Raw genomic sequence first — 72089 nt, forward strand, 5'->3', positions numbered from 1 at the left:
ATAACCACCTGATATTCTACCCCAAATGATATTCTATTCTACGCCCAAAATGTTTTTTTTTTTTTTTTTTAAATCAATTTTTCAGCACTTGTTTGTCACCGTCTACTAAGTAGTAACTAGTAAGTACTAATGTTTTTTTTTTTTTTTTTTTTTTTTTTTTTTTTGTCTTTTTTAGCATTTTAATTTTTGAGGGAGACGAGATTGAGAGAGTTCACGCTTTCAATCCTTCACCGAGAGGTAATCACTAAACACTAATCACTCACTATATTCAACATTTTCATTTTAAATTTTTAGTACTCAGTAACAACTGCTTTAAATTTATATATATATAATTAAATTTTATTTTATATTTATATTGAGAATAATATGATGAATTCCTTGTTAATATCAGTGACATGAATTGTTGAGTAATGACTAATGATTGTTAGTCTATTATTGTTGCTTATTGTAACTAAATTGATTAGTTATTGCTATTATTAGATCTGATTGTGACATTCATTGATTGAGAGTGAGTCATTTGATATTATATTTGCTGAAAAATTATAATTTGACATTGTTGTGGAAATTTTGTGTTTTGGTTGGTTGGAAATTTTTTTATTAGATGGATGTCGATGCTCCACTTGGATTTGTTGCACCTAGGGCCCCTAACCCACCTCCTCCTGACCCTAATCCACCTGTACTTGCAGCACCAATTGGTCTTGGTGCATCACTTCCCCCACTATCACCTAAATAAGGTGGTAAGGACCCGTCTATAGTATGGCTGCATTTCATTAAGTTGGCTGGTCTTGATCCTAAGAAGCCTAGGTCTGAATGCAATTATTGTAAAAATCAATATAATTGTCATGGTAAGACAAATGGTACTTTTGGCATGTTGCAACACATGAAGGTGTGTAAGAAGTGGCATTTTCCCCGTGATGATAAGTAAAAAACTTTGTCTTTCCAAGCTAAGAGGGAAGGGGAAAGTAGTTTAAATGTGTCAGTGGTTGCAAACTATAATGAAGAGAAGATAAGGTTGGCATTGGCAAGGATAATCATTATTGATGAATTGCCTTTTAAATTTGTGGAGCGGAAAGGCTTTCAAGAATTTATGGAAACAGTTGAGCTTAGGTTTCCTATTCCCCATCGCACTACCATTGCAAGAGCTTGTATGGAGATTTATTCTAGTGAGGTGGATATTTTGAGAAGGGCTTTTGTTGGGCAACAAGTTTGTGCGACAATGGATACTTGGACGTCCATACAAAACTTGAACTACATGGTAGTCACCGCACACTTCATTGATGGGGATTGGACTTACTAAAAGAAAATCTTGAACTTTTGCCCTATAGCTAATCATAAAGGGGACACTATAAGTAGAGCGGTTGAATCATGTTTGTTGAAGTGGGGTATAGACTGGTTGTTTACAATTACCGTGGACAATACTAGCTCTAATGATGTGGCAATTGATTATGTGAAGAAGAAAACAAAAAAAAAGAGATAATAGCATATTGAGTGGTGAGTTCATGCATATGTGTTGTTGTGCGCATATCTTGAATTTGATAGTGCAAAATGGGTTAAAATCCATTCATGAATCAATTGCCAAGGTTCGGAATGTGGTGCGATATGTGAGAGCCTCTCTCGCAAGGTTTGAGAAGTTTCAAGAATGTGTTAAAAATGAGAAAATCAAAGTCAAATGTTTGTTGTCCCTTGATGTGCCAACAAGGCGGAATTCCACTTATCTCATGTTAGATTGTGCTTTGAAATTTGTAAGAGCATTTGATAGGTTGGAAGAGGAGGATGGACATTACAAACTTTATTTTTATAAAGTGGAAAGGAATGGAAAAAAGCCCATTGGTCCTCCTAACCTTCTTGATTGGGAAAATGTCAAGACCTTTGTGAAATTTCTTGGCATATTTTATAAGGTGACACTTAGATTTTTTGGGTCCTTATTTTTCACTTCTAATACATACTTTCATGAGCTAATTAGCATTGAAGATCAATTGCAACAGTTATGTAGTGTTGTTGGGGATCCACTTTTGAGGAGTATGGCGATAGAGGTGAAAAAAAAATGATAAATATTGGGGAAGTACAGATAATATCAACTTAGTGCTTTTTGTTGTTGTTGTTCTTGACCCAAGGTATAGATTGAAGTATGTCAAGTTTTGTTTTAGGAAGTGGTATGGAAAGGACAAAGGGGATGCGGTATGCTCTAAGGTTTAGGATGCATTGAAGAGGTTGTATGTGGAAAGAGTGGGTCAAAATGGAGCTTCGAGTTCTAGTGGTAGTGGTAGTGGTGCTTCATTGTCTAGGAACTCCAGGCTAAGTGTTGGTATTGCTTCATTGTCTGATCGCATTAAAAGTTATAATAATAGGTTTAAGCATCACTTGGCGGACGAGGACAATGTGGAAAGAAAATTTGAGTTGGATACGTATTTGTTGGAATCTTCTGAGGACCTTGATGTGGAAGATTTTGACATCTTGATGTGATGGAAAATGAATTCTTCTAGATATCGAGTCCTTTTCCATATTGCCCATGATGTGTTGCTATTCCTGTCTCTACAGTTGCATCCAAGTTTGCTTTTAGTATGGGGGGGCGTGTTTTGGATTCATTCCATAGTTCATTATCTCCTAATATAGTTGAAGCCTTTATTTGTACCCAAAATTGGTTGAAGGATGCAAAGAAAAAAAAGACCAATAAAGATTTAGGAGTGCATGGATAATGTGGAGGATATGGATGGTTTTGAGATTGACACTGGTAAAATATATAAATATATATATATATATGTTCATTTTGTTTGTTGTATGTATCAATTATTCAATTGTTTATTTATTTGCTCAATGTTTAAGAATCATTTTATTTTAAATGAGATTGTAGAAATTACATCAGTTTGCCCAATGCCTATGGAGGAGGATCCAAGCATCGTTGTGTTGGATGATGATGAGTGATGTGCTACTCTTTGCTTGGAGTTAATTAGTAGTTAGTATTATGTATGTATGTATACTTGCTATTACCATTCGTTTGTGTTAATTATAAATATTTTATTGTTCATAAATGTTTTATTGTTATTAACGCGTATTTATTTCGTTTTGTTTAGTATTTTGTAGGAATTCTAGAATGAAGCATAGTGCACAGACTTACTGGACAAAGAACTTACAAGAATTAGCATTCTTTTACCTATATGCTAATTATATTTGTACATGTTATTAGTAGTGGACTTTTCACTAATGGTAATTATTTAGGTATTTATGGGTGTGATTATCATTAGGGATACAATCATTTAGCATTCTTTTGCCTAAATGCTAATTTAATTTGTATATCTTTCTTTTGGCATTTGTGGACAATGACAAATGGTTCTGTAATACATTATTAAGTGGATACATTAACACATATTATTCTTGACATTGACACACACAGTGACACTAATGATATTATATGCTACATGATAGTATTTTGGGAGTTGAACTCTTATTGAGGCAATTTCAAAAAAAATTTGCATGGTGAATGAAATGAAAAAATTTGGATAGTTTGTCATGTGTGAAACTGTGAAATTGTTTGGACAATTTGCTGTGTACAAAATTTGCACAAATTGTTTTTGTGAATTAAATGATGAAATTTGGACCATTATAGTAGGTTTTGGGAGACAGATTTTTGCACATATTGTTTATGTGAGCCAATTTGGATCATTACTGTTGGGTGAATAGATTTTTCTATGTGAACAGATTTGTTGAACATATTTTTTTTTATGTGAACAAATTTTTTGCACAGGTTTTGGATCATTACTATTTGGGTGAATAGATTTTTTTTATAAAGTTTCAGTTGAACATTTTTTTTTTTTTATAGGTTAAATAGATTTAAAAAAAAAAAAAAAAAACAGATTGTTAATGTTTCAAATCAAACCAACCAAACCAATTAAACTGAGCCGATCAAACCACACCGCTATAAGTCGAAAAACCGACCCTAATCGTTATGCATTGGTTTTAATTATTACAAAACCGATCCCTATCAATTCGGTAACAAATTAAAAAAAAAAAAACCAAGCCGACCGAACCACACACACCCCTAAATGGAATGGGTAGGAGGGAAAAATTTTTCATTCCCTTTGAAATTGGGAGGAATGGGAGGGAATAAAATTATATTTAATGAATTTTTTTTTATTAAAACTCTTAAAATACCCCTATATACTTTATTTTAAAATAGGGGGTCTAATAGTAATATTTTTATAAAATGATTTCATTCCATTTCCTCTATGTTACTCATAAACAAGATTACTTACATTCCATTCATTTTCATTCATTTTTATACATTTATTTTAAAACATCCAATTAAGATTACTTAATTTCGTTTCATTCCATTCAATTCTTTTCCATTCCTTTCACTTGCTTAAATACATTCCATTCCTTTATAACTCCTAAACGAAGCCTAAAGTATTCTGAGAGAGATCCTAACCTCCACCTATATAACTTGTGATTTCAAAAAACATGAAAAATGAGATGTTGATGCAACTTGTGTGTGCATAGGGTTCTATACCAAATGAAGCCTCTTTATTGTTGTACACGTGAACAATTAGATAGTATATTTATGTGGCATAAACAGAAATATAAAAACATAACTTTTATTATATATAATAAAAATATATGAAATACATGATATTTGATATTGCGAGTCTTAGTTAACTCAATTCTTGGGGGGGGGGGGGGAAGTAAATCTCTGTCCTTGGATTGGATATGGGTTTGAACTTTATCGACTCTAAAAATGAATTGATATTTTGGCTTGATAATAATATTGCATTAATTGAAATTTTATAATAGAAAAAAAAATTTAGGGGTCTATTTGGATAGCTTATTTTTTGTCAACTTATTTTACTATTCAGTTTATTTTTGTTACTATTTATTGGCTCAACTATACTTTTTGATATTATTTATGGGTTTCACTGTACTATTTCAATTAACTTTTATCTTTATTTACAATATTTTTACCCAAAAAAGTTGTTAATTGTAGTAAAATAAGTGAATCATAAACATACCATAGATATTTTTTTTAAAAAAATTATAAAGAAAGAAAAAATAATTGAGGGTAGGTGCGTGTGTGGGTGTGGGCGTTTTAGGTGAAGAGATGAGGACTGTGGCATCGCCGTGGACGAATACCTTCCTATTTTCCCGCATTAATGGCAGTAGAAATGCCCTTAAATCTTCTCTGAATTTACAGTTTCGCCACTCGTATCCCAAGTCCAACTCTCCTTCAACTCCTCCTCTCGCCATCGCCATGGCTGCTTCATCTCCTCTATCCACAACAAATCCTCATCCTCAGGTTAATATTTTATTTCGTCGTTTATCATTTTCCTCAAAATAAATTCACTTATTCCGTTTGGTTGCCGAGAAAGTGAGGGAAAACTTGTTACAATTGTCCCTACTGAATTTTGTTTTCAAATTCTCAAAATTTTTGAATTTCCTGTCAACATCAGCTTCTAATGAAGCCTAGGGTTTTATTTTCTGTTTTAATTGAATTCTTAAGAATTATTCAATGATATTAGTATTTTCATCTTGTAATTTGTATAATGAGTGATTGATGGATTATTTTGAAAATTAAATAAAAGAAAATGGTAACAATAATTGATTGATGAATAATTGAAGATATGCAAATAGCAAGAACACTCCATGTGATCAAATCCGAGCTAATGGTAAAATAATGTTGTTGTCTTTCTGAAACAGACTGTGTCAGCTGGAGATGGTGACAAAGATCACTCCAATGTGTTTCAACTCATTCAAGCACATCAGGTTTTTTTTTTTGTGTGTGTGTGTGTGTGGGTGGGTTTGTTTCCATTTTATATCTGTTTCTGAATTACGCGTGTAAGAGCTTGCTAATGCTTGAAACTTCTATGTAGGAGTGGAAAGATTGTGGATGGAAAAATGCATTTGGATTTTGTTGATTTTGAGTTGTTGTTGTTATTACAGGAAAAAGCTGCTCGGCTTCCTCCAGTTGAGGAAATTAGAACTGTGCTTGATCACAGTGTGCGCGGAATGCTCTCTACGTTATCTCAGGTTTTTGAAACACCTTTTTGATAAGTTCAGGGTTGTTATTTCGTTTAAGTGTTGATTCTGATTGATGAAATTAGTATAGATATTCACTGAATCTTGGACAATTCTTTCAATGTAATACAGAATCTCATGACTTCTACATGAGTTAACCATCAATGGAAATCTGACATCTTATTTGGCAGTTCATGTTTTAATGTTTTATTTGAGCTCTAGCTCAAATATCACCTCCTCCCCTTGTAAGAGAGTAAGATGGAGAATGAGATTGTGAGTTCAAGGCCCATCGGGTGCATGTGTTGTAACTAACCAATAAAGAAATGTTGTATTTCTCAATAATGGGATCACTTACAACTTAACTTTGAGGGCTTCTTTTTACTGGAATGATGTAACAGATTTGTAGAGTTGTGATTATATGGGCTTCCCACCTGATTGAATGAAAAATGACCAATTACAACAACAAAAAGTCTTAATCCCAAATGACCAATTAATTATAACAAAAAGTAAAACATAATTCTAACATGCCTCCTAGGCATGAGGATAAATTGCTTAGCCCATTAGGGGTGAAAAGCCCTTGGATTACTTGGTAACTGGTTTTGGTGGGTGGGGTCAGTTGCCCGTAGGAGTTTGATTAACAGTGAGTATTGTTGTACAGTATGCTTTGCGATGTGCAACTAATCTTAGTGAAGTTCTCCTATGTCATCAAAAAAATAATAATTCTAACATGCCCACATTTGTTATTAAATATGCCGTTCCTACACATTTGAGTTAGGAAAAATCAGATTGAGAAAAATGAAACAAGTTAATCTTTAAGAATGAGTTTTTTCTCATATTAAATGGATTTATGTGTGTTGGAGCCTCAAGATACTTTTCTTGCAGCACAGAGGAGTCCACGACTCAATCTGTTAATCTGTAATAATTAGTTCTTCTCTTTTTTAATAATAAAATTTATGTGTATTAGAAAGTCTCAAGATACTTTGCTTGTTGCACAGAGGAGTCCATCACTCAATCTTTTCTTAGCCCCCACAACTTGAAATTAAAGTAAGTAGCTTGAATTATTGAGACCTTGGATGTCAGTGTCACAGATGGATGCTGACATAAAAGCCAATTGGTCCCAACAAACAAAAACCCATTCGAAATTTGGATTTTGCTATTATAACTTCTTGGTATAATCAACTCTTATTCCATTTCTATGCCATGTATGGAGTTGTGTTGGTAGTCATTATTTTACTGAAATTACACTTATCCAGGAAATAATATTCTGTAAAATAAAAATTACATTGCTTCATACATAACATAGGATTAATATCGGTCTTACATTAACAGTCACTATGTGGTTATGATGTTATAAGCACCTTTGATATACTTTAAATGTTCATAGCATCTTCCTGTTGGTTGATATTTTATTGTGCTACTCACTTATATATATATATATATATATATATATAATAATAATAATAAAAAAGAAGATGTTTTATTGTGCTACTAATTGTTCTGCCAATTTTGTTGACCTTGGCTAATGTTTATTCTGAATTCCCTTTCACGTGCAGAAGCATGAGGGCTATCCATCAGGGTCGATGGTTGATTTTGCCTGTGTTGCAGATGGATCTCCAATATTAGCAGTCAGCAGCCTGGCAGCTCATGCAAAAGTTTGCCCAGTTCCATTACTTTTTTTTTTTTTTCGTTTATATTAGACTGGAGAATTATAAGGTTGATGACATTCTAGGATATAACCTTCATGTTCAATTGCAAAATATCTCTCTTTTGAGAAACTGAGAAACATGATACATAATATATAGGGTTAAAGAATGAGACTGTCTTAGTTGATTGATAATTGATAGTGAAGGAATCTTCTGAATGCTTCCCATAAAGATAAATGCTTTGATAGAATCGGATTCTACCAATGCATGTCATATATGCTGGATTAGGTTAGAAACCTAGGTCATGATTTATCATTCTTCACATAATATTCTGGTCCAGGTCCAGGTCCATGTACATACAGCATATAAATATACCTATGCTTATGTGTGTGTAACTGTGTTAACCATAGCCATGGTATTAACTTTACCATTATATAAAGCTTGCAAGTTGCAATCTCTTCTTTTTGATTTAGAAAGTTCAGTCTACTCCGAGTCCCATTTTTCTATTTTATGCAGGACTTAACAGTAAATCCCAAGTGCTCATTGCTTGTTGCTAGAGATCCTGAGGACAGGACTGATTTAGTAATCACTCTGCATGGTGATGCTATTTCTGTAAGTTATAACCTTCTCAAGTGTTGCATTGTATCTTAATTGATTCTGCAAGGACTTCACATCTTTGTTTTTAACAATAATATAGGTTTCTGAAAATGATATAGCTGCCATTCGTACTGCATATTTGGCAAGACATCCAAATGCATTTTGGGTAACTTTTGCACTCTTGTTCTCTAGCATTCTTCTCCCCTTAACACCCCCACCACCCCCCCAAAAAAAAAAAAAAAAAATCCTTTGTGTAAGTGGACTACTAAATCAATACTTTTGATTTGAAGGTTGACTTTGGTGACTTTCAATTTATGCACATTGTACCAAAAGTTGTACGGTATGTTTCAGGGGTTGCCACAGCTCAGTTAGGATCAGGAGGTTGGTGAACCATAACAGTCTTTTATATTTCTTCTTTTGATCATAGTCCAATTCTTCTTCAAGTTCTTCTGTTCTTGAGAGGGACAGGGGGATTTGATGCCCTGCAGGTCACTTATGCTTTCTGCTAAATTGTTATACTATTATTATTATTTTTAATCTTCTTTCCTGTTCTCATTTAATGTATGTTTCTTTTGCTTCTACTTTCAGAGTTCAGCGGAGAGGATTACAAATCTGCAAAAGTTGATCCAATAGCCCAGTTTTCTAAGCCTGTTGCTGTATGGGATTTAATATTTTGTGATAAAATTTTCTTTTTCTTATCAAACTTAAGCCATTTGTATTCCTTAATTTAAACTCTATTTTTCCAGTCTCATATGAATAGAGATCATGCTGAAGATACAAAAGTCATTGTGCAACACTGGACATCAATTCCGGTAATCTGAAATATCACTCTTACTTTGAACTGGGAAGCAGATGAATTTTTTTTTCTTTCTTTTTGTTTCTAGATCAGTGTAGGATATCTTCTCATCATTTATACACCCAAGACTGCCCTGGCTGGTAAAAATTAAAAGTGATAAGGTCCAATAAATTGGGTGCCATATGGTTACACCAGAATCTATTGAGTCTACCCGTGTGACCTGGGTGTATGATGTGATTGCCTGGATGTGTTTATGATGCCATTTTAAAGAAATGAAATACACTTACATGCCCTCGCACCCATATGTGGGCAAGAGAGATAGAAATGAGTTTGATTCACTTCATAAAAGCTGGAATTTGATTTTTCGGCAGGTGGACTTTGCTTACATGCTGGATTTGGATAGCCTTGGTTTCAATGTTAAGGTATTCTTAATGTTTAACAATTTGTTTTTCATAGCTGTTTATATTTTTGAAACCTCATTTTTTCTTTTGTTGAGCTAAAGGGGGCTTTACTTTAGTATTTGATCCTTTTTTTTTGGTCACTCACGTTAAATAAAAATTGACTTTTGAATTATAAAGAAGTTGTTCATTTTCTGTTTTGAACTTTCTCTTGTTTCTTCTTTTAGGCTGGTTATCAAGGGACAAATTTCAAGCTTCGAATTCCTTACCCTAGGCGTGCTGAAGATAGAAAGTGAGACATTTTATTTGAGAAACTCTTCACATGTGCTCTTCTGCTTTTGTTTCACTCTAATTATTTTAGTTTATGCTGCAAGGGTTCTAGTTAATTTGATACTAGACAGTGGTCATGGATAAAAATTGATACCAATTTATGGAATATCAAATGATATGCAACAATGGAAGTGTTGCTTTTGTACCCCACAAGAGCAAAGGGGCATACCCCAGAAGGACCAACATGCCGCCACCACTCCTAAGTTGGGGAGGTGACTAGTACATTACATGAACTCTTGAAACCAACTCAAAAGGACCAAAGAAACATTAAGTGGCCCTACAGATATCCTCAGAGATACACCATTTTTATAGCTATAATATTTTATAATATATGATGACAACAGATTTCCAAGTCTCGAGTGTCATGTAAACTGTGGGTCGGAGAAACTTATTCTTCATATTTTGGGTTCCATACTATTGTCCTCTGTTCACTTGGAAACATACACAGGAGTGTGGAAGGAGGTGTACCATCCCCTGCAATGTAATCATTGCTATATCCCTTGTGGTATAGCAATAAGAGAGGTCACTGCTTCTTGCAGTGTGCTTGTTGTTTCTCTTTAATTACAGAAATCTTTTTCTGAGTACTGTAATATTATGAATTTGCTCAAGCTGAAATTTGAAAATTTTCCGCCCTTTTCGTTGAGAAATTTTGTTTTGACCATGCATATACTGTCTCTAGCAAAAGATAATAGGTTAAAAAGGTTGCTAATATAATATTTGGCTGCATTGTTTGAGCTGAATTAGTTTCTTTCAACAAACTAATATCTTCTTGTATCTTTCTAGGGATGTGAAGACTCTTGTAGTTGAAATGCTTCAAGCTGCTAAGCCCCTAGCTGATTGATTCCAGAGTAGAAAATAACAGAATTGTGGACAAAGATATTCTCATTATGTTGGATCATGCAGCACTTCACAATTGCCTTCTGTGTACATGGACAAATTTAAATCGTGGAAAACATGTGAACAAAGATAACTCTGGTGGAAAGGTGACAATCAAATTGGTATACTTTTAGCTTATTTCTCTTATATGCTCTAGAAGTTTTACTTTTAGCAGCTGCTGTGGTTAAATGAGTCATGTAAATAACCAATAAAATCAAAACTGTTGGTATGAGATATTCAAAGAAAACACCATTAAATGTTTCATCTTCTTTTGATTTTTGTGTGGAATTGTATAAAGACTTCTGTCAAGTAATCCAGTTGTATTCAAAATATATGAGACAATATCATAGTGTTTATATATCCCTGCACTTGTTTCAAGCTCAATTGTTTTCATGAGCATGCATTTGATGGACCTGATGTATCTTTTATTTTTTATTTTTTATTTTTGAAGAGATGATGGATCAATTTTATACCTGGAAGAGAGTATTTAATTTGGCCAACCTTCACCCTAGAAAGTGTGGTCGAATATTACCTAGTATTAATGCTGTATCAGGTGTTTGCGTGTAAGCTAAAGTGAGGTTTGATTTGATTATAGTTGTATGATGGCTTCCATGAATAATGTACGGATATCATTGGCATCAATATTAAGGTCTTTGGTAATGTAATTATTACTACTTTCCAAAGACTCATTTGTTATCAGCTGTGGTTATGGGGTTTAACCTACGTACTTGATTCATATTTTGATCCTATCGCTGTTTTTCCTGTGAAGTGGTGTAACTGTATGAGTGAAAGTGAGTGTTGCAGTATCAAAAACTGTCTTTTGTGGCAAGAAATTCATATAACCTTTTTTTGAAAAAATTCTCCTTTATTCTGTATTAAGTCGAAGAATTTTGAGGTGAAATTTTACTCCAAGTTGTAATTTGGAAATATAAAATGTTGATCTCCTCCATTTGGGTTACCAAAGTAATTTGGAAAATTTTCATGGAATTTTGAAAATGTTGAGTATCTAAATCCCTAGTTTAAATTCTATGGGAAGAGATGCCATTTCTAAATTTTTCTCACGCTACTGGTCTCAAATAACCCATCGTTATGTCACGACGCAGAAGTTATTTAAAGAGCTGTTAGTGTAATTACAATGATGATAGTGTTGGGTCAAGATGAGAATATTGTAAGCCCCAGATATGGTCTTTGTACGTAGCATTTCTCTGCAAATATAGGTCTGTTGCTTGTTTGTAGGAGAAAGACGTTGGCATACTTATCATGTATTCATGTTACCGTTGTAATCATTAGTTAAATGAGCCCAAGATGGTGAATAACATTATTGCATTCTCGAAGGTAAATGAGCCCTAGATGATGAATAACATTATTGCATTCTCGAAGCCCCCTGTTACCGAGAATTCTTACTTGATTACAAATTTCATCTTTCTTTGTTCTTCGTAAATCCTTACAAACAGGCAAGGACACCATGTAATTTCCAAAGTGGTATCAAAGACTGGGGATAGAGCATTAGTATCAGCAACTTGAGCAAAATGTTAGTTCCTTGGTAATTGGCTAGCAAGAACTAAATCTAATGGACTGTATTATGGAGCTTTTCACTAGAGTCAACACCAGCCATTCTTTCGGAGACGAGGAAGCAAGCTCTAATGCTCAACACAATAGACATGGGCAGTAGTGTCTCCAACTACACAAGACTCCCATTGAAGATCAAGTTGCTCTTGCTTCCTTCCTTGGAGGGTGAAACTCAAAAGTGATATTAGTTGCTCAAACAGGAGAAGGGAGTGACCCTGTGGAAAGAGTTCAAGGAAGGGCTACACGTGGTTTATGGTTATCCAACACGGTTCTTGGACTACTTTGAAGAACTCTTGAAACTACAAGAACATGGTTCGGTGAAAGATTATCAGGCATAATTCGAGAAGCTCTTGGCCAAGGCAAGTTCTTTATCACAAGACCGCCAAATTAGTTGTTTTGTAAAGGGCCTCAAAGATACATCAAAATGGATGTGCTTACTAGACGATGCCACTCTCAATTTCTATTTGACTGGCATGACTCCGTGAAGTGATAAAACGTGATAATCTCCTGAATGTCCTAGCACTCTACCATAAGATGGACCTGAAACTAAGGCTCCTCCACTCATTAGTACTAAGCTTAGAGAATGCAGCAAGAAAGGCTTGTGTTACAACTGCATGACAAGTTGTGCCCAAGCCACACATCTAAGAGCATTCACACCCCAAATGCCAAGTGTAAGCATTTTTTAGCATTTAAGCCCAAAATTCTCACTCAATCAGAACTTGTAAAAGCCAAGTATTGCAAAAAAATTTGCAATACTGCTACAATGCAATTCTACGTGTAGAATTGCACTGTAGCGATATTGTAAAAAAAATATTAATATTTTATTCAACTTTTTAATTCCCAAAATTTCTCTCTCCTCTCCCTCATTATTTCTCTTCTTTTCTCTCTCTTCCTTCTCTCTTTCTCATCTGCTCTCTCCTCTCTTCAAACCCAAACACCATCCTCCTCCCAAATCCAAATTTACACATCAATAATCAAACCTAAACAAAACCACATCAAAGACACCATCAGACACCATCCTTCTCCTTTCTCGTGTTTTGTGTTTTTTTTTCCCCCTATTGTGACTGATGCCTATAAAAGAGGTGGGTATGGCTGAGATTGGTTCATTTTTTATGGTGGGTTGCAATCTGGGTCGTGTTTTGGGTTTTGGAGTTCTAGGTTCTTCTGGGTTTTGGGTTCTAGGTTTTTTTTTTTTTTTTTTTTTTTTTTTTTTTTTTTTTTTTTTTTTTGTGACCGATGCGTAAAGGAAGAGATGGGTATGCCTAAGATTGGTGGAGATTGGTGGGTTTGGATTGGTGGAGATTGGTGGGTTTCTGGGTTTGGATCGATGCTGTATGTGGGGCTTCGTCAGTAGCTCCAATGGTGGGGTTTTGGCTTGGTTTGAATTGATACTTTGATCGATGGGTGATTTGGTGGATTTGCTGCTTTGTTCTTCGCTTTTTTTTTTTTTTTTTTTTTTTTTTTTGAGAAAAATCTTAGCTGGGTTCTTGGTGGTTAAATAATGGGTTTTGGTGTGGTGGTGCCTGTTGTTGGTGGCTATGTGGCTGAGAGAGAGAGAGAGAGAGAGGAAAAGTGACAGAAATTAGGGATAAAGGAAAGAGGGAGAGAATTTTATATTATTTTTTTATTGTATAATTTATATTATTTTAATAAGTAGAATAGGAAAATAAAAGTTGGGATGCTGGATGTATTGTAAAATGATATTGTATAGTTGATAAAATAGTTTTTTGTAATGATAAAATAGGATGGGATAAAATTCCCGAATGCAAATGCTCTAAGAAACTATTCCTAATAGAGGCTTGCTGTGAAGATAACACTTATCGGTTGATGTGATCATGGAAGACAATACAAAAAGCCAAGGAAGTCCTTGTCATTTCCCCACATGCTGTAAATGGAGCAGTTGCACTAGAGTCCATGATAATGCAATTAAGCATTAGCAATATCTTCACCTTGTCTGATTGACTCATGTAGCATAAACAGCTTCATGAGCGTTGAGCTTGCAATGGTTTAATGGCTTCACACTCATGGAGTTTATGATTGAAGTTTTATGGACTTAAATGTGTTTGGTTTAGAGACAACTCAAAACTCAATTCTCATCGCTCAAACCTCTAACCCATATCTCATATTTTTATATCTATTTTTCTTTTAACTCCATTAGACTTGTGTTTGGTTCTTATTCTTGGATGTAATTCTCACCTCTAAAACTTAATTTTTTTTAAAAGTGGTGGAGCCCACACACTGTCATAGACTTATAGTTCAAAATGGACTTGTTCTTACCCACATAAGTTTTCTCTCCCCATTCCTTCAATTTTTGTCTCGCTCCACTCTCCTCTGAAATTCTTCAATCTTCTCTTCCTAATTTTCTCCCTCTCTCTCCTCTTTTTCATTAGATTGACTGATTCCCTGTGTGGATTTAGCATCCGTACTCTCTAGGCATTGTTCTCCTTGGCCGACACTGAGTAAAACCCCAATCGGTAACATTTTCAACCTCTCTCTCTCAGTTTTCTCTTTTATTTTGTTTGTCAACCTTTTGTAAATTTTTCAGATCCACTAATGATGACAATTGTTGATTTTAGGACTCCATTTTAGAAATATTTTTTCAATTTTGTGATTTGGGTTTTATCTGACTATGGGTTGTCGATGCCTGGGTTTGCTGATTTTGGGTTTTATCTAATCATGGGTATTGAACAAGTTCTGTGCCTATGAAACTATTAGTATAGATTTTGGTGCACTAGGTTCGAGTTTTTATCCATCTTCAAGTATGTTTAGGAAAAATTAGGTAGGTGTTAGGTTTTGACTAGAGAGCTTTAGATGGGCAGGTGCTTTTCTTTGGTTGTAAAGGAAGAAATGTTCAAATGACTAAAGAGTAGGAAGGTGAAAGTGAAATGAAATGTAGTAGTGGTGAGTGTGGTTTGGGTTTGTGGAGTAAGACTAGAGTAATGAGAAGGAAGGAAGGGTGTGAGAATCATTGGGAGAGTGTGTTGTGGTCTGACTTGATGGAGACAAGTCATGACCATGGGACCTAGACAATTGCAAAGATTTATAAGAATGCCATAATATTTCAGTTTCCATAACTTGAAAACCCTAAAACTAGTTCTCAATTTTGGTAACTTTAACTCAATTTTTTGAGTTTTGAGTAAAGGAAATTGAAAATAAAAATTGAACCAAACAAAGTTTCTTAGGGGCTGTTTGGATGAAAAAAATGATCACTCATCACTCAAATATCATCGCTCATCACTTATCACTGAAAATACCCCAACTTCCTAAGGTGGCATGTTTGGCACTTGTTTCCAACTTCTGATAACTCAAAAAATTTTACTTTTTGTGGGACCCACTGCCTGAGCACCATGTCAGGTTCACGGTTAACATACCTGCATAACACACTAGCACTAAAGCCATTTCATTTATTTTTTTCCTTTCAGCCCTGTTTCTCCCAAAATTTTCCCTTTAGACCTGTTTCTCCCAAAACCCTCGATGAACCTAGTCAAGGAAATCCATTGTCACCCAATGCCAATCTCCACCTCACCCAGTGTCGATCTCCACCGTCACTCAGCTTGCAAGATCACCTCCGACGGGCAACAGTTGCGCCGATCTGTTAGGATCATTGTTGTAGTGCATTTTCTGTTGTAATGCATTGTATTTCAATACTTCCTTATTGTTGTATGAGGGTGCCTTATTAGTTAACTATAGTTAGTATGGCTGGGTTAATAGGATTGAGGGGTGGTTAGTAGCAGTTAAGGGAAGTTAGTGGTAGTTAATTGGTTAGTGTGAGCTGGCAGAGTTAGGTAGAAGTAACAGATCATTTATAAAAGGGTATGGGTAGGATTCTTTATGGCCAAAAGTCTATGCTTCTCCATGGTTTGAAGGGAGCAAGAGGTACTCACATTCAAGATGGGGTTCATTTCTTGAAGGAGCCTGTTAAGAAGGGCTTGGTCTTGCAGATTTCTGATTCCATTCAGCTTGCAGAGGGTGCTGCTCAGATTCCTACCCAGGTTGCTGCCTTGCTAAAGGAACTTAAGGCAGTATTTGCTATTCCTGTTGGCTTACCTCCCATTAGAGGGCATAAGCATCAAATCCAACTCAAGAAGGGTGCCCAAGCCATCTGCCAAAGACCATACAGGTATCCCTTTTACCAGAAAAATGAAATTGAAAAGATAGTCAAGGAATTGTTGCCTGTAGGTTCAATTAGACATAGTTGCAGTCCATTTGCATCTCCTGTTCTTCTAGTTCGGAAGACTGATGGTTCATGGAGAATGAGCATTGACTATAGAGCTCTAAATCAAGAGACTATTGAAGACAAATACCTTATTCCTGTCATTGATGAGTTGTTGGATGAATTGGGAGGTGCTTATGTGTTTTCTAAGTTAGATTTGAGGTCTGGTTACTATCAAATCAAAAAGAAGGAAAAGGATATACACAAAACTGCTTTTAGGGCACATGAAGGGCATTATGAATTCTTGTAATGCTAAACAGTTCAAATGCATGTTTGCTTATAATGAGATGGAGTACCTTGGACATCTTATTTCTGGTAAGGGAGTTAGAACTAACCCTAAGAAGACTGCTGCTATGTAGCAATGGCCAGTCCCTAAAAATGTGAAGGCCTTGAGAGGGTTCCTTGGATTGACTGGATACTATAGGAAGTTTGTGAGGGGATATGGCCAAATTGCAGCCCCTTTGATTGCACTTTTGAAGAAGGATTCCTTTGTTTGGACTTCAGAGGCTAACATTGCTTTTCAAAGACTTAAGGAAGTTGTTTCTTGCCCCCCCTCCCCCCCCCCCCCCCCCCCCCAGTATTGGATTTGCTTGATTTTACCAAACCCTTCATTGTGAAGTGTGATGCTTCTGGTTTGGGCATTGGAGCTGTCTTAATGCAAGACCATAGGCCTATTACTTATCACAGCCAGGCTTTGAAAGGAAGTAAGCTCTCTCTCTCCACTTATGAGAAAGAGTTGTTGGCCTTGGTGGTGGCAGTGAAGAAATGGAGACCTTACCTGTTGGGAAGGCCTTTTGTTATCAAGACTAACCATTACAGTCTTAAGTACTTGTTGGAGCAAAGGGTGGGTACCCTAGCCCAGCAAAAGTGGATTTCTAAACTATTGAGATATGCTTTCATAGTGGAGTATAAGCAAGGCAGGGAGAATGTGGTTGCTGATGCCCTTTCTAGGAGGCAATGTGAGGCTGCTGTTATTCCTCCTTCTGATTTAGCTCAGTCTGAAGCCTTGGTTCTTGCTGCAAGTGGTTCCTGTAATTCTGATGCTTGTGATGCTTCTACAGGTACTTTATGTATTATATCTTTTCCCACTCCTTCTTGGTTGTCTGAGCTCAAGAGCAGCTATGATTCTGATACCAAGCTTAAGGCCATTTTGTAGAATGTTCAGTTAGGTTCCAACAGTCCTCCAGGGTTTACCTTCTGCAATGGGCTACTATTTTACAAAGGTAGATTGTATTTAGGGGACTCTAATCAGGATTTGAAGGCTGTGGTGTTGCAGTGGGGGGTCATTCTAATTACCTCAAGACCTTGCATAGGCTTCAAAAGGATTTTTATTGGTATGGTTTGAGGCAGGATCTGAAACAATATGTGAAAGAGTGTGATACTTGTTGGAAACTTAAGCATGAGCCTTGTTTTCCTGCTAGTTTGTTGCAACCTTTGCCCATTCTTGAGAAACCATGGTTGGATGTGAGCATGAACTTTGTTGAAGGTTTACCTAAGTCCCATTTGAAGTCTGTGGTGTTTGTAGTTGTAGATAGACTCACCAAATACACTCATTTCATGGCTCTTTCCCACCCTTATACTATTGCCAAGGTTGCTAATCTTTACCTACACTTTGTGTTTAAGTTACATGGGATGCCATCTACCATTGTTAGTGATAGAGATCTAGTGTTTACTTCTCTTTTTTGGAAAGAATTGATGAAGTTACAAGGTGTTTCCTTGGCCATGTCCTCAGCTTATCACTCTCAGTCTGATGGCCAAACTGAGGTGGTGAACAAGAGCTTAGAGCACTACCTAAGGGCTTTTGTAGCTGATAGGCCTAGTACTTGGGTGGAGTGGCTGCCCTTGGTAGAATTTTGGTTCAATACCAACTTCCATACCTCAATTAAGATGACACCCTTTGAAGCTTTGTATGGATATCCTCCCCCAAGGGTTCTAGACTATGTGGCTGGTACTACAAGAGTTAATGCAGTGGATTTGATGTTAAGGGACAGGTAGCAAATTCAATCTTTGCTCAAGTAGAACTTGTGTGCTGCTCAGGAACATATGAGGTGGTTTGCTAATCAGAAAAGGGTGGAAAGGTCCTTTGCTGTGGGGGATTGGGTATACCTAAGATTGCAACCCTATAAGCAGACTTCAGTGCACAATAAAAGGCTTGGTATGCTTGCTCCAAGGTATTATAGGCCATTTAAGGTCCTTAAGAAGGTTGGGGAAGTTTCATACAAGCTAGATTTGCCTCTTGGTTCCTTGATCCACCCTCTGTTCCATGTGTCCAATCTTAAGGCTAAATTGGGTAATCAAGTGGTGCCTAAACCAACTCTACCTGCTGTAAATGCTGATTTGGTGCTTACTTCTGAACCTGTGATGATTTTGGACAGAAATTCAATCAAGCTAAGGAGCAGGGCTGTGACTCAATTGTTAGTGTAGTGGCAAGGGGAGAGCAGGGATGATGCTACTTGGGAAGTACTATAGGACTTGCAAGCCAAGTTCCCTCACCTTATGGGCAAGGTGCTTTAAGGGGGGAATAATTGTTAGGATCATTGTTTTAGTGTATTGTCTGTTGTAATGCATTGTAATTCAATACTGCCTTACTATTGTATAAGGGTTGTATGAGGGTGCCTTATTAGTTAACTATAGTTAGTAAGGCTAGGTTAATAGGACTAAGGGGTGGTTAGTAGTAGTTAAGGAAAGTTAGTGGTAGTTAGTTGGTTAGTGTGAGCTGGAAGAGTTAGTTAGAAATAACAGATCATGTATAAAAGGGTACGAGTAGGATTAAAGCACACTTAAGCATTTGGTTAATGAATTGTATCAGTCTTTCTCCTTCTCAATCTCTCTATTCCCTATTTCTTCTATCTCTCTCTATTCCCTTGTTTCTGTATTCTTGTTTTGGAGGTGAAGCTGTCCTCTAATTCAGCAATTACTCATAGAAGCCCATGTTAATCCTTACACGATCTCTTCCATCATGACCCAGCGGTGTCGATCAAGAATGCAGGAAAGGAGCTCTGACCCGAAGAAAAAGAGAGAAGGATCAATCAAGAATGCTTGGGTTCACTGATTATGGCTCAAATCTTCGAATAGAAGCTAGATCAAAGACATGCAAGACCAATTCCACCCCTCTTCTCCGCCCCTTTCCTCTCTTTCATTTCTTACTTCTGGGTTTTGTTTGTGTTTGGAGAAGAAATTTTTAGATTTATTGTGTGGATGAACATGTTTGTGGGTTTGTGTTTGTGTGTTTGTGTGTATGATCGATATCATGTGTTTATGGGTTCGATTTTCTGGGTTTGAGAAATCGGTACCCATGTGTTTCTTTTTCTTTTTCTTTTTGATAAAGTTAACCATGTATTTATGTGAAGAAGAAAAGAAAGAAAAAGAACGAAGAAGAAGAAAAAAAATGGCTGTTGGAGTGAGTCTGTGAAGAAGAAAGAAAGAAAGAAAAAGAAAGAAGAAAAAAAAGAAGAAGAAAAAAGCCGTTGAGTGAGTCAGTGAAGAAGAAAGGAGAGAAAAAGTAAGGAGGAGAAAAAAAAAAGAAAAAAGAAAAAGTAAGGACGTGACTTCTCTTTGACCGTGGGTCCCTCAAATGTATGTGTATTTACCAAAATGCCATCATAACTCAGTTTCTATAACTCAAAAACACCCAAAAGTTGTTTTCAATTTTGCTAACTCATCACTCAAAAATCAGATAATTGAGTGATGGAAACAAAACTTGAAAACACAGCCAAACAAACTTCCTTTCCATGGAACCCACCAATTTTGAGTTATGGGTGATGAAAACTTACAAATCCAAACAGGGTTAAGATGAGGCCTAAAGATTTTGAGAATTGGGTGATGAAACTGAGTTTTAAGTTAGAGTTTTGGCTAAGCTAAACACCCATCTTCTTGGAATTTTTTTTTATGAAATTTTAGGCTGCTGGTAAAGATATCACCCTTCAAGGAATTTGAAGATCTGAAGATTAAGTAAACTATGAATCACAATTTTTATCATTACTTATGTCGTCATTGCTTCTATCAACTCCTCCATTTTTATCATACCATTACCTTACCAATACCACTACTTATGTCATTGTTGCAACTAATACCATTCTAATTTTCTTAATTTTTAGATTTACTTATCAAAGTAATGGAAATATCAATAGTTGGAATTGAAATTCCGATCCATTTTTAAATTCCATTATTTGTAAAATCTTAAGAATCTTTCAAATTTTGTCTAAATAAAACTGTAAAGATTGGACGTAAGGAAACTGTCTTGAGGTTGATTTCGGTAAATGAGAAGTATCGTAATTTTTTTTTTTTTTTGATAAACTAGACTTCCATTAACGGAAAAAACTAAGAAACAAAAGTAGACCAATTAGTCTTGCAAATATCAGCAATAGTAATTGGGAGGTTGGATTTATTACAAGAAAAGGACCTTCTAAGACTACCAGCCAGCTTAGCAGAAGCATGGGCTGCAACATTATAGTCTCTACTAGTCCAACAAAATTTACAACTCAAAAAATTCTTACTAATTTCATAACTATTCTTGATTAAAGTGGAGATGGACCAGTGCACTTGCTTTCCCTTTGAACTCGTAGGCACTAGAGAGTCGATACAAGTTTTTGCATCCCCTTCCACAATAATTCACTCCCATTTTTTCTCAAGAGCAATTTGAAGAGCCCATAGAATAGTTGCTGCCCATACCTAAATGATTTCTTCATTATTATCTCTAGCTACTATAGCCGAAGTGGAAAACTCGTGGAAGATTGCAGCATCTACATTGAAATTGTTCCAACCCAGGGGGGGCAGTGCGTCGCATCACCTTACACTTTGAATGGCTTTTCACTTATTATTGCAGAAGTAAATTCTAGGAACTTATTTTCAATGTTCTTGGCAGTAGCAATAATGTTACCTTGGCCGCCATTGTGTAGAATTTGATTTCTCAAGTTCTAAATAGAATCCAAGGTGAAGGCCATAGATAAGGACAGCTTGAGAATTTCTTCTTTGCTATGTTGTTGTTCATACATCCTATGTTTTGTAGGTTCTATCAACACTTTGATAATATCTTCGCATAAGTTTACGGGAGCATTATTTGATTTTAAACCCCAAACCATATTGCTCTAGCAATAGGGCATTTAAAGAATAGGTGAGTACATGTCTCCACAGCACTTTCACATAAAGGATAGAGATTATCATTAGACCCTAATTTTAACATCAGATTTTATCATTAGACCCTAATTTTAACATCAGATTTTCTTTGGTTGGTAATGAATTTGAACCAATTCTCCAAAGCAGCATCTTTACTCTCTCATGTGCTTTTTATGTCATTGCATATTTCTACTTCAGATATAAAAAATTCTTTAAAAAAATAAAAGGCTTAATATATAAGATCATATGGTGATGGTCACATCCAGTGGAAAACTCCAACTTAGGTTGCCTCCCTCTATCCATTTTTCGTTCATTAAAAAAAAAAAAAATCATATGGTAACTAGAAGAAAGAACCATAGATTCCCCAGTCTCAATATTGTGATTTGAAATCTAGGAGAAGAATTATTATACATTTATACTTATTATTGTTATCTATACTATTATTTAAGGGGCTTCCTCTGTTTGGATTCCTTATTTTTTTAGTTCAAAAATGCCCCACACCCCTATATTTAAGTAGAGATAAAATTAAAGGACAATCCGGTAAAAATGCAACTCTAACTCCCACTAAAATATTGCCTAAAAAATAAGACCACTCTCTTATTAATTTTCAAATTAATTTATTCCCTTATAAATTAGATTTTCAAAATAAAAATTATATATATAAAAATGCAACCCTACAGTGTTTTTTTCTACAGAATAGGTGATGAGGCTAGTATTTCTAATGGAGTTGGGTTAGGTGAGGTGAGACGATGTTTTTTATTGCAGACCCCCTAGTCCAATTCCAAACTTTTACTACGATTTTTTTAAAAGGGAAATTTGGCAACTTTCCTCTTTGAAAATATGATTTGTTTACAGATCATTTTTATTGCAGACCTATTAGTTTTTCTCTTTCTTATGTTATAAAGATAAAATTTTAAATGTCTTTTTCAAAAAATTTATATATCTATATCTATCTATACTATTATTTAAGGGTTTCTCTTGTTTGGATTCCTCATTTTAGATGCCCAAAATACCCTCATCTTATTCACTTACAAGTTTTAAACCAACAAGGATAAATATGTAAAAAAACCTACCAACTATTGTCCTAAATTTTAGTTTTTCAAAAGGAAAACTACCCATTATTCAGCATGTTCAATTTAAGATAACTGTGAATTACTACCTTAACTCCCACAAATAAAAATGCCCAGAAAAAAGGAGCCCACTCTCCCGGACATAAACACAAATTCAATGAATAGTGCACTCTCCTAATTCTTCAATTTTCTTTTGAGAAAAAAAAAATAAATAAAAAAAGAAAAAGAAAAAAGAAGATAGATGTTCACTTTTGACAAAAATTTCCTTATTCTCTCCCATGTTGGCCATCCTTATTTCCTCTTCATTAGATTAATGGCCACTACAAATGGTGGTGAGTGTTTTGATCCAATTTTTTTCTACATATTTTTTAGACATTGTCTATTGGCATTGCTGTTTTTGGGATTTTCGCATAACAAGAGATCAACGTGACGAGGGTATGTTATATTTTGTCAAATTTAAATGTCTTTTTCAAAAAATTTATATCTATACTACTATTTAAGGGGCTTTCTTTGTTTGAATTCCTCAATTTTTATGCCCAAAATACCTTCAAATTCATCTGTTTCTAAGGCTTAAATTATAGGATTAGACATGTAAAATTAGTAATTTAAAAACTCCTAATTTTTAGCTAAATTATAATAAATAAATAAATAACAGTTTTTTCTCCCACTTCTCCATTTCTCTCTCACGTTAGTTTTCCATTATTTTTTTGTTTTGGATAACTTTCCACTTTTTATTTTGATTGAACGTTTTCAACTTTTTAAATTAACAAAATCATTTTCCCTCTATTTTTAACTGATTAGATTTACCATGTTTCACTCCTAAAAAATTGCTTTTAATTTGCCAACCACGTTTTCCACTTATACAATTACTAAACTCAAATTTTTTTTTTCCTTTTAGAACAAATTGTAAACCAAATTCATTGTAAAATACATTTTTCATTAGTTTCTTTTCAGTTTCTTCTCAGTTCACACTTTCTCCACTAGCCACTATTGATCAGTTATTATGCAGCTATATCGCAAAATAACTGCACTTTCTTCTCTAACAAAGTTTTTATATAAACAAATGCACTTTCTTCTCATCTCTCTTTTATCTTGTATCTATATTTATTTTGTTTTTAGGTGGAGAGAAGAAGAAGCGGCCAAAAAGAGATTTGGCCAGTGGGGAGAGAAAGCAGATCTTGGCCATTCTTCTTTTCTATTGCCACTCTAGAGTCTAGATCTAGAGCCATTCCGAATCCACTCATCTACTTGACTTTGGTAATTAGTAATAACCTCCCACCGAACAAACCACTTTTTTTTTTTTTCCAGTCTCTTTAATATCTATTTGCTTTTAATTTTGCGGTACTGGTTTTTTTTATAAATATTTTCTCTAATTGTTTCACTTTGGTGCGAATTATTTTTCGAAGTATGGAAATGATATATATTTTTATCTCTCTCTTTTTTTTTTTTTTTTTTTTTTTTTTTTTTTTTTTTTTTTTTTGTGGTTATCGGTTTGAAATTATTGACTAATTAGTTGATATTGTATTGATATTGTATATTATAGATGATAAAGGCATTCCCTAATTATTTTAAGTGGTGCACATCTTCGTCCTATTCGTTTTCTTCTTCACGTTTGATTGTTCTTCATTTTTGTTCTTTTATATTTCTGCATTTCATAATTTGGGGAATGTGGTGAGTTGTGTCCGTTGCTTTTGTGGTTAAATACGTGTTCTAGGTGTTTGTAAAAAATATTTGGTTTGCAAACATCTAAATTTTTTCTAATTATTTCTCAGGTGAGTGACCCATTTTTAAAATGAAGCCAACACTGTCTCTGAAGGGGTAAGAAATCGCGGAACATTGGGCCTGACGGATTCGGACTCATGGGCCAATATTAAGCATGGGCCGAGGACTTAGCGCCACTTAAAATACTTGGTGTACACGTTTGGAATCCGAGGGAACCCTAGGAAAATCAGGATGTTCGCACAAAGATAATTCTAGAAGATCCGCCTTAATGAAAAAACCCACTCTACAAGGAAATACTTGTCCATCACGCTTGGGATTGTTAGAGGAAGAGTCCCATAAGGAAAAGACTTCTAGTCCAAGGAAGGGAAGCCGATTTTCTTCTACTATAAAAGTTTCAATACCCTCGCAAATCAAGGTACGCATAATTTACCCTCTCTAGCACTCTAGAGTTGAGAACAGTTCTAATTTGACCGTCGGAGGGTATTCAGTCGACACCACACTGGTGCTCACGACGAGATCACTTTTTCTTCTTGCAGGTTGTTAGCAGGAGCGAACGTGGATTGTGTTGCTCACTGGTGATATTACGGCATCATCAGTTGGCGCCGTCTGTGGGGAAACAGCGAAAAGTTTAAGCCAGATCATCACCTCCCGGACATAAGAGTCGCATGGTACTCACTCGCTCGATGGCTACCACCAACAACGCTCAAGAAGACGAACCACCGAGATCTACTGCATTAGAAAGGCAGGTCCAGACACTCATGACAGCAGTAGAACGACTCACAAAGCAGAACCACGATCTGGAGGAGCAGCTACGACAAAGGGATGTAGGACCCAACCTTCAGGAGCAAAACCAGGAAGGTAACAGTGCCGAGTGAAGGGACCAGGAGAAGCCTGAAGGCAGCAATACCCCAAGCCGACCAGAGCGGCAAAACGTGAGCCTTCCATCTTTCATGGATTTTGCCCCCGCCTATCGTCGCCGAGATGCAGGCGATGAAGGAGCAGATGGAGGTCATGATGAACGCCCTCAAGGGGCGAGTATCTTCTGATCTCGACGATTTGATGAACAGGACCGACTCACCATTCACCACGTCCGTCAACTCATTCCCCCTGCCACAAAAGTTCCGGATGCCGCAGATCGAAAGTTATGATGGGGTAAAGGATCCACTCGATCATCTAGAGACCTTCAAGACCCTGATGCACCTTCAGGGCGTACCAGACGAGATCATGTGCAGGGCGTTCCCGACCACACTGAAGGGGCCTGCGAGGGTCTGATTCAGTAGGTTGACACCAAACTCCATCAATACTTTCAAAGAGTTAAGCGCCCTGTTCACCTCACACTTTATAGGCGGACATCGATACAAAAAGTCCACCGCTTGCTTAATGAACATCAAGTAGTGGGAAGACGAGACGCTGCGAGCCTATATAACTCGTTTCAATAAAGAAGCCCTTTCGATTGATGAAGCTGACGATAAAATACTCGTAGCCGCGTTCACTAGCGGGCTACAGAAGGGTAAGTTCTGTTTTCCCTATACAAGAATGACCCAACAACCATGACGGACGTCCTCTACAGGGCTACCAAGTACATGAATGCAGAAGATGCGCTGCTGGCCCGTTAGGAAAGGCCTAAGAAGAGGGAAAGGCAGGAAGACACGAGACAAGACAGGGGGCAAAAGGTCGCTAAAACCGGGGATCAACGTGATGAAAAGCGCTTCAAACCACCCACTGGAAGGTTCACCAATTTCACCCCGTTAACCGCCCCAATCGACCAAGTATTGATGCAAATCAAAGATGAAGGAGCATTGACTTTCCCTGGAAAGTTGAAGGGAGACCCCAACAAAAGACCAAGAGACAAGTATTGCCGCTTTCACCGGGACCACGGTCACGACACAGCTAACTGCTACGACCTGAAGCAGCAGATTGAGGCCCTAATCAGGCAGGGGAAACTACAGAGGTTCGTCAGCAGGGAAAGAACTGATACGACCGCCCGAGACCACCCATAGCAGACATACGAATGATCGTAGGGGGCACAACTGCAGCCGGATCTTCCAAGAAAGCCCGCAAGACCTACCTCAGGATGGTCCATAGCGTCCAACTCACAGGATCAGTACCAAAGATGCCGCGGATAGATAACCCCGTCATAAACTTTTCAGAGGATGACGCGCGGAGACTTCACCATCCTCATGACGACGCGCTAGTAGTCAGCCTGCAGATTGGGGATTATAATATGCACCGGGTCCTCGTCGACAACGGCAGCTCAGCAGACATCCTGTACTATCCAACATTCCAGCAAATGAGGATTGACAAGGAACGATTGTCCCCAACGAACGCCCTACTCGTAGGATTTGGGGGTACGAAGGTCTTCCTTTTGGGCGCGATAACGCTAGCTGTGACGGCAGGTGACTATCCTCAGCAGATCACTAAGGAAATAACGTTCCTCGTAGTCGACTGCTCGTCCGCTTACAACGCCATCCTCGGGCGACCCACTCTCAATTCCTGGAAGGCGGTAACCTCTACATACCACCTAACGATCAAATTCCCGACGGAATATGGGGTAGGAGAACTGCGGGGGAATCAAGTAGCAGCACGAGAATGCTACATCGCCATGTTAGAGATGGAGGATCAGCAGTAGACAATGTGCATCGGGAAACAGCGAGCATTAGCAGAGCCGGTTGAAGAGCTAGAAGAAGTAAGACTTGATGACACACGGCCTGAACGAACGACTAAGATTGGCATACTAGCCAGTTGGCCCGTACGCCAGACGATCACAACTTTTCCAAGACGTATTCGCCTGGAATCATGAAGACATGCCTGGAATTGACCCATCGGTCATGGTCCACAAGTTGAATGTGTCGCCCTCCTTCCCTCCAGTCCGGCAAAAGAAACGAGTCTTCGCCCGGGAACGGGATAGGGCCATAGCCGAGGAAGTTCGGAAGTTACTGGAGGCAGGTTTCATTCGAGAAGTATATTATCCCGACTGGCTGGCGAATGTAGTTATGATTAAGAAAGCCAACGGAAGCTGGAGAATGTGCGTAGATTTCACAGACCTCAACAAGGCTTGTCCCAAAGACAGCTACCCGCTCCCACGGATAGATACCCTTGTGGATTCGACTGCATGACATCAGCTCCTCAGCTTCATGGATGCTTTCTCTGGCTACAACCAGATCAGGATGGACGAATCTGATCAGGAGAAGACCTCTTTCGTCACAAGCCAGGGATTATTCTGCTATAAGGTGATGCCTTTTGGACTAAAAAATGCTGGAGCAACATACCAAAGGCTAATGAACAAGATGTTTGCACATCAGATTGGCAGGAACGTTCAGGTTTATGTTGACGACATGTTGGTTAAAAGCGTGCACAAAGAAGATCACCTAGACGACCTCAGAGAAACATTCGATACGCTTCGATCGTTCAATATGAAGCTGAATCCAAACAAGTGTGCGTTCGGAGTAATTGCGGGAAAATTCTTGGGTTACATGGTATCCTAAAGAGGAATAGAGGTCAACCTGGAGAAAGTACGGGCGATAATGGAGTTGGAACCACCAAGGACAGTCAAGGAGGTCCAAAGTTTAAATGGGAAGATCGCAGCACTAAACAGGTTCGTCTCAAGGGCGACGGATAGGTGTTTGCCATTCTTCCGAACTCTGAGAAAGTCATTTGAGTGGACGGATGAATGCCAAACGGCTTTCAACGACTTGAAGACGTATTTATCGTCTCCACCACTGCTCAGTCCGTCCATACACGGAGAGGAACTCTACCTTTATTTGGTAGTCTCGAGTGCCGCTGTAAGCGCAGCCTTGGTAAGGGAAGAGGACGGCATACAGAAACCCGTCTACTTTACCAGCCGTGCGCTTCGAGGAGCAGAAGAGAGGTACCCTCAGTTGGAGAAGTTGGCTTTCGCGTTAGTAATTGCTGCGCGGATACTTAAGCCATACTTCCAGGCGCATACAATCATTGTCTTAACGAACAAGCCGTTGAGAAAAGCCATGCATAGCCCAGAAGCAGCAGGAAGGATGGCCTTGTGGGCGATAGAGCTAAGCGAATTCGACATCCAGTACCGCCCACGGACGGCCATAAAAGGACAGGCAGTAGCTGACTTCATCACCGAGTTCACACTTGGGGAGGACCAGTTGGTAAAAGAGAAGGAACAGTGGAGTATCCACACAGACGGATCCTCAAACAGACGAGCCGGAGGAGCCGGAGTAGTGATAAAAACTCCGCAGGGGGACACGATACAGTGCATGATCCGACTGGATTTCCCAACAACCACCAACGAGGCAGAGTATGAAGCCCTAGTCGCGGGGCTAGACCTTGCGAGGGCCGCGGGTGCAAAAAGCATAATTGTCCACTGCGATTCACAAGTGGTCACAAGTCAGATCAATGGCAACTACGAGTGCAAGAACGATAGAATGAAGAGATATCTGGAAGAAGTGAGGTACCGAATGAACAGCCTCGAAGTCGAATTCATTCAGGTCCCAAGAGAAGAGAACGAATGGGCTGACCAACTAGCAAAAGCTGCATCAGCCGAATTCATGCTGGTTCCCGAACAGGTATTATCATTCGTCCAAATATCTTCACTTATCAATGACGGGACAAATATGCAGGTGGTGAACTCTGAACATAACTGGACCACGCCATTGATCTCTTACTTAAGGGATGGGGTGTTACCAGAGGAAAAGGGCGCCGCAAGGAAGCTGAAGGTCCAGGCGTCACGGTTCGTGCTGATGAAGGATGTTCTATACAAAAGGGGTTTCTCTCGACCGTACCTAAGGTGTTTGTGCCAAGAAGAAACAGACTATGTGATGAAAGAAGTACACGAGGGTATCTGCGGAAACCACTCAGGCGCACGATCACTGGTACACAAGCTGATCCGAGCAGGATACTACTGGCCTACAATGATGAAGGATGCGCAAGCTTATGTCCAGTCTTGCGACAAATGCCAGAAGTTCAGCAATTTCATAAGGCAGCCGTCCGAAGAGCTGACACCTATGACGGCTCCGTGGCCGTTCGCACAATGGGGATTTGATATTATGGGTCCATTTCCGATGGCTATCCGGCAGCTGAAATTCTTGGTCGTTGGCATAGACTACTTCACTAAATGGGTCGAGGCAGAAGCTTTAGCCACCATCACGGAGAAAAACATCCGAAACTTTGTTTGGAGAAATATCATATGCAGGTACAGGATACCCAGGGTACTGGTCTCTGACAATGGAAAGCAGTTCGACAACAGCATGTTCAGAGACTTCTGCGCGGAGCTAGGGATCAAGAATCACTACTCATCACCCGCACACCCACAGGCAAACGGGCAAGTTGAGGTCACGAACAGGTCCCTGCTCAAAATAATCAAGACCCGTCTCGAGGGGGCAAAGGGTATCTGGCCAGATGAACTACCAAGCGTCCTATGGGCATACCGGACTACAGCAAGAACACCTACTGGAGAAACCCCATTCTGGCTCGCATATGGAACCAAAGCTGTCATTCCCGCAGAACAGAGGTTACGACGCGCTATCAGGATCTCATGGCGAAATACTACAACAACAAAGTGAGGCACAGGGACTTCCAGGTCGGGGACCTCGTACTACGGAAAGTAATGGGTACCGCCAGAGATCCTTTGCAAGGAAAACTCGGCCCCAACTGGGAAGGACCCTACAGGATTGCGTCATGGCAAAGGAAGGGAACCTACCACCACGAAACGATGGACGGACGAAAGCTACAGCACCCTTGGAACATGGAGCATCTTCGGAAATACTACCAGTAGAGGAAAATATGGGGATCCGGCGATTTCCAAAATTTATTTTATTCTATTCTTTTAGCTACAATTTATTAGTTTTTCCTTTTTACTTTTGCTACAATATTTTTGTGCCTTTTTAAGCCCAAGGGGGCAGATACTTTTTCTACAAACACATTTTCTTTAAAGAAGAATATTCAGACACGACTTTAATTTTTCACATGGATGTTTATTACGAATGTATATCATACAGGCAACAAAATCCACAAAGTGGACGGACCACTAAGGTGATGAAAAACTGTCCTCAAAGTGGACGGATCACCAAAACGGTGAACATAATTACAAGTCCACAAAGTGGATGGACCACTAAGGTGATGAAAAACTGTCCTCAAAGTGGACGGATCACCAAAACGGTGAACATAATTACAAGTCCACAAAGTGGACGGATCACTAAGGTGATGAAAAATTGTCCTCAAAGTGGACGGATCACCAAAACGGTGAACATAATTACAAGTCCACAAAGTGGACGGATCATTTAGGTGATGAAAAACTGTCCTCAAAGTGGACGGATCACTAACGTGATGAAAAAAACTGTCCACAAAGTGGACGGATCACCAAACCGGTGAAATTACAAGTCCAAAAGTGGACGAACTACCAAGATTTTGGAAAGATGACGGATCATACCTGTCTTCAAAGGTAGACGGATCATACAAATGGACGGATCAATCAACACTAAAAATAATAAACTCCACACTGTGGACAGAGTGAACGTTGGCTAGAAGTACACTCGGATAGACGAGTATTTTCTTAGAATCTCTCCTTCATGAGGAGGACGAATTTTTAATCAAGTTCCAAACAAAAATAGAAAGCATAAAAATAAAGTATAACATTAATAAGCGAATAAAAAGCCCAGGGGGCAAGTGTTTAATACAAAAAAAAAAGAGGACGGATTGTTCTCAAAATAGACTACAAAATGACAAGTAATATCAGGCTACTTTATTTGGGTCGGCAACTTGGGCATCCTTCGACGGGACTGATTCTCCGTCACCCTGAACCGCATCATCGCCAAAAAGGTCGTCTGTATTCTCTGAAGCGGCGGGCAGAACAGACGTCTGATCTTGATCATTGATGTTTATCGTTGACAAATCCAGGTCAGGGTAGGCTTTTTTAAGCTGACGGAGTGCATCGTCGAAGCCTTGAAGGAACGATCCCGCCAGCTCTTTCAACAAAGCCTCGGAGTCTCGGTATTCACTGACAGCATCCTTCTTGGCTTGACGGAGCTTTTCCTTCAAGTCCTTTATCTCCTCGTCTTTTGCCTCCAAGGCTTTCCCAGCTTCCTCCGTCCTCTTCTCAAGCTCTTTCCTAGTCTTCTCTAACAGGTCGAACTTCTTCTCCATTGTAGACTTCCATTTATGAAGTTGACCGAGTTCGTCCTCCGTCTGCTCTGCTTTTGCCCGTACACGATCCAGAGCCGCCTCACGGTTTAGGCACCGGTCCATTAGGCCCTTCATCATAAACAAGGACTAGAATAAACAAGTTAAAAGGGTGTTAAACAACAGAAGGCTAAAAAAAGGTGGACGGACATCAAGGGATGGATAAAAGTTACCTGTGCAACAGCAAACAGACCCGTCTCCCCCATTGCCTTCGTCGAATGATTACCCAGGTCCTCGTAATCCTCCGTGGAAATTATGGACGAAAGTTTCTCCAAGGCAAATTTTGAGTCATCACGGAGAAGAGGAGGAGGTTTCTCCTAGCTGGTGGACGGGGCCTTCATTAAACCCTTGTCGGACCTATGTTTTGCTGGGGTGACGGTCTTAGCTCCCTCAGCCATCAAGCCCACAACGGGTTCCAGAGGAACCTTTTGCTGCTTATGTGGACGGTCAGACTTGGGCGGCTGCTTCCTCTTCGCCGACGACCCCAACCCTTTGGGAACCACAACTTTGCCCGTCTCCTTTTGTTTGACGGCCAGCGATTTTATCAGTGCCCTCCTCTTTGCGTCGTCCATTTCTGTAATACAGGATGGATGAAGCTATCTACATAAATTAAAAACTACTTTCGAAAAGTAAAAGTTGACGGACTTACATCTGTGGACTCTTTCGTCGTATGTAATGGCTTCACGGGTAGGTTCGGGACCATCACAATACCAATGTATTGTTTTTGGGTTCACTAACTTGGCCCAGGTCCTTTCTTCTGGCTTAGTCTTCTGGAAAATCTTTTCAAGGAAACCAAATTCCTCAAGACTAACTTGTGGGCGCCGTCTACCTGCAGAGAAATAGATGGTTATAAAAATTATAATGGACGGTATGAAAAGGATTATAAAATTCGGACGGGTGCATACGTGAAGGGTGTATTACTTCCCAAGTTGTGTCAACAGGCATGTACTCCGTCTCCCCAGAACGGTTCATCCACGTGTTACCCTCTAGAAAAAAGTAACGACTCTTCCAGTCTTTATCTGAGTCGGGAGTCTCAAAGATGACCTTCAACAAAGGGCTTCTACTAGCAAAACTGTACATCCCCCTTGATCTATCGATCTCATCTAGACGGTAGCAATGAAGGAATTCACGCACCGTCAACCTCCTACGTCCGTCCGACATTGCTCCATAGAGGATTTCCATCGCTATGAAGACCCTCCAGGCGTTTGGAGATATCTGGGTGACGGACAATCCCAGATAATATAAGAGTTCTCTATGAAGTGTACTTAGCGGAAACCAAAGTCCTGCCTTCAGCATCTGCTCGTACACTCCGACACCTTCTACGCCTTCGTAGTAACACTTCTCCGACACGTATGGTAGACGGATGGAAATGTTGTCTGGAATTTGGAAGTTTGTCCTAAAAGTGTTGAAGTGTCTCTCCTTGATGATGGATGTGAATCTATGTACCGTCCACTCTGGTAGCATGATGAACTCCCTAAGTCCACCAGCACCAACGACGAGTCCCAGTGCTTGATCCCCGTCGTCATTAGAAGAACCTTCTTCTTCAACCGTCTCCATATCCTCATCTGCTGAGGATGAAGAAGAAGCAGATGGACTCCTATCTTCGCCGGGACTCTCTTGGTCTTTATGACCGGACGGGTATACCTCCTCGTATTCCGTCCCGTCACGGACCACTGACTGGTTACTTGACGCACTAGACATTTCCTACAAATTGACGATAAAACCTAAGACTGATGGGTCTAAAATTGTTGACGGGTGTGTAGGTCTAACAAAAATGTAGACACAAAATGTAACACTGAAAAAAAATGATGATGATGAAAAATGAGGATGAAGTACTTACCACACTGTGTAAAGAGTAGTTGACGGATGAAATAGCCGACGGGTATAGATTCTCAACGGAATGCTCTGACAAGGCTGACGACTTCGCTCTGACAACGATTTCTTGCTGAAAATGTTAGAAATGAGGGAAGAGAGGTGCGCTATATATATATGAGAAATGCACGGAAGACGAAGCGACGCTTCGATCCGATACACCATCCAATCCAAGAATGACACGTGGCATGCCTTATTAATGTGACAACCTGGCAACACGCGTCCACGGATCGTACCCTTTAAGGAGCCGTCAACTTCATGAATCTTCATCCGTCAATATGTTCCATTTGGAAATGTCAAAGTTTTCAACCGTCACCATTAGCAATCCTTGATTGTCATGCCCAGTTACATTTAACCGTCACCCTAATGATCCGACCACTTAAAAACATGACGGACCATAGGGTGAAGGGGGCAACTGAAGGGGTAAGAAATCGCGGAACATTGGGCCTGACGGATTCGGACTTATGGGCCAATATTAAGCATGGGCCGAGGACTTAGCGCCACTTAAAATACTTGGTGTACACGTTTGGAATCCGAGGGAACCCTAGGAAAATCAGGATGTTCGCACAAAGATAATTCTAGAAGATCCGCCTTAATGAAAAAACCCACTCTACAAGGAAATACTTGTCCATCACGCTTGGGATTGTTAGAGGAAGAGTCCCATAAGGAAAAGACTTCTAGTCCAAGGAAGGGATGCCGATTTTCTTCTACTATAAAAGCTTCAATACCCTCGCAAATCAAGGTACGCATAATTTACCCTCTCTAGCACTCTAGAGTTGAGAACAGTTCTAATTTGACCGTCGGAGGGTATTTGGTCGACACTACACCGGTGCCCACAGCGAGATCACTTTTTCTTCTTGCAGGTTGTTAGCGGGAGCGAGCGTGGATTGTGTTGCTCACTGGTGATATTACGGCATCATCAGTCTCCAAAGATGTTGAGCCCGGGCAGTGTTGTAGTTGATCATCAATGACAAAGTTGTTAGCATTAATAGCGGTGAGAGAGATGGAAGGGAGTCAGTGATGAGCTATAGTCATAGTAGATAGTTCTTAGTTTTTAAAATTTATGTTAATTTTTCAATTTAAATTTGTACTACTATGAGCATTTGGTTTAGTTCTCAGAGTTACTATTACTCCATTTGGAATTTGGAAGTTTGATCGATTATTTGATTTTGCTATGAAATTCAAGGCATATATATATATATATATATATATATTTGGTTGCACCTACAATTTAGCTATGGTTGTTGATCTATTATTTGCACATAGAGAAGATGATTTTTTTTTCAACTACACAGATAAAGATTAGGATTTGAAAGCAAAATGTGTCACAAAAATTCACAACTTTTTTAGAATACTATAACAATGTAAAATCAAAATATAAGAGAGTAATATTACTTTTAAATATTAAGAAAAAGATAGAAATTAAGTTAATCACCCTAATTTTACTACGTCTAAGTTAATTGCCCAAATATTTACCTTAAATCCAAAAAAAAAAAAAAAAAAAAACCATATTATTGGACAAATGCATAAACCTCAAATTGGGATGAATGGAAAATGATGACAATAAGTTTTTTTTAAAAAACTAGCCTCTGAGCACACGCTCACGCGTGTGCTCAGAAGCTCTTCTATTTTTTAGGTAAGGGTTAATTTAGAACATTTATTATAATTTGGGATTACTACATTTTTCAATCACAAAAAAATCTAGGGGTGTGATGAAAAATTATTTCTCCACACATGATACTCATCACACTCCTAGGTTTTTTTTGTGATCGGAAAATATAGTAATCCCAAATCATAATAAATGCTCTAAATTAACTCTTACCCAAAAAATAGAAATGCTTTTGAGCACGCGCGTGAGCGTGTGCTCAGGGGCTAGTTACTGTTTAAGGGGCTTCTCTTGTTTGGGATCCTCATTTTTTCGGTTCAAAAATACCCCTACACCTTTATGTTTAAGTAGAAATAAAATTAAAGGACAATTAGGTAAAAATACAATTCTAACTCCCACTAAAACATTGCCTACAAAATAGGGTCACTTTTATCTTAATTTCCAAATTGTTTTATCTATGTATAAATTAGATTCTCAATATATATATATATATATATAAACAAAAACACAGGTTTTTTTTTTTTTTTTTTTTTTTTTCGGTACAAAAATTTGAACTGTGATTTAATGTAGTATTTTTAAATATTTTTTATATTTCCAATTAATCTTGAAAATTTAATGGCAATGCATGTGCCAAAAATTATGACACTAAAAAAAAAAAGAAAAAGCCTCACTGTATGCACGAAGCATATGTGATGAGGTTAGTATTCATTAATTTTTTATTGGAAAAAGTTTGGCTACAACTCTTATTGAAAAAAACTTAATATAGCTATATATTTTGAAATAACTATTAGATTTCATATTTTTTATATTCTTAACATGCATGTCAAATTTCATGCCAATAAGATGTTATTTACTATTCAATCTATAACTTATTTTTTATGCATAATTTTATTTTACAAAAACTTGAAATTTAAACATTTGATTAATGATATAACTAATGATCTTTGATCTTTCGAAAATTTTGCAAGCATAGAGAATATAAGAAAAAAATGTAATTCAATGGCGGATTTATCAAAATTCACATCCGATAAAAAGATATCAAGCAAAGTTGTAGCCTTAAACTACAACTAAGTGTCCGTTTGGCAAAAATTATTTTTGTCAACTTATTTTACTATTTAGCTTATTTTTTTGTACTATTCATAGGTCAAACTGTATTATTTCAGCTAACTTTCACTTTTATCTATAGTACTTTCAACAAAAAATTTTCAGTTTCAGTAAAATAAGTGGATTCTAAACGAACACTAAGTTTGTTGCCAAATTTTATCATTTTTATTTTTATTTTTGCCCCAGCTTTAAAAAATAAACAAATTTTTTTTTTCGAAAATAAGGTAATTTTTAGTTTTTGTACACTATTAGCATAAAAAGTAAAAATTACTAAAAACTATATATATTTTTTGATAAATATTATGCAAATAAGTGACTGGAATCTAAATAAGTTCCGAATATTTGTACTTATTAGTTATTATTATTGAGTTGTATGTAGCAATAATGCAACATATTCCTCAATCCTGATAAAGTCCCTAAATTATTATCTTCTGTACTTTTTTTTTTATTTTTTTATTTTTTATTTTAAGAAAGAAGTTGTGATTTCCATGAAAGGGAAGCCAAGTTGGCTTGAAATATAACGAGAAGATGTAGAGAAACATCTTCCATCCATATTGAGAGACCTGCGACATGAATACTATATCTAGTTAAATTATGAGCTATTTTGTACTCTCATTTGAGAAACATATATGGTTATAGAGGAATATTTATAACTATTTGGATCTAAAGTAATAAAATAGGTATAACATCTGAAAAATGGATATGTTTATATATATTAGTAAGATTATTTCTATGTCTTTAGATTCAAAATGATTATATTTAGGTACAACAGTACATAGGGGTGTTTGCGGTGCGGTGCAGTTTTAGACCGTTTTTAGTACTACACTTTGTGGTACAGTTTAGCCAAAACCATAACCGCACCGCACCTCATTTTTGCGGTCACATGTACGGTGCAGTATTTAAGATGTAGTTTGAACTGTTTGAAACTAGTATATTTTTCAAATTTTAGAGTTTTCTTGCCTAGCCCAAAACTGCTTTTCTCTTTGTTTTGGGCCAAGTTTTAAGCTATTGAGTTAATTTTTCTTTATTTTGGGCTAGATTTCCCAATCAACACTTGCTAGGGCTATTAAACTATATATATATATATATATATATTTTTTTTTTTAAAAGATTTTGAAAACTAAGGTTATTAAACTATTAATAATATATTTAATGTTAAAAAAAATATTAATATATAAAGAAAGTGCGGTGTGGTGCGGTGCGATTTGTGTAGTTTTCTCATAATAAAACCGTAAACTGCACTGCATCATGCAGTGCGGTGCATTGTTACTTGTGATGCAGTGCGGTGCATTGTTACTTGTGATGCAGTGCGGTTATACTGTTTTGTGAACGGTTTTGGTGCGGGCTGTTTGGTGAACAACTTTTTCAATGTAAATGTAAATGCACTTTTTTTTTTTTTTTTTTTTATTATAATAGAATTCTATCCTTTAAACCTCTAGACCCATTTATAAAAATATTAGAGAAGCAAAATGAGGTTTAGTAACAAAAAGTGAGATCAGATTCGTAAAGTTACAAAAACTAAAAAATCTGGGACTTGAGCAAAAGATTAACATTGAAATTTACGAGTTATGTGGTACTAAATTACTAACTAATAAGTGGCACTAAACTACTAACTACAAATACTTGTAATATTACAGAGTTCATAGTTGTAGGGTTAGTGAACCAACCAGTTCATAAATAGTTCAGGCTTGGCTTGATGAAAAGCCCATTCATTTTTTTTCCCCTCTCTCTAAATGAGCCAAGCTTGAGCCTTAATTTTAGTCTTTTAATAAACAAGCCAAGCTTAAGAAAAAAAAATTGTTCATGAACATGCTTGTGAACAATAGAGCTCAATATTAAATAGGACTAGCTTAAGTTGGTTTATGAGCCTAGTAACAAATTTAATATGAACTTAAAAAATAAACTCATATTTTACTAAGCTTTTAATTGATTGAGAGCTAGACCCCAACTTCAAATTAAATGAGGTTGATAACATGTTTAATATTGACGTGATAATGTACTTGTATTGAATCTTAAGCTTAAAAATTAGATATGAAGTCCAAGTTCGGCTTAACTAATGAATCAAGCCAAAGCCAAACTCAAGTTTTTGGACTTTCTAACAAGCTTAAATAGTTAAACTTAAACATAGTTTATAGGTTCAGCTCAAGTTCAAGCCAAATTTAAATATTTTACATTTGTTATTGAGCTGAGCTTTACTTAACAAAACTCCGGCTTGTTACAACCCTAGATAGTTGCATGCGCAAGGACATGAAAATGGGGAAGTGAGGTTAATTTGAAATTGGATTATCAGGGTAGTACGAGGAAGTGGCATTTATCTTCATCATATTATTATCCGTTTTTGCCTTTGCAATTCCAAAATGCAATTATAATAAAACTTTTTTTTTTGATACAATCCTTTTTTTTTTGTATAAGTTTTTTGATACAATCCTAATAAAACTAAAATTAGAGATATTTGAGGGTGTAAATTATTAAATGCTTTTATTGGACCGCACGCCTTAGATTAGATGAAGACCCAACGTGTCCTCCAGTCCAGTCCTTCTCGTCATCATCATGCCTACAATACCACTGTTCCATCACAGCCGTGTAAGCATATCACATTGTATTGTGTCATTTGTGTGAGTGTGTCACCAACGTGTGGTAAAGACTTTTCTTGCTTGTTTTACCGCTTCATTTTATTTCCTTTTAGACAAAGTTTCACTTTTTAAATGAACTATAAACCAATTTCACTGTAGCAGGTAGACATTTTATTTTATTTATTTTTGTTCATTTGTTGGTTAATCAACTTTGATTTTTTTATTTTTATTTTTTTTCCATCACATTTAAGGGATGCATGTCAAGAAACTTGTACCTAAATTTGTTAGCGCATTTCTGGTATTTTTAACCTAAACATCAAGGTTCAAATCCCCCACCCCTCAGCTATTGAAATTAAAAATAAAGTTAAAAAACTTTGAGAGATGCATAAGGAAAGTGCATACAATAATAACAATAACAAAGAAGACATGATGTGAAGATAAAATCATCAATAAAATCATTTCTGATTATAAATAGGAATTTTCTTGTATACAAAAAGCGAGTGATATAAAGACAATTCTACCCCTTTCTCCAGGCTACAGGCTTTATAATAACAATTAATAAAACAAACCTAAGTTTACACACCATTATCACCTCCAAACGAATTCCCAAAAAAATTCCTAAGGAAAGAGCTTTGTTTCTTTAGCTTTTTTTGTCTCTCTCTGCCTCTCTCACTCATTCTGAATCGCTTTCCATACTCCCCATGGCCTTCAATCCTCTTGGTCTCTGCATCACATAGCCAGAAAACAACCCCAAACAAAGAGAACCCCATTAATCAAAATCTACAAAAACCAGCCCTCATGTCAATTACAAAACAATGAATGAGAGAGGAAGAAGAGGCTGGAAGTGTCAAACAGAAGACCATTAAGATACAGATCTAAAAGTGTCAAACAAAAGACCAACCAACAAGTACCTTCTTAGAACTCTTCTTCTCTCTAACTTCATATCTCTCTTGACACATGTCAGTCAGCCATGCCCCAGGACTCACCAACTGCCCACCCACATAACCCCAAAACAAAGGTTAAATAATAATAATACCCCCACTATTTCACAACAAAATCTAAACCAGAGAAAACCAAATCAAAATTCAACCCAAACCAATAAATCACACACAACAAAATCTCATTACATATAATACATATTTCCTTCCAATTACTAAAAGGAAAAAGAAAAAAAGACTTACAAGTAAGCTTCTTTGGATGATCTTAGCCCTCTTCTTAGGCCTCTGGGGAGGCTTACAACCCTTCATAGCCAGAAAATCCTCCTCTTTCTCTTTGCTTGACAAAGTTATATACAGCTTTGGCCAAATCAACCCTCTCTCATCCCCATTATGGTTATGATTATTATTAGTATTGCTATTGTTGTTCACATCCACCGATAATTTCCCATTCTCCTCCACAACCACTGACCCTCTTGTGCTATAATACCTCTCTTCCTTCTCTGGGGACGCAGATTTCCTGTAACCAAACAGAACCCCACCCCCAAAAAAACCTTTTAATTAATTCCTCATTTTCCCCGAAAGGTAATTCTTAATAAACTGTAAAAGGACCTTTGAAACCAAAACAACACAAATCACAAGGACCTCAGAATTTAGGCTTTTTTATTATTATTATAAGTTTTCCCTCGTTTCCTCAGCATCCATAGAAGAAAACAAAGAATTCAGAAAATTTGCTGACCTGGTGAGGGGATTGAGTTGAAGATGAGAGGCATCTTTGTCGGAAGAAGCAAATCTAGAGGTGATTTTTCTTCGGATTCCAGCGTTGAATCTGGCTGAGATTTCAGGGTCTTTGACTCTCACGCATCTGACTCGCTTTCTGTTTCCCCACTGTAGGAAAAGTTCAGGCTCTGAAGGCTGTTTACAAGCTCTCTGATTCCTCTCCTCTGTCTGCATATCTGCCCTCAAAACACCAACACACCACCATGAAAATGAAAATTTTGTCAACTGAGAAATCCCAAAAGCAAAAACACAGAAATATAGGACATGAAGAATTTTGGAGACCACCACTTGGGTTTTCTACAGAAACCCAAAAAAGCAAAAATCAAAGAAAATTGTTAAAATTAAAAATAAAAATAAAAGAAGAAGAAGAAGAAGAAGAAGAAAATTTTGGGTTTTCTTCTGTTGAATCCAATGGAGCAGAAGTGGAGAGGAAGATGAAAACATCAGAGGGATTGTTCAGAAAACCAAATTGGCTTTCGTGGATGCTCAAAAAGACTCATAAGAGGAAAATCAAAGACAAGAGACTGCGAAGTTGTAGAAGATTGATCTCTAACCTCAAGATCTAAGACAACACCTAAGAAGATTCCTTCCCACACTACCCTGCAATTAAAAGGCTTAATCGACTAACCCACAGAGAGAGAGAGAGAGAGAGTCTATGTTACAAAGAAGCTACAAATGAGGAGGAAGAAGAAGAAGAAGTCTTACAAGTAGGTAAATTCATGGCAGAGAATCCAAGACACCCCAAAAAGTAACAGAATTTATTGTGAGAAGCAAGATAATTTATCGAAACAAAAGAAATCCCAGATCGTTTCTTATAAGAAGATTATATTCAAATTCTGTCTCTCTCTACGTATGCCCTCTGAAAGGCTGTAGCTGTTATGGGTTGGGTCCTCTGTTTCCGTTTCCGTTTCTGTTTCTCAGTCTTGGTTTCTCTGTTTGTTCTTCTCAGCCCTTTGTGGATTCTCCTTCCTCTCTTCCTCTTTCTCTCTGTCTGCCTGTCTGTGTTTTGTGTATTTATCCTTCCTATGCCACTGATAAAAATAACTGAACTATTACCATAACCGTTGGATTGGGAATCTACGGTGAGATGTCTTTTTCTTTTTAATTAAATATATATATATATATATATATTATTTTTTTCTTTTGGACAAGAAAGAATAATAATATAAAAATAAAAAGAAAAAATATTGGGTGGGTTTTTTCAATATAGAATTGGGCCGGACATGGGCTCAAGCTTGAAGTCCATAACCCACTTATTCTGGTTCTAGAGGGATCAATTTCTCTCTCTCTCTCTCTCTGTAGTATAGAGAGTCTGGAAAGCCCTAATAAACCGTCTTTCATTCAGGGTTGAGAGTTGAGAGTTGAGAGTTGAGATTCACACTTTGTTTGTTTGTGTGAAACTGAAAGTGAAAGCGGGGGAAAAATGTCGATTAGAGTGCTGAATCCAAACGCGGAGGTGCTGAATAAATCGGCAGCACTCCATATGAACATCAACGCCGCCAAGGGCTTGCAGGATGTCCTCAAGTCCAACCTCGGCCCCAAAGGCACCATCAAAATGTCTCTCTCTCTCTCTCTCTCTTCTCTTACACGCTCACTCTCTCTCTCTCTCTGACTCTCTCTCTCTCTCTCTGATTTTTGTTTTGCAGGCTTGTTGGAGGAGCCGGCGATATCAAGCTTACTAAAGATGGCAACACTCTTTTGAAAGAGATGGTCACTTCTCTCTCTCTCTCTCTCTCTCTCTCTCCCCTTAACCCTACATCTTTCTCTCTCTCTTTCTCTTTTACAATGCACCTTTTCTTCATTTTCTCTCTTTTTTAATTAAGGTCTATGAAATTTTTACTTAGGGTTATTGAAAAACAAAAAACAAAATTAATTTGTTTAGCGTTAAGTTTTAACAACTACTTCATTGGTTGGAAAATATGGGATAAATTAGTTAGTAAGGCTCTGTTTCATGGTTTTAAAAAAGTTTTTTTTTTTTTTTTTTTTTTTAAATTTCAAAATATAGACTCGGCTTGATTGATCGTTCGTTTTAAAAAGTGTTTTTACTATGTGATTTTCTTTTAATAAAAATTTTAAAGTAATTTCTGAGCATTGGATCTCTATTATGTTCACAATGAGGTTTGTTGTGTTATCCAAGGAAATGCACCAGTTTGTTTTTGTGGTGATTTTATTTATTATAGCAGCTCGGGCTTTCAAAAGTGTGTGTGTTGCCAGTGTTGGCTTTCAGTGAGTATATATTTATTTATTTCTGTGTGTTCCTTCTCCCATAATAGAGGTACATGAAACTTACCAATAATAATAATAATAATAATAATTTATTGATGTTAGATCAGAGAGAATGGCAGAAAACAATGTATGTGGCTGACTTAGATTGGTTGATGAGGATCCATAGAATCCACCCCAATTTGACTTAGTTGAGTTGAGTCAATTTGAGGACACTAAACTATTATAGACTAAGAAGTATTTTAAAGACTTTGCGTGATTTTAATTTACGAACATTCAGATGCTAGCTAATGGGTGTATCTTTCTAAATGGTGTTTCATTGCTTGGTATTTCATTAATGGTTGCAGCAAATTCAAAACCCAACAGCAATCATGATTGCAAGGACAGCTGTTGCCCAAGATGACATCAGTGGTGATGGCACGACTTCCACTGTGATCTTTATTGGCGAGCTTATGAAACAATCAGAACGATGTATTGATGAAGGTCAGTGGTGAATGAATTGATGCTATGTTAAAATCTGGGAATCTACTGGAGCTCCCAAAATTTACTTTAAATCTTGAAATTAATGAATTTATTAATTGACAGACCTTTACTTGAACTTGTGCTAAAATCATCTTTAATCACATTCTGTAAATGTAATCATGATTTTACTAGCTCAACAGTCTCTTTAGGCCTACATTGCCTCCTAGCTCAACTGGAAATGAATTTGTGTTGCCAGGTTTTCCCAAAAGACCCCCCCACCCCCTTCTTAAAAAAAAGAAAAAAAAAAAAAAAAGAGAGGTGGTAACTTTGCTATTCTGTCTAGTTTTCTGAAAGGAGAAACATGTTTGGTGGTTGAGACTTATGGATCATTGTAATCTTAGAACTTAGCTGTGTTGTTCATCTAGTATACTCTCTGTGTACTTAGTGCATTCCTTTTTGTTCAATAAAATTTATTACTAATTTCTTATCAAAAAAATAAATATTTATGCTCATGAAACTTATTCTTGTTCCAGGAATGCATCCCCGTGTCTTGGTTGATGGTTTTGAGATTGCAAAAAGAGCAACTCTCCAATTTCTTGAAAAGTTTAAAACCCCTGTTGTTATGGGTAATGAGCCTGACAAAGAGATTCTGAAAATGGTAGCAAGGACAACACTCAGAACAAAGGTAACCTGTAATCTCTCTTTTAAATTTTCCATTCGAATCATGAGGTGGAATGGGATTAGGTTTTCATTTTGTATTTTGTTTATCAAAAACTAGATAAAAGAATTTTATTAAATAATTTACCAATGGTCTTTAGATCAAATGGCACCTCCTACCCATATAAATTAGGTGGAGTATAAGGTCATGGGGTTTTAGACTATATGGGTTCTCTTTTTGGTAAATGACCTAATGAGTTCATGAGTTGTATTAACCTATCCCCATAGTTGTCAGTATCGTACGATACACGATACGTATCGTGTAGAAAAAATTTCATATTGTATCGGCGTATCGTAAGTGCTCATGAATCGTACGATACAGTGTGCGTATCGTATGAATCGTATCATAAAATTGTACGTATCTTACGATACATAGACAAATGCTTTAAAATGAGATTTTTTGTTTAAATTTGTACTTTTATTTGAATCTAACAAGTTGTTAGACTTGTTTTTAACAAAAAATTATTAGTTTACTTAATTTAGCCTATTAAAATAACATATTCATAAGTTTTCTTTCTCCTCTCTCCTACAATTGGACTTCACGGTACACACTTACCTTTTACTTTAATATTTAAAAAAATTTTTAAAATTTTTTTTTATCGTTACTGTTATAAGTCCAAGAAACTAGAATGCTAAAAAAAAAAAAATTATTAAAATAAAAAGATTAAGAAGAGATGGTAATGTTAATGACGACGATGATGAAAATTTTAATGAAGAAATAAATTTGCAAAATTATAAACATGATGATAGCATTGACTTAGATGGGGTTGATTAGGCAATTTGATGAATATGATGAAAATAAATTATTATTTTTGGGTCATTTTAAATATATTATCACTTTTGAATTTAAGTAATTTCAATGTGTATGTTACAAACACATGCTACTTTGTTTTATTTAGTTAGCTTGTTAAATATTATTACATAAGTGATGAATAAATTAGTCATTAGATGAATACATTCAAAATTTATAATGAATATACCCTTTATATATGTATATTTATAATTTTTTTATAAATTTTATTAAGTGTTTTTGTATCTTACGATACACGATATGATACGATACACGATACGAAAAAATTAAAAATCGATTCACGATACAATTCACATTTTGACAACTATGCCTATCCTCACAAAAATCCATTATTTATGATTTGACTCTAACATTTTGTTCTGTCTGCAGTTGTATGAAGCACTTGCAGATCAATTGACGGACATAGTTGTTACTGCGGTGCGTTTTGTGCTCTGAAATTTATTTATGACTGCATGAGTTTTCATAAAGCTATTCAAGCTCCTTTTTTTCATCTAGTTAACTGGCTTATGCAGTTAGCAGTTTGTGGTAGACCTTTACATATTGTTGTGTAGTAAGCTGTGGTTTCTGTATGACAGGTGTTATGCATTCGCAAGCCTGAGGAAGCCATTGATTTGTTTATGGTGGAGATAATGCACATGCGGCATAAATTTGATGTAGACACACGCTTGGTATGTATATCTTTTATAATGTTGGTTTGGGACCTTTTCTTTTTTCATGAATATAATATAGATTAATTCTGTGGAAAAAAAATTGGGTTCTCAAGTTGTGAATTTTTGTATTTTATCAACTCTAATACATATGCAGGATCTGTGGTCATTTATGTGCAGAGCTTTCTTATCATTTACTTTCTAATTTTTGCATAAAGCATTTGTATCTGGAGGCTGAATCTATGCCTCCTGTGTGATGACATTCATGGTTTAATTGAAAAAATGCTTTCTGCCCTAGAATTGTTTACTTTTGATGGACAACAGTGTATGCAATTTTATTAACACAGAAAAAAACTCAAGAAAGTATTTTATGTGTATATATGTATTTTGGTGGTTGAACTCATTGCAAGTGATTAAATGGTTAATTCTCTATCTTTTCTCACTTCCAGTTGCTTGGAAGAAACATTGCAGACGTGATTATGTTTCCATTTCACTTCTACCATTAAGTTCTGAATGGTTTCTTTGTATGGTGTAAGCTTAATAATAGATTGACCTATATATGAGTTATCTATAATTGTCCCACAATTTCTCATTTAAACTATGTTCATTTTTAGGTTGAGGGTCTTGTCCTTGATCATGGCTCTAGACATCCTGATATGAAGCGACGAGCGGAGAATTGTTACATCTTGACATGCAATGTCTCTTTGGAGTATGAGAAAAGGTAAATATTGAGAAGCATAGATAACAAAGAAAGGAAAGAAGATGACCTATGTTGAGGTTTTGAAGGATTTTATTTTTATTATTTCAATTTTGTTATTTTTAAGTTGATTTATATACATCTTATGTATGTAAAAATATATGTTTATGACTTTATGTACTTCCTTTGCTTCAGTTTGTTAGTCTTCTATTCCATTTTGGGAGATGTCAATAAAGAAATTTCCTAACTTACTATTTATTTAAAAAGCCAACCCCCCTCTTTTACTAGAGTTTAAATTAAGGAAGGGTAGTTCTTGAAACTTGTACATTTTTATTTAAAAGACAATGCATTAAATGATGTTCCCTTAAAATGTTGGATTTTCTCAATAGGACCAACAATATGGGATGAAGAGAGTATATAAAAGTATGCATATGCATTTATGTATGTTTATAAATGGACATTCTTGTGTGTGTAATACTTAGTTACCCTTTGTATTTATTTATCAAAAAACAAACATGAGTTGTATTATGGTTGATAATATGTGAGTTAATTTGTGCTCTTGATTTTTTATGCCATTTTCTGAGCTACAAGCAATGGGTGTAAGTAATGAGCTGTGTCATTTGTCTTATGATTATTATATGTGCTGTATATTTTGTTCATGATGTTGTCTCATCTTGTCAACTGGGTTTTTTCTTTTGTTACCATACTTGTTCTCCATACCTCTGTTATTCAGCCCTTTAAAACCACTATTTATCCAGAATAAAAACTCAGTTCTGATAAATAAATAAAAGAGATTTTAGCATATATTTTAAGTCAATTTCATTATGAGTAGAAATGGGAGTCTTGTTTATTATCTATTTCCTTCAAAATAATAGGCAAGAATGCAATTTACAGCCGCTAACTTTGCCCAAAAATCATTTTAGTCTTTTAAGTTTGAAGTTGGTCATTTTACTTTGTCCTTTAAGTTTAAAGTTGGTCATAGAAAATCTTATTAGCCCTTTAGTCCTTAAAGGACTAAAATGATTTTTGGGCAAAGTTAGTGGGTGTAAATTGCATTTTTGCCAAAATAATACAACCGTATAGAAACATTTATCCTGATCATATATATATATGTATGTATGTATGTATGTATGTATATGCATTAGATCCAAGGTTAGCATTGTGTGATTTTATCAATATTGTTTGAGAACATAGTTTAATTAATACTTTTCCTCTCAGTGAAGTAAATGCAGGCTTTTTCTACTCAAATGCAGAGCAGAGAGAGGCAATGGTTGCAGCTGAAAGGCGTCAGGTGGACGAAAGAGTTAATAAAATCATTGAACTGAAAAATAAGGTAGCTACTTCTAGTTGTGTCCTTGTTTAGATTGTGAGTATAGTAGTGTAGATGTGCAGAATTTATGGTTTTTGATATATTACTAATTCTTGTGGTTGAATGCAGGTTTGTTCTGGTAATGACAATAACTTTGTTGTCATTAATCAAAAGGGAATTGATCCCCCATCACTGGACCTTCTTGCGAGGGCAGGGGTAAGCTGTGCACCATTGTTGTCTTGTTTCTCACTTATTGATTTAGCTTTGTGTTTGTTTAATCTTTCAGTGTTTCCTGAATGGTCTCTATTTGTGTTTAAATGGATCCTGTGCTAGTAGTAACTTTGATCACTTTGTTGTCAAATTTAATCCTCAATCAATGTTAGTGAATAAACATGGGGCAGAACTAATACTTGATGCCATACTACTTCCTTTGAGATGCTAAATTTACATGTTGCAAATCATTGTTATCAAGTCATTCTGGTCACCTATTTGATGATTACTGTTCAGTATATAATCATGCTGTAAACTTCTGTTTCACATGCCTGGTACAATATTTGTTTATGAGTATGAGGATTACATGAGCAGTTGTTTTGCATTGTAAATTTCTTGTAAGCTTATTAGTTATACTATAATTTGTTGCATTTTACTTTAACTTGTTTCCAGTTTTCTAATTCACTGCTTTTCTAGATTATTGCCCTTCGGAGAGCAAAGAGGAGAAATATGGAACGATTGGTTTTAGCCTGTGGAGGAGAGGCTGTGAATTCTGTAGATGATTTAACTCCTGATTCCCTTGGTTGGGCTGGACTAGTCTATGAGCATATCCTAGGGGAAGAGAAGTATACCTTTGTTGAAAATGTGAAGAACCCTTATTCTTGTACAATCTTAATCAAAGGTACTTGAACCATTTTTATAGCTTCACCCAACTGTTAAAAGGTAGACATTATTGTCATTATTCAACCACTTGACCAGAAGGCTATTGCAATAACCTTTTTTGGCAATGCTTTTATGGTATGTGTTATAATATGACCACGGGCAAACTCAGTTGTGATTTAATCCTTATTGCCATCATTGATGCTGCAGGGCCTAACGACCATACAATCGCCCAGATAAAAGATGCTGTTCGTGATGGTTTGAGGGCAGTCAAAAATACTATTGAAGATGAATCTGTTGTCTTAGTGAGTTTCCTCTATAGAAGTTTCTTGGAATTTGCATGAAGATTTTGAACCTTCTGTCATACCAATTCAATAAATATTGTCATGTTAATTTCCTCGATAATGTTTATCTTAATATCCTTGATACAAATAACTCTTGCATATGTAAATTACCCAAAAAAAAATAGTATTATTCTACAGTTTGCAACGGTCTGATTCCTCTTGAAGTAAATGCTGAACATGGATTTTTTTTTATTTTTTTTAATAAAAAAAGTGATAGGTGAGAAAAGTTTGAAATTTGACAGATTAGTCTTCCATGATATGGTAGACCCCAAAGGTATGATGGATGCTAGTTTAGTGTGACCGAAGTTGTTTAGACTAGCATTTTTACAAAGCTTCTACCGTGAGTTTTATCAGAATGATTGCAACAAGGGGATTGATTTGTCTTTTTAGATGGGGAAACATACAGTGGGATTATAGGATTTTTGTTTACATGCCTAAGGTTTGATTAAACACCTGATGGAAGGAATTTTTTCAGTTGTTCAGATGCATTTATCTGCCAATTGAATTCTTACTACAATTTGTTCGCTGGGAATATGAGTAGGCCAGGTTACAACAAGATTGAGTCTTTCTTGGTTAGACATGCTTAGTAGGAGACTGTTCCTTCATGTTCTGCCACCCTTCACTGGAAACTTGCTGGTTATTCTTTGGATGCTGTATTGGTGTTTCATATTCCCATCCTAGAGATAGGAACATAAATTGAGAGATCAAATCGTCAACAAAAAGGAAAAATAGAGAGATCAGGAAAAAGAAATAGGATGCATCAGCAACTATTACAATCGCTGAATTTTTTTTTTTTTGTTTATTTATTGCTGAGTAATACAAAGGCCGAATTAGTTGTTCATTAGCTCCTGTATGTACTCTTTAACTTAAATTATTGTTTTGAGTCTTTAATATGGTTGGCTGTTGTAAGACTCAGCTTTAGACCACGCTCGCATCAGTGTTAGTTGTAATAATGGCTTGCTTTACTGGTGTATATTTTGGATGATGAAGTATGCTTGTCTTTTGTTCAGGGTGCTGGAGCTTTTGAAGTTGCTGCCAGACAATATCTAATTAACGAAGTAAAGAAGACTGTTCAAGGGGTAACAAAATGTCTCCCAAAATTTTTCCTGCACATAATTTTTTTTAAGCATTAGTTATCTCTCTGATCATTTTTGGCATTTACAAACTTGGATCAGCGTGCTCAACTTGGTGTTGAAGCTTTTGCCAATGCTCTTCTTGTGGTGCCCAAGACACTTGCTGAGAACTCTGGGCTTGACACTCAAGATGTGATCATTGCTCTTACAGTATGCTTTCTTTAAAACTTATATCCATTTTTTTCCATATTCTTTCCGTTACTAAAAATGGGGCAAAATGAGAAGAATAAACAGGTTTGAACTTTGTTATGCCAACTGGATGATCAGGGAGAGCATGATCAAGGGAATATTGTGGGATTAAACCAGCACACAGGAGAGCCTATTGACCCCCAAATGGAGGGAATTTTTGATAACTACTCCGTGAAGCGCCAGATCATAAACTCAGGGTAAGTTGGAAGTTGTATTTGAATTATAATACTTTTTAACTCTTTTGCCCTTTTTGTAATATTTTTTTTAGTCTGCTTTTGGTATTAAATTTGATCAAGGATTATCTAAAAATCCTTCAGTTGGATGAATTTGAATCTCTCTCTCTACACTTTTTTTCCCCCTTGAATAAGATAAATGCCGTCATGCACTTAGTTTCATGTGCCATATCACATTGTGAATGGTGGCATTCTCCAGTACCATCATAAGAGCTCATGTTTCCAAGGAAACATATGGAGATTTTCTTTCCCAAGTTTTCTTTAAATTTCATTGTCAATTTCTGACCTTGCTTTTATGTTTTCTGGTTTTACATAAATGAGCAAATGTGATGTGCTACTCTTCTTGCAGGCCTGTAATTGCATCCCAGTTGCTATTGGTGGATGAAGTAATTCGTGCTGGGCGAAACATGCGGAAACCAAATTAGCTCGTGATCTGCTTGAGGATGCATGTTTGTCATGTGGAGGTTTTCTCAATGAGTGAGAATTCTTGAACTAACTTTATGTAAAAGGGCTCTCATGTTTTGAGGATCATTATCTAGGGAATCTTCATATGCATCTGATGGGGAATTTTGTTTAGTGTGTATTGTGTTATAAATCTTTATTTCTCTAGTTTCACAGTTTTTAATGGGTGGCCTGTCATGAGGAATGTCTTGTGGGCATTTACATCTTTAGAACCTTTCATCTAAGTTGGCACTTTGGGGGAAAAAGTTAAAACGACATTCATGATTTCAACTTCATTGTGGCTGTTGATGCGGATATGTGAATTCATGCGTAGCCCATTAAGAATTGTCTCAATTATTTGATATAGTAGTAATATAATATTTGAAACCTCTGTCAAAGGGATGAGAGTATTTTAAAATTTGGTGGATTATACCAATTTGATTTATATGACAAATTAGAATGAGGGGATATCGGGTTTCTGCTGGTGTGTGTGCTGAGTGTCCTAGTAAAAAATGACCATGGGAAGGCATTCATGATGAATGGATAGGGAAAGATGGAGCAAAAATAAAATGGAACTCTTCAATATTTAATATATGGTGATGACCATTTTTTCTAAGGTCCGTACAAGGCTAAAGCCCAATCATTTAGGGATTTAGCCTTAAATGATCCAAACTCAGCATAGTTTAATGGGGAAATTGGATGAATCTGGTATGAAGGGCGAAGGGAAGGCCTATTTTATTTTGAGCTTACCCAAGGCTTAGAAAATGTATTTTGCCAAGTGGGTTGGGAACACTTGCAAAATCCATAACCCTATGTGCTAGCCACAAAAATAAAAGCGAGTATTAATTGCCTTAAACCTTGAGAAAGCATTTTGACTTCATTAAATGCAAACTAATAAGGTCCCTTAAATTTAGCAGTTTTTTAAAGGGGTTGTTTATCCTAAAAGGGCACTAGTAAAGTTGGTTTAATCAAACAGATTGCCCAAAATCAGTACAAAATCCTTTGGTGGGCTTGACAACAGGGCTGAATGTTTCATCATAATTCAAGCCAAACTGTTGCAAATACTCCTTTGCCACCAACCTAGCCTTACACCTTGCAATTGAACCATCACTTGTTTCTTCAACTTATACACCTCATTTGCAAGTGACAAGCAATTTTAAATGTGGGAGGTTCTTTGAAAGTGAAATCAATTGTAGCTTGAAGCTTTGGGTTTATGAATTCCCAGCTTTGACCTAGTGACCATGAGATGAGCATTAGCAGTTGAAGAGGCAAGTTTAATGGGGAATTTGCAGATGAGAGTAAATTCTAGACAGGTTGTGAAGAACGAGAGTCAATAGATGCTGGAGTAATAGATTGAGAGGTTGAAAGTGAGGATGACAGAAAAGGTAAAAGAGAGACAGAATTGGGAGGCATAGGAGTAGGAGTAGTAATCGAACTTGGAGGTGTAGGTGCAGGTTTTGTAGTAGAATTTGAAGGAGTAGAATCAAGAGAGCATGAGGAAAACCAAGAATCCAAATCAGAAAGGGAGGAATGAGAGGCAGTTTTGACAAAGGTAAATGGGTCTTAATTGAATCTAGCATAATAGGTTATGTAAATTTTCTGATTTGAAGGGTCATAGCATATGTAGCCTTTGTTAAGGGTGGATAGCCGCCTAAGAAAATACATTCTGCAGACCTGGGTTGGACTATATGCTTATTGTAGGGTCTAAGAAGAGGGTAACATGCACGACCTAAAGTCTTAAGGGGAGTAAGATTAGGAGGAGAGGAATGAAGTCGTTCCCAATGAGACTTGAAGGCAAATAATGAAACGGGAAGTCTGTTTATGAGGTAAAGGGCTATGATAATGAATAGTACCAAAAATTGAGAGGGAGATTGGCTCTATAGAGTAAAGTAAGACCTGTTGTAACAATGTGTTTGTGGTTTCTTTTGAAGACGCCATTTTGTTAAGTTACATGAGGACAAGAGACTTGATGAAGAACTCCATAAATAGAGCAAAAATTCTTAAAAGCATTGTTTATATACTCCTCCATCATTTCTAAGAGTTTGAAGTTTAGTAGAAAATTAATTTTCAACCATGGATTTAAAATGATAAAACACTCGCAAACTTCAGTTTTCTGCTTAAGTAAGAACATCAAAGTGAACCTAGTGAAATCATCTACAAAGATGTAATATCTGAAACAAAGCAAAGAGGTACTGGGTGCTGGACCCCAACCATCACTTATGAACAAGTTCCAAAGGGCTAATAGAATTTTGTACATGTTTATTCAATGGAAATCTGTGCATTTTAGACACTTATACAATATGTACATGTTGAACAAACAAACTCTACTTGACTAAGAGAAGCAGAAGAACATACTTAACTAATAGCAGAATGCAAGATCCCAGAACTAGAATGACCGAGTATATTGTGCCAAAGCAACACTTGATCTTGAGTTATGGAAGAAATTGCAGGACTTTTAGATGTAGATTGGGTGGAATATGCAGTAGTAGATGATAAGGAAGAGGCTAGAGGAATGGGATAGACACCATCCTTACTTAGGTCGTTTGTAAATGACTTTCCAGTAGGCAAATCCGGAATTGAGAACTGTTTGGAATCAAAATAACAAAAAACATTATTTTGATTGCACAATTTATGAACTGACTGTAGATTAAAAGTAAGTTTTGGGACTCTTAAATGTTTTTGCAATTGAAATTTATGAGAGGAAGTAAGAAGCCCACCATGACCAATGTGTGTTACTGGAAGTTCTTGTCCGCTCCCAACTGTAACAATCTCATTTCCATTGGTAGGCTGTTGTCAGAGTGAAAGGTTGGACAGATTGGGAATGAAATGGTCAAAAGCCCCTGTATCTGTCAACTAAGAAGCAATCCCTTGTGACTCAGATGTGTTAGTGGCCCTGGCCATAACAGCAAACTTTGATGGAGGGTGTCTGCCTTGATAGGCGAAGTTCATCTTGTAGTAACAATCAATGGCAATGTGGCCAATTTTACCACAGATTTGACAGGTAGGTCGTTGGTTTGGGTTTCCAGTTGGCCTCGGTTGATTGGAATTCAAGCTTTGATTTGGATTGAAGCCACTATACTAATCATAACTCAAGCTTTGATTCTGATTTGGATTGTAACCACCACATCCGCTGAAATTAGTTATATACCACCAAGAACTCTATGTGGTCCTCTTCCTTTACCTAGTAAGAAGCCTTCAGATTGAGAATTGACAGCCATAGCCAAGTTGTTTGACTCAAAAATCCTGATCCAAATTTCTTCTTTATGGCTCTTTCTTCTGTATTTGAGCAAAGTATTCAATTCTTAGGGCTGAATTGAAGGCATCAAATTCCGAAGACAGACCATCACAAGTGCTATATGAAGCAATTCCTCATCATCTAAACACAAATTGCACTTAGCTTGTCATGAATCTGCCTGATTCTTTGAAAATACACATCAATCCTATTGTTCACTTTCTTGATAGCAATCAATTCATTTTGAAGGTTCATGGTGTGAGACCTTGAAATGGAAGAGAATCTCTTTTTCAAAACCTTCTAAACGCTTTTTTTCGAATTTCTTCCCCACAGTAAGAATGAGAATCAAGGTGATAAAGTGGAATTGATGAATGTGAAAAGTGCTTGTTCACAACTCTTCCAATCAAGACGTCAAAATTAGGATCTTATGTAGGATTGCAGAAGGTAAGTAGGATTGTGGATTGTAGGATCGGATTGTGGATCATAAAATTCTACCGATTTTCAGATTTGAAACAAAAATCACATTAAGGGTGTGTTTGGATACTGTTTATTTTTTTGAAATTGAAAAATTATTATTGAAAGTACGGTAGATAAAGGTAAAAATGAGTTGAAATAGTACAGTGAGGCTTATGAATAGTGCCAAAAAGTGCAGTGAGACCCATGAATAGTAGTTAAAATAAGTTGAATAATGAAATAATTTTCATTTTTCATCATAACCCAAACGCACACTAATAGTGACTTTGTATATTGAATAATCATGTAAATTATGAATCTTCCATTAAAAAAAAAAAAGATTTTGATCATATGATGTAATTTACATATTTTACATCGTTACGTTTATATTAATGAAATAAATATATTTAAGTTTTAACGTAATGTATTTAAAAAGTTCAGTGAATGTTTAATTAGAAACCAACCAAGTACCAAAATACTAGCACACCTTTTCCTTCAGCGGCAACTCTTGAACCCTCATCATCACCTAACATTGATAACCAAATAATACAATAGTGATTACACATTCACACTATACACATGTAACTTTTATTTTTTATTTTAAAAAAAAAATCTATAAAGGAAGACATTAGAATTGTTATTTCATTATTTTCATCAAAATTTGTACTATCATCTTTTGGTTGACATCTTTTGCTAACCGCTCATCCGAAGATAAGTTCTTCAAACTAATTTCTTCTTTTGCACTTGATGGTTTAGGTATTTTCTCTTTTATCTTCAAGTTTTACATAACAAATACCAACTCATTCAAATTTTTTTTTTTTTTTATTTAAAAGAATTTTCTCCTTTTTGAGTGTACTTAAAGTTGTACTAATTTTAATAGAGAATTCTCATCTGGGGGATAATGTACTAAAGTCATTTAGTCTTATTATTTCAAATGTACTTCAATTGCTTTCACAACTTAATGAGCTATATGTTAAGCTCAATATTCATATAGCAAAAACTTTCAATTCAAGAAAGTCATCTACATATGAGTCTCACTACTTAGTTGATACATTTATGAAGTACAATGTCTTAGTCTTGAAATTACAAATTAGAACTTATAAAGATGAACTTAAAAAAAAAAAAAAAAGAAAAGATTTTTACATTTTGGTAGGATCGGTAGGATCCCCTATGATCTTACATGTGATTGTATAATTTTTACGATCTTTGTGCAATTTTAAACGTTTTGGTGAGGTGGGATCGTAAAATTGTGCGGTCTTACGATCCAGATCGCGATTTTGACAACCATGCTTTCAATTAACAAACTCATGATTAACCTCTATAGTAGGATTACCAAAGGAATCCTTAAGAAATTATTTAGGTGCAGTAATTGAATCATCAATGCCACCAGTCATTAAATAGGTTTTTAGAATTATCTTAATCTGATGTTTCCACACCACGTAGTTGGTGTGATCCAGTTTCAGTCATCATATTGGACATGTTGGAAAGTAGTAACCGAGACAAATTGATTGATGGATTAGCATCTATGGAAACTATGGATGAACTCGATGAGCTAGAGGTTGAAGAAGATTAAGAATTTGTATTGGCCATGAAAGTCTATGATATCATGAAAATTAAAATTGACTAATAAGGAAATTGATTTTTTTTTTTTTTTTGAGAAGAAAACTGAATTTCTGTTGATTAGTGAAAATGAGATTTTGCAAATCTTGATTAACTAAATAAGAACATTAGCATCAGACGTTCTAAAAAAATGATATTTTATTATATCAAAAAGTTATTTTATTTATTTTAACACATCACTTTACAATATATCATACATTATATGTTCTATTCTTTTACCATTTTATTTAAATATTCATTATTTAAAAAAAAAAAAATTTTATGTTTTCTTTTTTGTTGTTCCCAAAGTTTCAGTGAAGAGATTGAGGAGAGAGAATGTTTGAATATTATTAATTAATTCCCAAGTCCCCAACAGTCAAGAAGAGTGAGAAAATTTTAAATAAAAAAATAACCAAATATTTATACAATCTATTTGTACAATAATAGTATTAGTTGTGCCAAATGTTAAAAAATGCTAAATTGCGTTTGGCACAAAAAACACTCATCATATATGCCAAAATCCCTTTTTCTTGCAACATGCTATATATTAAAATTCTACTAAGAGCATCAGCATTAGTTGTTGCAAAAATATGTCATTTTAACACATCAAAAAACCTACTCTGGCATTAGTTGGGGGCAAAAGTATGTCATTTTAACGCATAAAAAGAAATCTAATTTATTATTTTAACACATCATTTTACAACACACTTTACATCACATGTTTTATTTTCACGTTCTATTAATTTTTTTTTTTTTTTAATCTTTCTTCCTCTCGGTCTATGGTCTATCTTCTCTGAACATTGTTCTTCCCTCTTCCTCTCCCTCTTTGATCCACCATCTCATACCCATTCACAATCACAATTAAAAAACCCATTTCAAAACCAATCTATCTCCAGCCAACCAATAGAATCATCCAAGAAATCAAATGCAAATGTGAATCTTTCTCCTCACTCCTCCATGTTCCCACCACGTCAATCTCATCTCCAACACATCGATCTCCATGACGAGGTCTGAGATAATCGGCAAAACTTAATGATGAACATGAATTGTGGACGCTTCCAAAAGTTTCCCCTTTTATAGGTTTGGGTCATCACACATTGGGTCCTTGGTGACGTGACTCTTATGTGCTTGTGTATTTAGAGTGGGGTGTGTGTGTGAGTCCCTTTTTCTTATTTTTATTTTAGAAGTCACTACCAACCATTGGTTTTGTATTAGGTGTGAATGGTCACCTAGATGTCTAATTTATTTTAAGTTACCTAATTAATTAAACCAAATTTAAAAGTTCGTTGATTAAGGTAAACCAAAAGTCTTTAAACTAAAGATCTTGGACTTAGAAGTTTGGTTACATGTGGGGAAGGTGTTAGGCACCCTGCAACACCTATCCGAAGATAGTACCTCATTTTAATATATTCCAAATGTTAATTTTTTATGAAAAAATAGAATACTTGGCATTTTATTTATTTATTTATTTTGGAAAGGTTTTTGTGAGCAATATATATATATATATATATAGAGAGAGAGAGAGAGAGAGAGAGAGACACACACACACACACACACATGTAAATATTTATGTATAGCTAACATGTGAATATTAACTCCAACAAAATTTATACAATCAAGGTATGTGAGATATATATAAGTAGCATATGAGATAGAGCGTACAAATATACTATACAATAGCATGTGAATATTAAGTACTATACAAAAACAAACACAACATAAAAAAAGAGATGGTTGGAAGAGTAGCACCTTGTTGTCATCCCCCATTTTCTGGTTGGAAAAGTAGTCGTTTCGACTATCACAATCATGTATTCCATTGCTCCCCTTTCTTGTAAATAGTCACTACCTTTCAATACAAGTCATTAGGTTTTTCTTTATTTGTATAATTTATGTTTTATTATATTAATTCAATATTTAATTTTTTTATTTTAATTTATGGTTCTCCACATTGTGTTATGTTCTTAAGATTTACATTCATATTGACAAAAGTGTATCAAACAAATATAATCCGATCATGAATAAATGTATCTATTTCCCTATGTTCCATCTATGGACTTGGTTTTTTTATTTTACTTTATTTAAACGATGGATTCGTCGGATTTGCTGGGATATGAGAAGCCTTTATTTATTTATTTTTTATTTATTTTATTGAAAAAAAAACGGATAAGATAATAATGGATAAGATAAGATACGAACTAAATCTGTGGTAGTACATCAATTTTGACTTAATCCATATTCTTATCTATCTAGATTCTTATTTTAGAAGTCGGTGTATTTGCATCTAATATGTTCATTTTTTTTAATTTTTTATGTTCAGAATCGATTAGCAATATTTTTGCTATTTTACTATTTTGATTTCGGTGTGCAATTAAATCTAATTTTTTATTCCGATTGGATCTACACATTTTTGTTTTTTTGGACCTTGTTGTCATCTCCCATTTTCTCATTTTTAATTGTGCAAAAACATGACAAAAAGAAACTTATTAGTGCCAAGAAATGTTAGGGACAATGTAAGCTTATTGGGTGTTCAAAGACTCAAGAGAAAGAGCCTTTTGAACACAAATCCACAAACTACAACTATTCTAGGAAAAGGCTAAGAAATAAAAAGGTTACAACGTTAGCTTTATTATTTTGGAAATGCCTATTTTTTCTTAGAAAATATTTTATTTTGAGATTTTGAGAATGACAATTTTTTTACGTGGTAAAAGTGTTTTATGAAAACATTTTCTTCTTGAAAACTCTTTTTTGAAAACTTGTATTTTTTAAAGGAAGCAACCCTTTTTTTAAATAAAAAAAAATACATTTTTGAAAATACATTGGAGAATGTAAGGACACAATTCTCTAGCGGCCCAATAAGGGTGTTGGGCTCGCGCATGAAAGATCCCTCACAATATGATTTGTAGAGAGTGGGCTTGAAAAGCTAGCCGTTGGTCGCGGGGCGGTGCCCGGTCCTGGTTTTAGAGGAATTCGTGTAGAAAAAGGATTTGGGATTGAACGTTTAAGCCTTATGGCATCGCATCCTATGAGATGGGCCTCCTCGGACTTGATCCGAGGGCCGTTGGGGTCTTACTCCGGTTACCCGACGATGGGTTTCTTCTGTAATCTCAGGTGTTGTTGAGATCTTCTCACCCAGATCGTCTCCCCCTTTTTGGGGGTGGGATCTCCCCTTCTAAGTTCACTTACTTTTTCTTTTATACTAGCTTATGTCCGCTGTCCTTCGTCCACGTGTAGGGCCGATCTTTATTAGACTGTCATTTGTCCCATCAGTCTAGTCCCAGAATTGTGGGGGATGGCTGATAAAGCTGAAGAATACGGCTCTGTTAGGGGCAGAACCTTATCTGGGAAGGGCAGTGTGGGAATAATTCCCCCCAGATATTTTAGATCTCCTTCCATACTTATTCTTTTATTATTGTTATTATTATTATTATCTTTTTTTTTGTACCCCTACCCTCAATGGGGCTTTGGGTCTGCCGAGGACGAAACCGTGCTCGGCTGCATCTCCGGGCCATTACCTTTTTCGGCTTGAGCCTTTAGACTCCCCATGGGCAAGTGGGCCTGGCCCATAAATTATTGGGCCCCACAGAGAACATTTCATAAAAAGCTTTGAAAACTTTTTTTTTTTTTTTTAAGTTTTGGATTTTTTTAAAAAAAAAAAAAAAAAAAGAGTTTGGTTTATATTTTTTGAGAAAAAAGATTTTTGGTTTTTAAAAACAATTTTCGGGAAAAAAAATGGACAGATTTTTGGTTTTAAAAATAAAGGTTTTGAAAACATTTTTATTTTTATAAAGAAAACAGATTTGAAAACCTGTTTTTTTATTTATTAAAAAACAGTTTTTTTATTAAGAAAACAGATTTTTTATTTTTATGAAAACAGATTTTATAAAACAGTTTTTTACATATAAAATAAGTTTTGACAAAAAAAAAAAAAAAAAAAAAAAAAAACAGATTCTTTTTTTTTTAATAGAAATTTCGGGTTCCCCCCTTAAAAAAGAATTTTCTTTTAAAGGCACCTTTGAAAACATTTTTGAAAAGAAGCGTTTTTGAAAGCACTTTGAAAAACGTAGAAAAGGTTTTGAAAACAAGACATTTTAAAAAGATCCTTTTTTTTGAAAAAGACTTTATCTTTAGAGAAAAGACGTAGGAATTGATTTAGGGACTGTTTGGATAGAACTTATTTTGCTGAAACTGAAAACTGAAAACTGAAAACATTGTAGCAAAATAATTTTTAAATGTGTGAATAGTACTGTGGGACCCATTTTTAATGAAAAAATTGATAAAAAATGAAATTTGTGGGTCCGTGAATAGTGCACGAATACACTGTTCACATAAGACCAGTCAAAAGTTGCAGCTACTGTTGCATGAACAGTAGCCGCTTGTGGGAAAATCGCGTGAAAAAAAAAAAAAAAAAAAAGAAGGAAAACACAGAAACGCACAGCAACAAAAACGCAAACGCTATCCAAACATTACCTTAGAAAAAGCATTTTCTTAGAATAGAATGTAGGGGAAATGTTTTACCCAAGTATGTTCATTTTATGGCACATTATTAATGAGAATGTAAAGGATCAAAAAAATAAATAAATAAAGTGCAGAAAATAAATTGCAAGGAAAATAAAGAGCTTGAAATTAAATGACATAAAAGTAAAGAGCTTGGAATATTGTAAAAAATTGGTTAAAAAGGGTTTTTTTTTTTTTTTTTTGGGGGTCTCTCTTAAAAAGATTTTAATATCTTTCAAGCCTTATGGATCCTTCAACATAAAGAAATGAGAGTTCTAAGCCATCATCATTCTTATAAGACATCCATATTGTGCTTTAATGGAGGTTTAAAAACCATTTAAGAGAGATGGTATAAAATCTTTTTTTATTTGGGTGTCTAGATATAGTGTGCGCGCGCGCGCACGTGTGTGTATATATATATATATATATATATAAGTGTAATATATTAAAAGGGGAGAGGGGATGTGCAAGAAATTAAATGGAATGATATAAAATAAAAGGGGATGGGGATTGCTTGAAAGTAAATGGCATGAGATAAAATAAAGGGGATGGGGATTGCCTGAAAATAAATGGGATGACATAAATTAAATGCATTAAAAGTAAAATCCCTGGATGCCTAGGTGGGATGAGATTTCTTCCCCCTAAAGGTACTTCCCATATTTAGCATTGGAGATAATCCAATACCCATCTAGGGATACCAACACAATAATATAAACCAACAATAATATGAACATTGAAATAAAGAGATAGATATATACACAATATGTACAAGAGCATAGTAAAAATAAAGCAACTATGAACAAGTAAAATAAAAGAAATTCTTATATATATATATATATATATATATATATTTATGTAAATGATGATTACAATATAGTAGAAGGGGTGGGATGGGTTTAGTTATTAAGGAACTAACCCACCCCTATAGCCTTACCCACAAAGATTACAACAAAGAAAAAGGATGAGGCTTTTTGGTGTAGGGTTTCTAGAGAGAGAGGGGAGAGAGATTAAAAAAAAAATCTAAGGCTATTTTTTCAGAATTTTCTCACTTTTTATTTATTTATTTTCCCTCACTTTTTCTCCCTATTTCTCTAATTTTTTTTTTCACTATTTTTCTCTATTTTTCTTCATGATTTTTCTCAAAAAAAAAAAAAAAAAATTGTGTGGGGGGGGGGGGGTAATTTACTGGGAGAGGTTGAAAATGGGGGTACACTAATGCTAGCCTCTCACTTTTTGCCGCGTCATCAGCCCTTTTCGTCTTATTTATTTATTTAAATTTCTAACCCGATCTTCGTGCAGCTGTTTGGAGGCCTTTCCAAGCTCTGTTTTCTTCAGATTTTATATGCACGGAAAGCTCTGGATGTATAGTTTCCAATGGTCCAAGCCTCGTTCGATTTAGAGCTATTGTCGTTGAGAAATCATGCTCGGAAGGAAGGTGACGCAAAGTTGAAAAATTTTGGACATTTTTTCTTGAAAAATTCATAACTTCCAATCCAAAGTAGATATCATTGAGTCCTTTTGGTGAAAATTAGCTAAGACCTTGTTCTTCAAGATGTTCCATCCTGCTCAATCTAGTTCTTACCCAATCGGTACAATTTATTGCGCGAAGTTGGGTAAAAAAATGCCAGTTTTCTTGAAAAATACAATGAAGATTTTATTAGGGTTTTGGCATTTTTGTGACTTCTCATCCGTTTGAACTCCGATTTTGGTCCATAAACTATCATTTCGAAGGGAAAAATATTCCCTATGAGACGGTCCAAAATTCAACACAATCCAACAGTCGAATCAAAAAGTCAACTTTTTGACCATGCGCAGTTAGGGTTTTGGTCTTAACTGTTGAAAAATGGATTTTTCAAATGTTGTGACTTTTGGATTTACCTACTTATTTTTACCTTTTTGACTTTGAAATCCATGATTTTTCACCTTTTTTAATTTTTTTTTTGATTTTTTTTTTTTATCTTTGTTTGATGTGTGAATTAGGGCTGGACAAAATACGGTATCGACATGAACCTTTTACTTTTATTTCTAATTCTGTGAGCTATGAAACTGAATTCAAATTGGCTTAAAATAATAGTAAACAAAGAAGAAGATGAAAGTACCAATGGTGGGGAAAGATCTTCAACAAAGGGGAGAGGTGAGAGAAATCTGAAACTGATAGAGAGAAGAAAGTGTAACACGATGTGAGAGGAGAGATGAATTAAATAAAAAAGTAATTTATTTTTTAGCATTTGGTGTCCGTACCATTCCAAATTTGGAATGATACTGTTCTTCCATGCCAAATTTTTTGTCATTTAGAACATCTAATGTGAGATGTTTTTTGATGTCTAATGTGCCAGATGCCACACCTGATGCCAAAGATTTGGCATTTGGTACACCTAATGCTAGAATGGTATTGTAGCATGTTGTAAAATCAAATAATATTTTTTTTTCTATTTCTCTATCCTCCCCCCTCTTATTTATACTTTTTCTTTTCTCTCTTCTCCACATGGATAGATTAAGGCCATCTCTCTTTTCTCCTACTTTCTTTTTCTTTTTCTCTCCTTTCTTTCTCTCTTCTGGGTTAAGATCGACATTCTCTTCCCTCTTATATTGTTCTTCTCTCTTCTCTCACACTTGTAGAATTTTTTTTTTTTTTGGGGGTTGAGATTAGTGTTTCAATTGGTGGTGGGGCTGAGATTGATGGCTTTTGGGGTGGTGTCCCTCTCTTGCACACTAGCGAATCCACCACTAGTGGCTGCTAGGCTCTCTCTTTTTTATTTATCTATTTCTCTCTTCTTCTTCTTCTTCTTCCTCTTCTTTTTTTCCTGTTCTTATTTGTCCTATGGTGCTTGTGTGTTGGTTTTGGGATGGGTTTTGTGGTGGTTTTTTTGTCTCAGGCGATGGGTTCCGATGGTAGTAATGGAGGGTTGTGGGAGTGATGGCCGATGGTGGTGGGATGTGGGGGTGATGGACGATGGTGCTTGGATTGGTTTGGTTTTTGTTTTTGTTAATTTTTTTTAATATAGTTGAGTTTTATTATTATTATTTTAATGTTGTGTAATGTTAAAATAGAGTATCAGATATATAGCGTATTGTAAAATGATGTGCTAAAATTGATAAAGTAAGTTTTGGTGTGGTAAAATGACATTTGGCATAGCACGCTTGATGCTAGTGCTCTAGAAGGTTACTATAAACACATCTCATGAAGGTGATTTTTTTGTGTTTGGTGTGCTAAATGCTAAAAATTTAGCATTTAGCACACTTGATGCTAGTGCTCTAAAATTTTTGTCTATGTTATATATATATATATATATATATATATAAATATATATATAGATATAGGACTAGAGTTTATTGGATCAAGATCCTCTAGAGTTCTTAGAGTACTCTATCACATAGAGTTCATTAAATCCTGACTTTTCCTTTCATATTTAAAGGTCCAGATGATGCCAAGTTAGAATTCCACTAACATACCCATTTATTAAAAAACCCACTTTGACATTAACGTTTCCACATAGAAGGCTGGCTTTTTGAAAGTGAAAGTTCAATATGTGTATAGAACACCCTTGAACGTTTAGACTCCCAATTACAAAATAACAAATTCAAGCTTTATGACAAACAATAAGTGTGCAGAAAATGAACACAAGCTATAAACAGAATTGGTAATTAATCTAAGCCAATTAAAATCACATCCACAGCAGAAAATAAAAGGCAATGATTAAGGGAAGAGAGATGCAAACACAAGGACAACACAACGATGTGTTATCGAAGAGGAAACCGAAGCTCTCAGCGTAAAACCTATCCATCGCCCTCCAAGCGGTAAGCAATCCATTAGAAAATGTAGTTGGGATACATGAACAGCAATAGACCCTCCAAGCATAATCTACCCAATGTACCTAAGCCCTCAAGCTTCTTGCTCCAATGAGGTTGCGCCGGACCTATTTCTTTTCTAGCTTCCCGGATTCCGCTGCTTGACCATAGCATCAACCAATGTGAAATTGGTTCCTTCCTAACTGCTTCCCAGAACACCAAACAGTCCTCTCACAGTAATGGATATGGTGAGAAAATGTTTTGGTAAAAGGCCTCTCAAGAATTTAACAATGGAGAGGAAGAGAGTAGAGGAATTTGATGAGTCTCTTATGTGAAGATTGTGGATAAATCAATCTTGTTTTACTCTAGGGTTTCTCTCTCAAAATTCTCTCTGGAAACTCTCTTTCTTTTGTGGGTATAAGGGGTATTTATACTGGGGTGAGATTGGAATGTAAAGAGTCAGGTTTTTCAAAACATGGCTGGCTCGCGGCTTGGCCTCGCGGCTTAACTGAGTCGCGAGATCTAGTCGTGAGATAACTGAACAGCTAGTTGTCCTATTTTGTCCTGTGGTGCTCCAGCTAGCATGACGCTTCAACTTCTAGCATGCCTGGCATGTGTGCAGTTTCTGGCGGCTTGCAGCAACGAGTCACTCGCGAGATCCAGTCGCGAGTCTCTGTTTTTCTTACACACTCTTGAGCATTTCTTCACACTATCTCACTCACTACCTTACAAGAATCCCACCTAAATACAGGGTTACTAATTGCTGAAATACAAGTAAATTTGGCACGGAATAAAGCCAACAATATGGTTGATTAAATTCAACCTTACAATCTCCCCCTTTAGCTATTCTGTGACAAAACCCTAAAACAGACTCTAGACTTAACATGTGAGTTGGGAACAGTTGAACAAAACTCACTCACACCTAACTCTAGAAATTGTGAAGCTCTTGAATCATATGAACATGAATCCCCTGAAACACAACAATACACCATGATCATTGTATGCAGAAAAACATGAAATGCATATAAAGCAGGCAAGATGTGATCAAGCAAAGATGGAGTTAAGAAACAAACCATGGCATGATCAAACAATTAATCACTACAAAGTAGTGACCACAATGCTCATTCACACTTGGAATGAACACTTGGACATACAAGCTAACAATAACAATGCAAGTCACTTGTATGCCCAACATTCAACCAATGCATAATACACTAAATATATGCATCTAGGAACAATCCTACAAGGTACAAGAGTAACAGTACTTAACAAGAAAATGCATGACATTTAGTTAGAAGTACTGATTTAACAAAGCATAAAGGCTGAATAAGCATGGTACAAACCATAAAACCTACAGATAATGAAAACAAACCCTAAAAGCTTATAAAAGCAAAATGGGTACAAAACACATTATATATTGAAAAACATCAATATATATAAAAAGTAAACCAAGTTTCAAAAACATCCATGAGTTATGAGTTTAAAACAGACAATAACCATAACCACAGTGTACCAAACCCATAGTAACAACAATTATCCAAAACATAATACTTTAACCATAAACATAAACAAAATAAATAAGATAGACACTATTTTTGACTGCTACCCCTCAAAATAGTACTCCCTCTCAAGAGCTGCTTCTCAAAAACTTCTCCCCCTTTTTGACTGGAATGGCCAAAGGGTCACTGCCCATGATGTGTGGTGATACTGTCAAATTTTGCTGAGAGAACATCAAGCTGGTCCTGCATGGCTGTTATCTTCTCAAACTGCTCGGTCTGGACCTCTCTGATTCCATCAAGTCTTTCCAGAATGACCTGAAATGCATCTGGAGGTATATCTGAAGAAGTTGATGCTCTAGTCCTCTTGCCACTCCTTCTGGGTGTTGAAATTGATGCCTGACCTGCTGCCTCTGCCTCAGTCTCCATTGGGACACCCTCTCCTTCATCACCTTCATCTTCTTCACTTGGAAGACAAACAATTATCCTCTTGAAGGTTTGCTTGTTAATTGCTGAAGGTGTAGACATGGGACTGATGTCTCGAGGGATTGCAACACCCTTCTTTCTGAAAATCCTCATGAGTAGACTAGGGAAGATCAGTTTAGGCCTAGAAGTGGTTCTAGTCTCATCCACAATAGTATCAAATATGTGGGAGCTGATATCAATGAATGCCTTTTCCTTGAGCTCCATCAGAAAAATAGTTCTGGCATTGTTAATTGTAGTCAACTTCTTTATAGAATACAGGTTAAACATCATGATAATAGTGAGACACCTCATGTCCACTGGAAAGGCTGTGGTATTTAGGCATTTCCCTTCTCTCTGTCCACTAATCCTCTGTTGTACAGTTTCAATAGACAGCATCTTATCCTTATAGTTGACAAAATCATGATCTTCTAACCTCTCAAGACCTAGCACATCATCAATGTCATATGCATCTAAGGTGAATTCTGTTCCTCTAACCCAGCAGCTCAACTCATCTTCCCTTATCACAGAATTGGAGTAAAACTCCCTAATCAGAGGTTCACACACAACTGGGAAATCACTTAGCAGCTTTTCCCATCCTCTCCCCTCAAAACAACTAGGGATAAAGGTGTCTCTCAAATCCTCCAAATCCACATACCTTTCTTGTATGATTCCTGCCTTTAAGAAAAAATTCTTGTATCTCTCAAAATGGGAAACAGACCTAAATAGATTATGGTCCATTTTCATTCTCTTATCTGCTTTCTTGGCAGGTGTTTTCTTCTTTGGGGATGAAGGAGCCATTTGTATACAAGCAGAAAAGTCCACAACAATAAAGCACAGTACATGTATATATAAAAATTAGTACTCTGTTAGTGTCATAAAGAGATAAGAGTAGAGCAACAAGACCAAAGATAGCTTAAAGTCAGGTAAAGAGGAAATGGCTCAAATCATAAACCAACAGCTCAAATGAGTGTACCCATTGGTAGACACTCAAGATCAAACAACATTTTGGAGAAAAGTTCTAAAGATGCATAGAATAACATCACACAAGGGGCAAACATATGTCAATGAGACATATCTTGATGAGAATGAGATGACACAAAATACTTAAGACAGAAGCACACACAAGATCTACAAACACAAAATCAAAAACAATAAATCCTAACAAACAAAACTCAATCATTTTGAAACAACGAACCAAAACAAGATCAAACAAGATGGGTATAAGTCAGTCAACAAACCCTAAGCTTAGAGAAAGACAAATAATAATGAACAAATCTAGCAACCTAAACAAGTTCATATAAACCAAGAGCCTCAACAAGCCAAACACGGACAAAGAACAACACCGAAACACCAACCCAACACAAATCAGAATATCAACACATATAATCAAGAGGGAAAAGCTCAAATCAAGAAATACTAAGCGAGAAAGTGAGAACCCATACCTTTTTCTTGAAGATTTCAAGTTGAAATGAAGCAAAAATGGAGTTTGCAGAGACACGGAGTATTTGGGTCAGTTTCAGACGAAAGAGAAAGTGAATAGTCATATAAAGTTCGAGGGAAAACTGAAAATGGTTTTAAAAACTGCCCTTACTGTGCAAAACATGCGTTTTTCGTGGCTGAGGTAAGTCGCCAGGAAGTCGCCAAAATCACCCGCCAAAACACTTCAAGCCAAAAGATTTGAAAAATTTGCTAAGTGTTTTTCGCGACTGGAAGTTTCACTCGCGAGGAAGTCACGAGCTGAGCCCGCGAAAATCTCTGTGTACCCCTCGCGACTGGACCTTCCACTAGCGAACAAGTTGCCAAAATTGACCCGCAAGCTCGCGATTGTGGCATGCGACTTGACTAACCCGCGATTGAGTCGCCAAAACAGGGAAACACTGTTTTTGAAATTTTCTGTTTTTGTGAGAAAAAAAAATACTTTCCAAAAACAACTAAAACACTCAAAAATATTTTTGTGTTTGAATCAACAAAGATTGAGCATGTGAAAACACATTTTATCAAGTACAATCACACAAATGAATATGGCATTCATTGAACATAAACTTGTGTGTTGTGTGTGGGTATCAACAATGAGATAGTCCTTAGTCTAATGTGAAGCTTCAATGATCAATTCAACCAAGGCATACACAATTAGCACTAGATCATGTGACCCATCTCAATTATAGAAGTATGCATATATGACCTCCCACAATACTTGATTACATAATTTGGAGCTTTACATTTGACTCCACTTTCAATCATAACATTTGGTCTTTTTGATCCTTTTGAAACAATCACCTCTCATTGTGAGAGTGAGATTTGATATTTCAACTTGATGAGATAGCCTTTGGCTTTTTGAATAATCATACACTTTATTTTTGGTCGCTTTCCCTTTTTCCTAGTCGAGTATTAGTATATGCGATAGGCTTTTACAGCTCAATATCTCTTTACATTTGGAGATTTATATTTGGTGAGCTCTTTTCAGCAAAAAAAAAAAAAAAATAAAGAGTGGGAAGATATATAAGCACAAGTCTATGCATGTCTCAAGATCAACATAACCATTCACTAATCATTCATGACAAGTTTGAAGATCTATTTACAATAGTCACATAGATTTCAAGATTTCTCCCACAGTGATAAGAGTGCAAAGGAACAAGCTACGCTCGTAAATGCACAAAGCCATTAGCACAAAGGTACAAGGCAAAACAAGTTTTGAGACAAAACTCAACAATGTCAATCAAACTTTTTGATTTTCTACTTTTTATACGGTTTTTGGATTTTTGACACATAAGAAGGAAAAGATTGATAAAAAACAACAAAAATGAACGAAAGTATGCAAAAACAAACAAACAAATTTCAACCAACACAATTAATAAGCAAACAACCAAACAAAGTCACAAAACATAGGAAGTATTGATGCATGGACATGTTATAATGCTTATGCATGAGTACCCTTTTTCACCCACACGTCACTTGCGTTTGGGGTGATTTCCTTATAGGATTGGATACGGGAGTTAGGGCTTTCAAACCTTCGTGTGAAGCTTTCCAAGCAGTTGGTGAAAGCATTAATCATCTTCATCACGTCCATCATTCCGGGATCACCACTTTGATCTCTTGATGGTTCACCAGCCCAATTTCTCCTGTCATTTCTAGGTCCCCGTGACCTTGGAGTAGTTGCACTATTCATTGCTCTCAGTTTTTGACAATTTGGTCGAGTATGCCTTTGAAGTCCATAGTGATGACACACATAGTTCGATCTAGGACCTTTTTGTGATCGTGGACGAGATTTGGCTCGGAATTCAGACCTGCCCACAGATTGATTACGGGGGTTGTTCAACATCCGTTGGTTCTCCACATTCCTCTTCTCCTCTATCTCGGGCTTCTCAGCAGTAAGGCCAACTTCAACTGACTCTTTGGCCTTTATAAACTTCACTTCTTTGGTGATATTGCCAGATGAGCTACTCCCTCCGGTGTATCCCAACCCGGATTTGTCTGAAAAATGCTTTTGAAATGAAATAACATCATCTAGCTTCTTGGTTGAGATGCTCTCTATCTTTGCATTTGCTTGCACAACCTCTTACTCAAGAAATCTTACTTTTGTGTAGGCTTCTGACAGCTCACCATTCAGTATTTCTATCTCACATTTGGCCTCCTTATAGCGAATTAGGAGACTTTTATAGTCCTCCTCTGCCTTCTTCATCTTTCTCGTAGCTACCTTGGCCACCCTTGTGTACTCACCCGACTTCTCCAGGAGTAAGTTATAATTCTCTTGAAGATTGACTATGCTTTCATCTTCTTCAGCATCTAATTCTTCAACAACTCCCAATGATTCTTCGTCAGTATGTTCTCCAAGTTCACGTACAAGCAAATTCAACTCGTCTGAAGTATCAACATGGGCAATAGTCATAAAAGCAGAATAATTCCCTTCTTCATCACAACTTTCCTCAAACTCTGAGTTGGATGAATCCGAGTCACTCAGTGTCGTGGCATACACCTTGCCTTTTGATTTCAAATAATTTGGACATTCTTTCTTAAAGTGTCCATACTCGTTGCATTCAAAACAAGTGACACCTTGTGCAGATTGGGATTCTTTTCCATTTTTCTTTTTGAATTCCCTTTTCTCCCTTCCTGAACTTTGGAATTTCCCTTTATCACCAAATTTACCATTATTCTTGAATTTTAAGAATTTTCGGAAATTTTTTACAAGATATGCAACATCTTTGTCAACCACATCCTTATCCGATGAGTCATGGACTTCCAAATTTTCATTAATGGTCTTAAGAGCAAGAGATTTGCTCTTCTGTTGAGTGGGCAGCGACGTTTCATAAGTCTGAAGAGAACCAATCAGCTCTTGGACTTTGATGTCATCAAGGTCCTTACTCTCTTCAATCGCTATCACTTTAGCCGAAAATTTTCCGGCAATGATCGAAGGATCTTCCTTACTATTTTAGAATCCTCCGTTTTCTCCCCTAAATTGAACTTGCTAACAACCACCTCATTGAACTTGCTATAGAAAGAGTCAAAGGACTCATCCTCACTCATTTTGAACTCCTCAAACCGAGTGGTCAACATCTGCAGCTTGATGTCTTTCACTTTCTTCGTGCCTTCATAGGTGGTCTCCAATATCTCCCATGCTTCTTTGGCAATGGTAATGTGAGAAATCCTGTGAAACTCATTTGGAGACACACCACAGAAAATCGCGTTAAGTGCTTTACTGTTAGCATTAGATGCGGCGAGTGCTGCCGTATCCCATGTGGATTTGGCTTCCTCAGGCCTGGTCCACCCTATATCAATAGCATCCCAAATAGATTCATCAATGGAACATAAAAATGCTCTCATGCGGACCTTCCAAAAATCATAATTACTACCATCAAAATATGGAGGAGCATTTAGGGATTGAGACCAGTCCATCTCAATATGGGGTCAAGGATCACACTATGGTAATGAAACCAATAAAAGTGTACCCGCTCTGATACCAATTGAAAGTTCAATATGTGTATAGAATACCCTTGAACGTTTAGACCCCCAATTACAAAATAACCAATTCAAGCTTTATGCCAAACAATAAGTGTGCGGAAAATGAACACAAGCTATAAACAGAATTGGTAAATAATCTAAGCCAATTAAAATCACATCCACAGTAGACAATAAAAGGCAAAGATTAAGGGAAGAGAGATGCAAACACAAGGACAACACAACGATGTGTTATCGAAGAGGAAACCGAAGCCCTCGGCGTAAAACCTCTCCGCCGCCCTCCAAGCGGTAAGTAATCCACTAGAAAATGTAGTTGGGATACATGAATAGTAATAGACCCTCCAAGCCTAATCTACCTAGTGTATCTAAGCCCTCCAAGCTTCTTGCTCCAACAAGGTTGCGCCGAACCTATTTCTTTTCTAACTTCCCGGATTCCACTACTTGACCATAGCATCAACTAATGTGAAATTGGTTCCTTATTAACTGCTTCCTAGAACACCAAACAGCCCTCTCACAGTAATGGATATGGTGAGAAAAGGTTTTGATAAAAGGCATCTCAAGGATTTAACAATGGAGAGGAAGAAAGTAGAGGAATTTGATGAGTCTCTTATGTGAAGATTGTGGATGAATCAATCTTGTTTTACTCTAGGGTTTCTCTCTCAAAATTCTCTCTAGAAGTTCTCTTTCTTTTGTGGGTATAAGGGGTATTTATACTGGGGTGAGATTGGAATGTGAAGAGTTAGGTTTTTCAAAATAGGACTGGCTCGCGGCTTAACTGAGTCGCGAGATCCAGCCGCGAGATAACTGAACAGCCAGTTATCCTATTTTGTCCTGTAGTGCTCCAGCTAGCATGATGCTTCAACTTCTGGCATGCCTGGCACGTGTGCAGCTTCTGGTGGCTTGCAGCCGCGAGTCACCCGCGAGATCGAGTCGCGAGTCTCTGTTTTTCTTGCACACTCTTGAGCATTTCTTCACACTATCTCACTCACTACCCTTACAAGATTCCCACCTAAATACAGGGTTACTAATTGTTGAAATACAAGCAAATTTGGTTCAGAATAAAGCCAATAAGATGGTTGATTAAATTCAACTTTACAGAAAGAAAATAGAGAACTCATTGTGTTCTTTCTTTCTATCTTACTACATAATTACCTCTAAAATTGGTCTAATTT

General features: G+C 36.3%; 3 protein-coding genes across 6 annotated transcripts; 2 read left to right on the top strand and 1 right to left on the bottom strand.

Annotated features, from left to right (window-relative positions):
* The first annotated feature begins 5041 nt into the window (after nt 1–5041).
* Nucleotides 5042–11342, top strand: LOC115953197. Of its 2 annotated transcripts, XR_004083660.1 has the most exons (13): nt 5042–5284; nt 5686–5751; nt 5929–6015; nt 7557–7655; nt 8163–8258; nt 8344–8409; nt 8534–8624; nt 8832–8899; nt 8990–9055; nt 9411–9461; nt 9665–9729; nt 10551–10765; nt 11095–11342. XR_004083660.1 is itself a non-coding variant. In XM_031070731.1 (12 exons), exons 1-12 carry the CDS (start codon nt 5090–5092, stop codon nt 10606–10608), a joined length of 1008 nt encoding a protein of 335 aa, XP_030926591.1. In that variant the 5' UTR covers nt 5042–5089; the 3' UTR covers nt 10609–11027. The 2 variants fall into 2 exon arrangements, 1 of the variants encoding a protein (XP_030926591.1); XM_031070731.1 differs by lacking the exon at nt 11095–11342 and having other exon boundaries at nt 10551–11027.
* Nucleotides 11343–39077: 27735 nt separating this feature from the next.
* On the bottom strand, nt 39078–41375 carry LOC115952632. 3 transcript variants are annotated; one of them, XM_031069811.1, is made up of 6 exons: nt 41066–41374; nt 40915–40960; nt 40320–40536; nt 39827–40100; nt 39557–39634; nt 39078–39369 (listed from the first exon to the last, which is right to left on the bottom strand). In XM_031069811.1, exons 3-6 carry the CDS (start codon nt 40532–40534, stop codon nt 39319–39321), a joined length of 618 nt encoding a protein of 205 aa, XP_030925671.1. In that variant the 5' UTR covers nt 40535–40536; nt 40915–40960; nt 41066–41374; the 3' UTR covers nt 39078–39318. The 3 variants fall into 3 exon arrangements, with proteins under 3 accessions (XP_030925671.1, XP_030925670.1, XP_030925672.1); XM_031069810.1 differs by lacking the exon at nt 40915–40960 and having other exon boundaries at nt 41066–41373; XM_031069812.1 differs by lacking the exons at nt 39557–39634; nt 40915–40960 and having other exon boundaries at nt 39092–39369; nt 41066–41375.
* Nucleotides 41376–41635: 260 nt separating this feature from the next.
* LOC115952633 (T-complex protein 1 subunit zeta 1) lies at nt 41636–50790 on the top strand. Its single transcript, XM_031069813.1, has 15 exons — nt 41636–41917; nt 42007–42070; nt 42931–43066; nt 43579–43730; nt 44943–44990; nt 45149–45241; nt 45835–45941; nt 47136–47250; nt 47356–47442; nt 47914–48118; nt 48307–48401; nt 49451–49519; nt 49616–49723; nt 49841–49959; nt 50345–50790. Exons 1-15 carry the CDS (start codon nt 41784–41786, stop codon nt 50418–50420), a joined length of 1608 nt encoding a protein of 535 aa, XP_030925673.1. The 5' UTR covers nt 41636–41783; the 3' UTR covers nt 50421–50790.
* Nucleotides 50791–72089: the final 21299 nt, after the last annotated feature.

The sequence above is a fragment of the Quercus lobata genome, chromosome 7, assembly GCF_001633185.2.
Source record: "Quercus lobata isolate SW786 chromosome 7, ValleyOak3.0 Primary Assembly, whole genome shotgun sequence".
NCBI lineage: Eukaryota > Viridiplantae > Streptophyta > Magnoliopsida > Fagales > Fagaceae > Quercus > Quercus lobata.

Coding starts and splice junctions, on each gene's coding strand:
- LOC115953197 (XM_031070731.1), top strand. CDS start 5,090: ATGAGGACTGTGGCATCGCCGTGGACGAATACCTTCCTATTTTCCCGC. Junction 9,462..9,664: donor GCCTTGGTTTCAATGTTAAG/GTATTCTTAATG, acceptor TTCTTCTTTTAG/GCTGGTTATCAAGGGACAAA. Junction 9,730..10,550: donor AGGCGTGCTGAAGATAGAAA/GTGAGACATTTT, acceptor GTATCTTTCTAG/GGATGTGAAGACTCTTGTAG.
- LOC115952632 (XM_031069810.1), bottom strand. Junction 39,635..39,826: donor TCATCCAAAGAAGCTTACTT/GTAAGTCTTTTT, acceptor GTGGGTGGGCAG/TTGGTGAGTCCTGGGGCATG. Junction 39,370..39,556: donor AGAAGAAGAGTTCTAAGAAG/GTACTTGTTGGT, acceptor TATGTGATGCAG/AGACCAAGAGGATTGAAGGC.
- LOC115952633 (XM_031069813.1), top strand. CDS start 41,784: ATGTCGATTAGAGTGCTGAATCCAAACGCGGAGGTGCTGAATAAATCG. Junction 43,067..43,578: donor AGAACGATGTATTGATGAAG/GTCAGTGGTGAA, acceptor TTCTTGTTCCAG/GAATGCATCCCCGTGTCTTG. Junction 47,443..47,913: donor ACCTTCTTGCGAGGGCAGGG/GTAAGCTGTGCA, acceptor CTGCTTTTCTAG/ATTATTGCCCTTCGGAGAGC.